General features: G+C 39.1%; 5 protein-coding genes across 9 annotated transcripts in view; 3 read left to right on the top strand and 2 right to left on the bottom strand.

Annotated features, from left to right (window-relative positions):
• admp (anti-dorsalizing morphogenic protein) overlaps positions 1 to 4,918 on the top strand; it is a 6,343-nt gene extending 1,425 nt beyond the window's left edge. The window contains exons 2-5 of the mRNA XM_077222178.1: positions 226 to 362; positions 444 to 566; positions 2,602 to 2,791; positions 4,279 to 4,918. Coding sequence (XP_077078293.1) covers positions 226 to 362; positions 444 to 566; positions 2,602 to 2,791; positions 4,279 to 4,706 — 878 coding nt within the window. The 3' untranslated portion in view covers positions 4,707 to 4,918. The remainder of the gene's footprint in view (positions 1 to 225; positions 363 to 443; positions 567 to 2,601; positions 2,792 to 4,278) is intronic.
• A 2,797-nt stretch (positions 4,919 to 7,715) lies between these two features.
• On the top strand, positions 7,716 to 23,557 carry cib3 (calcium and integrin binding family member 3). Its single transcript, XM_077222245.1, has 6 exons — positions 7,716 to 7,818; positions 8,560 to 8,594; positions 9,048 to 9,159; positions 17,419 to 17,566; positions 21,579 to 21,774; positions 22,783 to 23,557. Exons 1-6 carry the CDS (start codon positions 7,768 to 7,770, stop codon positions 22,802 to 22,804), a joined length of 564 nt encoding a protein of 187 aa, XP_077078360.1. The 5' UTR covers positions 7,716 to 7,767; the 3' UTR covers positions 22,805 to 23,557.
• rab8a (RAB8A, member RAS oncogene family) lies at positions 23,119 to 33,796 on the bottom strand. Of its 2 annotated transcripts, none has more exons than XM_077222231.1 (8): positions 33,643 to 33,796; positions 28,596 to 28,656; positions 28,172 to 28,232; positions 27,943 to 28,020; positions 27,315 to 27,404; positions 27,073 to 27,138; positions 26,916 to 26,966; positions 23,119 to 26,256 (listed from the first exon to the last, which is right to left on the bottom strand). In XM_077222231.1, exons 1-8 carry the CDS (start codon positions 33,761 to 33,763, stop codon positions 26,164 to 26,166), a joined length of 621 nt encoding a protein of 206 aa, XP_077078346.1. In that variant the 5' UTR covers positions 33,764 to 33,796; the 3' UTR covers positions 23,119 to 26,163. The 2 variants fall into 2 exon arrangements, with proteins under 2 accessions (XP_077078346.1, XP_077078345.1); XM_077222230.1 differs by lacking the exon at positions 33,643 to 33,796 and adding an exon at positions 30,424 to 30,629.
• A 1,659-nt stretch (positions 33,797 to 35,455) lies between these two features.
• tpm4b (tropomyosin 4b) lies at positions 35,456 to 59,991 on the bottom strand. 4 transcript variants are annotated; one of them, XM_077222334.1, is made up of 9 exons: positions 59,531 to 59,991; positions 54,747 to 54,872; positions 43,760 to 43,893; positions 42,572 to 42,689; positions 42,394 to 42,464; positions 41,244 to 41,319; positions 40,548 to 40,610; positions 40,177 to 40,246; positions 35,456 to 36,177 (listed from the first exon to the last, which is right to left on the bottom strand). In XM_077222334.1, the coding sequence occupies exons 1-9, from the start codon at positions 59,642 to 59,644 to the stop codon at positions 36,095 to 36,097; spliced, it is 855 nt and encodes a 284-aa protein (XP_077078449.1). In that variant the 5' UTR covers positions 59,645 to 59,991; the 3' UTR covers positions 35,456 to 36,094. The 4 variants fall into 4 exon arrangements, with proteins under 4 accessions (XP_077078449.1, XP_077078451.1, XP_077078452.1 ...); XM_077222335.1 differs by lacking the exon at positions 35,456 to 36,177 and adding an exon at positions 37,054 to 37,412 and having other exon boundaries at positions 59,531 to 59,977; XM_077222336.1 differs by lacking the exons at positions 54,747 to 54,872; positions 59,531 to 59,991 and adding an exon at positions 47,272 to 47,708.
• Positions 59,992 to 69,791: 9,800 nt separating this feature from the next.
• LOC143731316 (lipoprotein lipase) overlaps positions 69,792 to 70,279 on the top strand; it is a 19,750-nt gene continuing 19,262 nt past the window's right edge. Inside the window, exon 1 of the mRNA XM_077222157.1 lies at positions 69,792 to 70,033. Within this exon, the coding sequence (XP_077078272.1) occupies positions 69,943 to 70,033 (91 nt within the window). The 5' untranslated portion in view covers positions 69,792 to 69,942. The remainder of the gene's footprint in view (positions 70,034 to 70,279) is intronic.

The raw sequence follows: 70,279 nt of genomic DNA on the forward strand, positions 1-70,279 counted from the left end.
TAACATAAAGGATTAAGCTGTAATATTTTTCATGTAATTTGGAATTAGTAGCCAACTACAATTCGTAAGTTTTGAGAAAGGCTCATTAACCAATATTGATCAGCCATCCTAAATTTCAAGTTGTTGTTGTTGTTGTTGTTGTTTCAGGGGTGATAATAGTTACATCCCTCAGTGTAAAAATGTACGTGTCGTTTCACATCATGAACTCTGTCCATCTCTCTTTAGTGCACAGTGAGCATGTGGAGTTTCTCTTCAACATGTCCACAGTGTCCAAGAGTGAGAAGATCCTGACGGCCGAGCTTCATCTGTTCAAGCTCAGACCTCAAGCGTCTCTCTCCTTCAACAGACATCACTTCTGTCAGGTACGCTCCTCATTTACACACCCGAGGAAAACAACCAAGTGAGTTCTTCTGGTTAATCATTGGAGTGGTACTTTTTTTCAGGTCAGTGTCTATCAGGTTCTCGACAGTAGTAAAAAGAACATCTCACAAGGGAAGAAGCTGCTCTCATCCAGACTGGTTCCCATCCATTCCTCCGGCTGGGAGGTTTTCACCATCACTCAAGCCGTAAGTAGGCTCTGAACAAAAATGAGGGATTTGCATGTACAACTTTTGTTTCAATCTGACTGAATGCATTCATGTGATCGGGTTGATGTGCGTTTATATGTCTTTTATATGTCATCTTCAAATCGGAATATATTTTTTGACATGCACGAATATAGTTTCCCACTGTTTGCGCATAATAACTAGCCTGGATGCCAGGCAAACTTAGCCCCGCCCACAACATTTGGGGGGGGGGGGGGGATTTCGGTCTGGACTTGATCCATTGTGAAGCAAGTATGCCCGAACCAAAACTGTTCGGACCAATCAAATTGTCAGGGCGGGCTTTATACGATGATGGACTGATGATCAACAGTAACGTAATCATCCACGTCACCAAAGAGCGCTTGGGTCGAATTCGTTTACAACAAAGAATGGCTTCCGCTGGAGAATTTAGACGTGTAGGTTCAGCTATCGCTTCTGTTATAGATGTAGACAGCGCATTCATTTTTACGTTCTTCCTACGGGATTCGGCAAAAGTTTAGAAGAAGTGATGAAAATGAAAACCCTGTGGTCATTGTTGTTTCTCCTTTGGTCGCTCTCATGGAGGACCAAGTGAAAGAAGCAACCGAAATGGGCATCATGGTGATGCAACTCTGCAAAAGTAAATATCACGTCATTTAATAAAAACGTCATTTACTCCGTTGCTCTGATTGGTTGTAGGTCTATTCAATTGAGGGCAGAGGCCTTTTCTTTCCTGGTTTGGTTGAAGCACACCCCATAATCACATCCCAATGGAGCAGTAACAGACTCACATTCTGACTAGAATCTGAGTATGATGACGTCAGGCTACGACGCTACATTATAACCATTCTACATTGGTTCTTTATTTGTTTTAAACAGCAAACTTAATATTTATCCATTTCTGGTCGTAATTTGGAGACTATGACAAATTAACTGTTGTGCCTTGCTGTTTATATTTATCACGGAGTAAAACTGCCCAAAACCAGTCGTCTGTGGATGAGAGTCTGAAACAAGGTCTGGTGACGTTGTCCTGCTCCACTTCACAGACGCTGAGTGAAAGGAGAATTTAGGAATGACGGGACACTCATTTATACGACACTTTATTCAACAGGAATAACAGCTCTTTCCGCGAGTCATACGGCATTACGTTTTACTGGATGACACGTTAAACTGAGGTCCTGACTCTCTGTGGTCATTAAAAATTCCAAATTTCTAATTTGATAAATTTGCCCAGTGGCCTCTGTCCATCATGGCCTCCTAATCATCCCCATATACTGATTGGCTTCATCACTCTGTCTCCTCTCCACGAGTAAGCTGGTGTGTGTGTGTGTGTGTGTGGAGGGCGTTCTGGCGCACTATGGCTGCCGTTGCATCATCCAGGTGATGCTGCACATTAGTGGTGGTTGAGGAGATTCCCCCTTCAATGTAAAGCGCTTCGAGTTCCCAGAAAGGCGATATATAAATGTAACGAATTATTATTATTATATCGCTATTTCTACGTCTTTGCACATGCGCAATCCTTTCAATTTCGGTTTTCAATCCGATCAAGTGTTTACATGTCGTCTCGATCGGATTGGAAAAGGAATAAACCACCTTTTTCAATCGGATCGAAATTTAATTCTGATCGAGCTCAATCGGATCGATTAAGGCATTTACATGAAGGCTTTTCAGTCCCATTGAGCCGTCAATCCGATTACTAACGGATTATTTGGTTGCATGTAAACCTAATCTCAGGTTTTTGTTTGACCGGTAGCTGAATATGTTTTAGAACAGGCCCAAAGAGTTGCTTGCGCAAATACATTGACTAACTACATTTCTGTTTATTCAATCCAATTCACATTTATTTATATAGCGCTTTTCACAATACACATCATTTCAAAGCAGCTTTGCAGAAAATGCATGAGTCCTCATTACAATTTAGAGTGATATGTTATCAGAGGTAATTGTAAAGTTTTGCATTTCAGAAATGTACATATACAAAACCACAGTTAGCTTAAAATGTATTAATTTTGCTCAATGTAATAATTGTATCTGGAAGGTGCGCTCTTGGACGTCAGATGAGGGCAGTAATCTGGGGGTCCTGGTCTCGGTGAGGACTCTGGCAGGTCTTCAGATGGACCTGAAAAGCGTGCGTTTCGCATCAGACCGTCATCATCATCACAGCAAACAGCCCATGCTGGTCCTGTTCACCGACGACAGCAGGCGGGCGGCTCTCGAGACTCCGAAAGGTTGGACATATGCATCTCTTTATCATCTCAACTGTCCTCTTAGACTCCTGCTTCTCATATACAGTATCTCTACACAAAACAGCACTGTATAGATTCAAATAAATACATTTCAAGACATGTTGCTTTTAGCGCTTATTCAAACCAGGGATTTGGGGTCTGTGGGAAAAGTTACAGTAACAGGTAAATGATTAAAAAAAATAGTGATATAGTAAATAAGATATAGTATATTATTCAATTATAAAATATTTAGTAAATAATAAAACATAAACTTGATTAATTTATTAAAATAAAAATAGTTGAAATAACATATAAAAATATGTTAACAATAAAAAATAAACAATACTTTAATAAATAAAATAATACAGTACAGTACTATAGAGAGTATAAAAAACATGTAGTAATGCAATAGAGACACTGTTATTATACTTAACTAAAACATAATTCCATTACTTGAAATACAATAAACATTAGCTGAATTTTTTTATATAAATATACATATTTACCTATATAACATATATAGACTTTTTTTTTTAAATGTCCATGTAAACATTTCATAGACAAAATTGCTGAAACTTTAGCTACAATTAAAATGGAAAATAAAAAAATTAGTATCTCGATGCTAAAATAACACTGAATAGAAATTATTTTACACATTTATATTATTATTGTTTTTGGGATGGATTGGGAACATACTTTTAATTAGTAGTAATATGGAAAATTTAGTTTAAAAAAATAAATGCATCATAAAATGTATTACTAGTTAACAATATATATATATATATATATATATATATATATATATATATATATATATATATATATATATATATATATATATATTCAGTAACACTGAAGTGACTTAAACTGCAATTCATCAACTGGCCACTAGAGACCGGTTCCAAAAGAGAGTCAATCTCATAGACCCCCCATGTTAAAATGCCCAACTTTACAGCAGAAAAAACATGTTTACAGCCTGTTACAAGAATTGGTTTTGTTCTATATAGATGATTTAACCCTTCATGTCAAGTATTTGGGGGGGGGGTTTATAACTCATCTGTTTAAATTAATTAATTTAATTAATTAATTAAGGGCGTGGCCACTTGAGTGACAGGTGGATTGCCGCTTATGTCACTACTAGCCGTTTATCTGCTTTCTGTTAGCGTCACGTCACGTCACCTCTGCTAATCTGCCAATCTTCCCTGTCTTTACTGTTGATGCCTAAATTCTGATGATAACTTGTGTATTAGAGAAGAAATAAAACAACCACACACCTTTTAGAAGTGCATGGCTGACTCTATTTTAAAGTTGACCACTGCATATTTTTTATTTGTGCATATTTTTTTTCCTCTGCCAAGATGGCGACGGCCGGCTCCGCCCACTTTTGGCTTCAAAAATGCTCTTCAGAAACCTACGGGTGACGTCACGGACACTACGTCCATATTTTTTTACAGTCTACGGTTCTAACCTGCACTCCTCTTTCTCTTCAGGTTCAGATGATTCTCCCGTTGGAGCAAGTCTCCCGTTTCCCAGCCTCCCTCTCCCCGCGGCGGCCCGTCGAAGCGCTCGATCCGCAGACTCTGACGACAGCGCAGAGAAGATGCCGTGTCAGCGTCTGCCTCTCTACGTGGACTTCGAGGAGATCGGCTGGTCGGGGTGGATCGTGTCTCCGCGCGGATACAACGCTTATCACTGCAAAGGCTCCTGTCCGTTTCCCCTGGGTCAGAACATGAGGCCGACCAACCACGCCACGGTCCAGTCCATCATCAACGCCCTCAAACTGACCAGAGGCATCGAGACGCCCTGCTGCGTCCCGGACAAACTCTTCAGCATCAACCTGCTGTACTTCGACGACGACGAGAACGTGGTGCTAAAGCAGTACGATGATATGGTGGCGGGAAGCTGCGGCTGTCACTGAGAAACATCATTCTTCACCATTCAAAACTGTTGAGGATTGCCAGCAGTGTTTAAACTGGACTTTTGTGTCAGGGTGAAATTGTAAAAATATGTAAATAGACATGAAATTTTAATATATGGAGGAGATTGAGTCGGTCACTTGTAAAAGATGTAAATTTTGTATATTGCATGTTGTGAACTATTATAAAGTCTAAATAAATTCTTACACAAAAATGATGGACGGGGATGATTTTTATTGTTATTCTTGTCATATATTTCAAATACAAACACCTTTAAAAGGAAGATAAACAAAGCATAACATTGCGGCTGTCCCTGAGAAACAAACCTGCCAATAAATTCCCAGCAAGCACTTTTGTGTTTTAAAGACGTCTAATAACCGTCCAAACACAGCTTTGACCTCTAGGCTAGAACAAGGCAAAATTTGGCCTGTCAGTGAAAATGTACTAGACGTGCAAACCATAGCCCAAGAATAGACTAGTCATCAATTAGATAAAGAAATTAAACGAAACACCTTGTAATCACTGTTTACTCTGCTTACATGATCTCACAAGTTATTTTGGCAAGAACTACATGTAGGCCTAACCAAATTCAAGGTTATTTTGGCTATAAAGTGGGTTACTCATAGCAGGACTATATCGGGTCTATAGTTAAAGGGATAGTTCACCCAAAAATGAAAATTCTGTCAGTAATTACTCTCCCTCATGTTGTTCAACCTCGTAAGACCTTCGTTCATCTTCAGAACACAAATTAAGATATTTTTGATGAAATCTGAGAGCTGGATCACTCCTCCATAGGCTTCTAAGGGATTGAAACTTGTTCCCCGAAAAGTTATTAAAGACATCGTTAAAATAGTCCAAGTGACTACAGTGTCTCAATCTTAAGTTTATCAAACGACGAGAATACTTTTTGTGCGCAAAAACAAACAAAAATAACGACTTTATTGCAACTATTCATTTCCTTCGGGCCTCGAGTCAGTTCACTAGTGTAACAGCGCAGCGCTTCTGTGTTGTACGTCCCACGTAGGCTCACTATTGGCCGACGCTGGTCATGTGTGTGATGCGTGTGACGTACAACACAGAAGTCGTTATTTTTGTTTTTTTGCGCACAAAAAGTATTCTCGTCGCTTGATAAACTTAAGATTGAGACACTGTAGTCACTTGGACTATTTTAACGATGTCTTTAATAACTTTTCGAGGTCGGCAAGTTCAATCCCTGAAGAAGCCTATGGAGGAGTGATCCAGCTCTCAGATTTAATCAACAATATCTTAATTTGTGTTCTGAAGATGAACGAAGGTCTTACGGGGTTGGAACAACATGAGGGAGAGTAATTACTGACAGAACTTTCATTATTGGGTGAACTATCCCTTTAACCTAGATGGTGAAATGATGGATATTGCTTGCTGGGTTGCCAGCAGTGTTTATGCTGTGAATCTGGACTGGACTTTTGTGCAAGGATAAAATTGTAAAATATCTAAATAGACATGAAATTTTAATATATGGAGGAGCTTGAGTCGGTCACTTGTAAAATATGTAAATTTGTATATTGCATGTTGTGAACGATTATAAAGTCTAAATAAATTATTTTCAAAAGTAATGGACAAAGTTTTATTTCTGTGGTTCGTGCCATATATTCAAAGCATAACATTTTTCTGATGTAACATGCAGTAACTTTGCTCTGTTATATACGGCATCTGATCTGTCCATGTGTCTTCCCATGGGATCATATAGGAAAAGGGCCAACAAAAGCAACAGGTGACAGGTATGAGCCGATCACCTCCTATAGAGTGAAAGTAAAAGAGACAGAGAGAGAGAAAGAGAGAAAAACAAGGGGTAAGAAGTAAAACAGCTGCAGGGCTTCAAGAGGATCAACTGATACCGTTCAGCTTTTGTGCCAACCAATTAAACTCACAATGGTCAACTAGTGCACGAATGCTTGCATATTTAATGCCATAATTGAGATGCATATTAACACAATACACCAGGCTGCTTTTCACGAGATCTCTAGTCAAAATACTTTATCAGGAAGATTACTGAAACCAGGAAGAAAGAGGTGAATCTAATGCCTGGGTCACTGAGTCAGAAAAAAGTCAAATATAAACTTAGTATAGAATATATTGCTTAACTGTCTCACACACACACACACACACACACACACACACACACACACACACACACACACACACACACACACACACACACACACACACACACACACACACACACACACACACACACACATGTAGTGTTTCCATGTTTTATGGGGACTTTCTAAACCTACCCATCACAGAAAACGTTCTGCATTTTTACATTTTCAAAAAACATCACTTAGAATGATTTATAAGCTGTTTTCCTCATGGGGACCAAAAAATGTCCCCACACAAACAAGGATGTCAGATATTGCCATCCTTATGGGGACATTTTGTCCCCATAATGTAGGGTTTACCAGGCCACACACACACACACACACACAGACACACACACACACACACACACACACACACACACCAAACCCATCACACCAAACTTTCTGCATTTTTACATTTTCAAAAAACCTTTAATTACTTATTTTTATACCAGATTTACAAATGAGGACGTCCCTATAGGGAGGTTTTTGGAGATTTTGGTCACTTCTGGGTACAAATGTGTCCCCAAAATATAGTTAAGGAGACACAAACACACAGACACACACACAATATTACTGTTTTTACTTTATTTTTGCTCAAATAAATACCAGCAAGATTACTTTTTATGGGTTAAACAGAGTAAAAAAAAACAGGTCCTAGTAAAACAAAGTCAGGTTTTCAGTTTTTGCTCTGTGTGAATCAGTCAGTAATCTGACGCTGTTAACCCTGCTCTCTGTTTGACCGACAGCACGCATTCATGTCAGAGAGAGACCGCCATTCATGGCAGCTAAATGATGAAATACTGCCATTATAAAAGAACTAAAGGCCGACACCTGATCTGCCGTGTCTCACTGAGGCCTTTTGTGCCAGTATTTCATATCTGAAATATCTGCTGGCATACGCTGCAGAACACAGGGAGTTTGCCATGGCACTGCGAGGATGGGGAACAAACAGACCATCTTTACATCCCAGCAACTGGACGCATATCAGGTCAGGCCATTTCAGATCATTATTTTGGATATTGCACAACCGTTCAAAACTTTGGGGTTGGTAAGAATCTTCAATGCTTTAGAGTCTCTTACTGTCACTGCATTTATTTGATCAAAATGACACACTTTAAAATGATTGTTGTCTATGTGAATGTATTGTAAAATGTCTGTATTGTTCAGTGTCACATGATCCTTCAGAAATCATTCTAATATGATGATTTGCTGCTCAAGATCAACATTTATTATTATTATTATTGATATTATTATTATTATTATCAACGTTGAAAACCGCTGTGCTGCTTCATATTTTTGTGGAATCTGTGGTACATTTTTTCAGAATTCTTTGATGAACAGAAAATTCAAAAGAACAGCATTTATTTGAAATACAATATATTGCAACATAATAAATGTCTTTACTGATGTTTGCAATATAAAAGCATAATTTTTTTTTAATATCTTACTAACCCCAAACATTTGAACTGTGTATATCTCACCTGCATCTTAAAAATGCAATTACATTTAAAACTGTAAAAATTAGTGCACTATTGTGAAGTAGTCTATATAGCAAGGTTTAAAGTTAAAATGGTCAAGATAAGAGTGATATTCAAACTGTTATGGTTATCAGCTATATTTATGAATATGTATGAATGCTTTGCACCTCATTATCATTTTCCTAAAACAATAAAAAATGATCATGAATGCTGCTTTGTAAATCATTGCATGTTTTTGCTTCATTTTAAAGGACTGCACTTATTTCACCAGAAAAGAAATTCTGAGGTGAGATACGCAGTTTTCATAAAAAGATACTTCTTCGGTTAATGTGTCTGACACTGAAAAAGCCTCTAAACTGCACTACACTCGGAAATGTAAATGTTCTTTATTGGCATCGATGGTTCCATGAAGAACCTTCCAGGGAATCTTTCCATTGTTCAAAATGTTCTTTAGATTTTTTAAATGTTTTTCACACTAAGAAAGGTTCTTTTGGGAACCAAAAATGGTTCTTCTATGGCACCACTGATAATAATTTTGGGTCATATATGGACAAACCCAAACGTTGGGTTAAAAATGTAATTTAAAATTTTAACCCAACGGCTGAGTTAGTCCATATTTGACCCAAAGTTGAGTTAAAACAACCCAGCATTTTTTAGAGTGTATAAGTGACGCCCATGCATGAACAGAATGAAGATGTCATATAGGTCTAATGTCTTTATGCATGTTGTCTTTCCCCAGACTGTTTCACCGATACCGTGATTTGGCTCCCCAGCTCGTGCCGCTGGACTACACCACGGGACCGGACGTGCGTTTGCCGTACGAGCTCATTGGCAGCATGCCGGAGCTGAAGGTACAGCGCATCTCATCTGTGTTCCTCATCTATTATGAAACTCCTACTAATTGATCGCAGTCTTGGTGGGGTTAAGCGTTATCAGATCCTCGCAACTCAAGAGAACCGACAGCTCAGTTTAATCAAGTGTTTGTGAAGTATTAGTGAAGAGGAAACAATCCTGCAGCATTTGGTTGAGAGACACAGAAACAGACACTTGACCTTATGCAATATATATACAGGTGAAACTCAAAAAATTAGAATATCATGCATAGTTATAATTATGATGATTATGGCTTACAGCTTATGAAAACCCTAAATTCAAAATCTCAAAAAATTTGAATATTACATGAAATCAACCAAAAAAAAGGATTTTGAATACAGAAATGTCGGCCCTCTGAAAAGTATAATATAATGCATATGTATATAGTTATATATACTAAATATATTAGTTTCACCTTTTAATCTGAATTACTGAAATACATGAAGTTTTGCATGATATTCAACTTGTTCGAGTTTCACCTGTATGATGGACTGTTTTAACTGTGGCACGACGAGTCCCAGTGAAATACCAAGAAAGAAAAAGTAAGCACCTTCACTGGGATGCAAGCAAAATGTAAATAGGCCCTACCCAGCCAACATTTGTTTTTGATGGCCTGTCACTTGGGCCCTGCATGGCAAACCCAAATGGGGCCGAAAGATATTTGTGTATATATGTTTGCACATAGGCTGGACACAAACACATTATGGGGCTCACATTCTTGATCACACAGGATCACACTTGTGGGACCACAGTGGGTGAAAATTAGGTCCCATTTATCAGTTTCTTTAAAGATTCCAGTGGGTCAAATAATTTGCTAGCTACTTTACAAAAATCACGTTCAAACCGCCCCAAAACTGTTCAAATGTTTTTTAAATAAAATTATATATATAGGCTAGCCTAAACTTGTCCTTGACAAAACAAAGAATTCCTAAAATCAGTTGATTTTATGCTGTGTAGCCTACTATAAATTTTCAAATTGCATCATAAAATATTTAAACTGTAAAGAAAAAGACTTCAACTCGGATTTTTATATATATTGAACTTTAAGATAAAACCTCTTGAAAGCATCAGGATAAAAATTCGTTCTTGAACGAATCGTTCTTTTGAGCCGGTTGAACCTGATGCATTTGAAGTAACCGGTCAAGCTGATTCATTAATCGAACTGAATCGAACTTTAGTTTCGAGCATAGAGTAGACTGTAAAAGATAGGTTTCGAGTCGATGACGCTAAACGAAGTCCGAAAGAACTGGTTCGCGGTAATTAATCGGACTTGACATCACTAATTCAGATCATCTGCTATAGAGAGCTCCATGAAATCAAGTGAGTGTGTTCCAAAATCTTTAAAAAATTACTCTGAGAGAGTTTATATCACCTTGATAGTGCTCAAGCATACTTGAACGATAGCCTACTAGGCGATCCCTGTCTCATGCGGTCCTTTTATGCACTTTTATTTTGAAGTGTATTTTTTGTTCACTTTGTTGCAATGCTCCCCCTTTCCCGTTTGCATTTGATGCCTTGTATGTTTCCTTAGTGATTGATCAGTCTCATGTGTTCCTTGTTTTTGCCTTGTTATCTTGTGCATTTATACCCCTGTGTTTCAGTCTTGGTTTGCTGGTTGTTGTCTTTTGGTGGTTGTAAAACTGTTATGTTCCATGGTTCTGATTTACGTGCAATGCATAAATACAACAAAGGACCACAGACAGGGATTTTTTTTTTCTCAAATGAAAACGACTCGGTTACTAACGTAACCTCGGTTCCCTGAGAGGAGGGAACGAGTATTGCGTAAGTAGCTTACGCTATGGGAAAACTCCTTTTCTCGAGAATATTGAAGTCTTTATGTAAAACGCATTGCAGCTGCACAGCTGACAGCAATGAACGAAGGCAGCTCGGTCATTGGCTGTGCTGCGGCAACTTGCTCGAACCAATGACGGGGCGACTCTGAATGCGCGACCAATGAGCGCGCTTCGCGCCCGCGCGCGTCAGAGCCCGCCAAGATGGGCGTGGCCAAGAGCTATATATTGGGCGCCCCGTCATGAGAGTTCTTTAGGTTAAAACGACTGAAGCGAACTAACCAAGCACAAGCACGGCAGCTTACGCAATACTCGTTCCCTCCTCTCAGGGAACTGAGGTTACGTTAGTAACCGAGTCGTTCCCTTTCGAGAGGTCTCTCCTATTGCGTAAGTAGCTTACGCTATGGGAACACCATGCAAAACGCCGTGCGTGCTGAACTTCGCCTTATGATAGCCAGAGGCAGGTGCCTGAGCTAAAAAAGCAAAGTTATCATCCAACTAGCCGGCAGAGGCGAGCTTTATATGTGGGAAGAATACAGAGCGGCTAGAAGGCGCTCAGTGTGACACAAGCACATACATAATCTAGATACGAACTCGTAGTTCAACTAGCATCATGCTGATAGTACATTGGAATGCAGTGTCGGGACCTGTAGGTTGTAGAACCTGATAAATGTGGACGGTGAGGCCCAGCCTGCCGCCGCACAAATATCCTCGATCGGTATCCCGCTCGACCATGCCCAGGAAGAAGCCACACTCCTGGTGGAGTGTGCTTTGACTCCCCAGGGGCATTGAAGTCCCTTAGCTTCATAAGCCAGCGCTATAGCTTCAACTATCCAGTGAGAGATTCTCTGCTTTGAAACGGCGGAACCTTTCGTACGGCTGCCAAAGCATACAAACAGTTGTTCTGTCTGTCTGAATAGGGCAGAACGCTCCAAATACACTCTGAGAGCCCTAACGGGGCAGAGTAGATTAGCGTCGTGTTCGTCTGCTGGGGACGATAGCGCAGTTAGGGAGATAACCTGTGCTCTGAAGGGAGTGGTGAGCACTTTAGGAATATACCCATGTTTCGGTCTAAGGACGACCCTGCAGTCGTTAGGTCCGAATTCTAGGCAGGCAGCACTTGTCGAAAGCGCGTGCAGGTCGCCCACTCTCTTGACCGAGGCGAGTGCCAGCAAGAGCGCAGTCTTGAGCGAGAGCTGTTTAAGGTGCACGGTTCGGAGTGGTTCGAACGGAGGCCCTTTAAGAGCGTCTAGGACAGTAGCTAGGTCCCAGATCGGCACTGAGGGGGGGCGTGAAGGGTTCATCCTCCTAGCGCCCCTTAGGAAACGAATAATTAGGTCGTTTCTTCCCAATGGACGTTCCATTACAGGGTCGTGTGATGCTGTGATGGCCGCCACATATACTTTGAGCGTGGAGGGGGCGCGGCCCGCCTCCAGAAGCCCTTGTAGAAAAGCGAGTACGTTCGTAATCTCGCATGTTTCAGGGTTCAGGCCCTTGGCATTACACCAGACACTGAACACTTTCCATTTCTGGGCATATAAGCGTCTCGTGGAGGGCGCCCGCGCCTCAGCGATGGTTTTTAGTGCTCCGCTCGTGAGGTTCCTGGGAACCCGTTGAGGGGCCATGCATGAAGGGCCCACAGATCGGGGCGGGGATGAAATATCATCCCGTTGGCCTGACTGAGGAGGTCTGGCCTCAGTGGAATCGGCCGTGGTGCAGATTGCATTTGCATCAGATCTGGAAACCATGTTTGGTTCTTCCAGAGTGGGGCTATCAGCAGCACTGCGTTTTTCTCCTCTCTGACCCGACTGATGACCTGCGGTAGCATCGCGATCGGGGGAAAGGCATATAAGGGACGGCTCGGCCAGCTCTGGGCGAGCGCATCCATGCTTTTCGTGAAGAAAAGAGGGCAGTGCGCGTTCTCCTTGGAGGCGAAGAGGTCGATCTCCGCTTTGCCAAAGGTTTTCCATAACCAGTGAATCGTCAGCGGGTTGAGAGCCCATTCTCCTGGGAGAATTTTGTCTCTGGATAGCATGTCCGCCCCCTGGTTCAGGGCACCTGGCACATGCGCTGCTCTCAGCGAGCGCAAGTTGTGCTGGGACCATAAAATGAGTCTCCTGGCCATTGAATGCATGGAGCTCGACCTGAGTCCACCCTGGCGATTTATGTACGATACTACCGTCATGTTGTCCGTTCGGACCAAGACGTGTTCGTTTCTCAGCTGTGGGAGCAGGGCTCTGAGAGCCAAAGCGACCGCTTTCATTTCCAGACAGTTTATGTGTAGGCGCTTCTCCGGGTTTGACCAAAAGCCGGAGACAGGCCTGCCCTCGTAAAGGTCCCCCCAACCTATTTTGGAGGCATCTGTCGTTATCATCTTTCTCCTTGTGTTCACACCCAGACTCACGCCTGACTGGTACCAGTCGGCGGCTTTCCAGTGCGTCAGGGCTTTTATACAGCCGTGGTTCGCTCTGATTAAAAGGTGGCCCGAACGCCACGCGTGAGTAGGGACGCGGCTCTTGAGCCAGCGTTGGAGAGAGCGCATATGCAACAATCCTAGCAGGAGTACGGACGATGCTGAGGCCATGAGACCGAGCATCCTCTGAAACCGCTTGACGGGGGCGAGCGCGCCCGCTCTGAATGATGTTGCAAGGCGCCGGATGGTGAGCGCGCGCTCTGATGAGAGACGCGCTGTCATTTGCATCGAGTCTAGAACTATTCCCAGGAAAGAAATCCTCTGGCTGGGAGATAGTATGCTTTTTGCAAAATTGATTCTTTGACCCAGGCATTCTAAATGGCTGATAATCCAAGATCTGTGTGTTATTAACTGACTCTCTGATTGTGCTAGAATCAGCCAATCGTCGAGATAATTCAGTATTCGCACTCCCCTTCGCCTTAGGGGGGAAAGTGCTGCATCCATACATTTCGTGAATGTACGGGGAGCCAGGGACAGGCCGAACGGAAGTACTGTGTACTGGTACGACTGTCCCTCGAAAGCGAATCTCAGAAACGGCCTGTGATGAGGCGCTATTGGAATGTGAAAGTAAGCATCTTTCAGATCCACTGAGAGAAACCAATCTCCTGGGCGTACTTGCGCGAGGATATGCTTGGTTGTTAACATTCTGAACGAGCGAATCATTAGTGCTTTGTTCAGGTGTCTGAGATCTAGGATGGGGCGGAGACCGCCATCCTTTTTCGGGACGAGAAAGTAGCGGCTGTAAAAACCTGCCTCGCTCAGAGAGGGGGGAACAGTTTCCACAGCGCCCTTTTCTATTAGTTTGCGCACCTCGGTGCGTAGAACATGTGAGCACTCTTTTCTCACTTTCGTCTCGACCACAGTCGTAAAACGTGGTGGTCTGCGAGCGAACTGGAGCGAGTATCCGTGCTTTACTATATTCAATACCCATTTCGGCATATCTGGAATATTTTCCCATGCCGCTGCGTGTACAGATATGGGCTGAATACAGGCTAGGGGCGGGCCGCTGTGACGCAGGGACCCGGCCAGCGAATCGCCTGAGCTCATAGCTCTCAGAGGCGCGGGCGCGGGCGCGCGCTGAGCAGCTGAGTGAATGGGCGCATGTGTGATTACAGCAGCGCGCGCTGTGTCTGTAAAACTCGCAGCCTGGGCTGGGGTTGTGTTTGACACTGTAAGGACAGTGTTTATAAGTGGGGGTGCATAAACAGTGGTAGGCACACGCGTCACTTTTATAATGTTTCCCGCTTTTACTGGGGATGAATTTATAACTGTGTGAACAGTGCTTGTGTGTAGTGGTGCGTAGACCGTACATGTACATGACCGTAGGCACGTGATCTACATTCATGGGGTGCGCAGCTTGAGCTGGGAATGAATTTGGCACTGTTTTGACAGTATCTGGGAATGCACACTTTGTGGACATGTGAACCCTTAGTGACACAGGCAGAAAAAGACTCTTTTTGTGTTTTCTGTGCGTCGCCGTAAAAACGGCGTTTGTTTGCAGGTGAGCGAGCTCTGTGACTGGCCCATTGACTGCTGTATGAACATATCCAGCCGCCTGTAAGGGGACTGGGTAATGCTTGAGCTTTTGCAGAGAGAGTGGTCCGGCTTTTGCGAGACACGCACTCTCTCTTTTCATTCTTGTGGCTAGGACGGCTTTCGAGGCTCGGGGTTCAGCACAATCTTGGGCCGAGGACCCCGTCGCTCAGAAGGCGGCTTGCGGTTGTGAGAGCGCGAGCGGCGTCGAGCGTCAGCCTGAGGCGCGGGCTGAGAGGCGGTGGGGGCTGTTCTAGCCCGCTGCGGCTGCGGCGGCCTCTGTCTGCTCTGCGATGAGCTGGAGCGCTTGGGCAGGAAATGCCGCATAGCTTGTGAAGCATTCTGGGCCTCAGTGAAGCGTTCGGCGAAACCCTTAACCGCCGGTCCAAACAGCCCGCTGGTGGAGATAGGCGCGTCGAGAAATGGCGCCTTATCCGCGTCCTTCATCTCAGTCAGAGTCAACCACAGATGGCGCTTGAGAACAGTCAAATTAGCCATGGCACGGCCGATAGACTGGGCGGTGGCCTTCGTGGCTCGCAGGGCTATGTCAGTCGCGCTGCGTAGGTCCTTAAAGGCTTCGGGTTCGGGGCCAGACTCCTCCATAGAGCGGAGAAGCTTGGCTTGGAACACTTGAAGTACCGCCATAGAGTGAAGCGCTGATGCAGCTTGGCCGGCGGCGGCGTAGGCGCGACCGGCGAGAGCTGAAGTAGTGCGGCAGGGCTTCGAGGGGTGGGAAGCTTTGGCTTTCCATCCGGTGGTGTAGGGCGGGCAGAGATGATTGGCCACGGCCTCCTCGAGGGGCGGTGTTCCCTCGTAGCCTCTTTCCTTCGCGCCGTCCACAGAGGAGAGCGAGGAAGAAAAAGAAGGCTTTAGGCGCGCAGAGTGGGGGGCTTTCCACGACTTGGTGAGTTCGTCGTGAACTTCCGGGAAGAAGGGAGAAGGCCTTTGCCGAGGGGCCTGCTGGCGCCCCTGCAGAAACCACTCATCCAGTCGGCTCCGGGTTGGTTCTTCGGGAGAAGACCAATCGAGCCCGAGGTCTTCCACGGCCTTAGAGAGAACGCGGATAATCTCGCTATCCATGGTGGAGCCCCCGCTCGCGCTAGCTAGCGTCGACGGGGCGGGGTCGAGAGTGGAGCCCGGCCAGTCGTCCGATGCAGCGTCGATTGACAAGCTGTCATCCATTCCCCCGTCGTCCTCGGACGCGCCGAAAGTCACAAGGCCCACCGCTCTGCTAGAGGGGTGTGGGTCCGGCTGGGTGAACTGAACCGGCGGTGGGGAAGGCAAGAGCGGCGGTGAAGCACGCGGAGACTGGCTCGGCGTGACGTCACTGAGCTCAGGTTCAGGAAGCCTCTGTGAGCGGCGCTTTTTCTTAGTGCGCGGCTCGAACAGGGGGATGGCGGCGATGGGCTCGCTCACGGCGAAAGCGGTGAGGCGAGCCCGCAGTGCGGAGAGACCCAGGTCGTCACATTCGGGGCATCCGCCCTTGGTCAAAGCAGCTTCTGCGTGGTCCCGGCCCAGGCAGCGAGCGCAGATGATGTGACGATCCCCGTCCGGGAGAAGGTCTCTGCACGACGCGCAGGAAGGCATTTGAAACAACGCCTTGGAAAATTTGCTCTTTTACAAGTGTCGCAGAGCGAACAGATGTAAATACTTGCGTGAGCAGTACGCCGGATGGCTCAGTAGGATCGCGTTAGAAGGCGGCTGAAGGTGCCGACGTCCTCGTAGCAAATCCCGCTGGTATGCTTTTCGACGGCGAAGCTTCAATAATCCGGAGGATCCAGCGAAGAAGGTGTTCGCTGAAGGAGATTAAATCTAAAGAACTCTCATGACGGGGCGCCCAATATATAGCTCTTGGCCACGCCCATCTTGGCGGGCTCTGACGCGCGCGGGCGCGAAGCGCGCTCATTGGTCGCGCATTCAGAGTCGCCCCGTCATTGGTTCGAGCAAGTTGCCGCAGCACAGCCAATGACCGAGCTGCCTTCGTTCATTGCTGTCAGCTGTGCAGCTGCAATGCGTTTTACATAAAGACTTCAATATTCTCAAGAAAAGGAGTTTTCCCATAGCGTAAGCTACTTACGCAATAGGAGAGACCTCTCGAAAGGGAAGGCGGGATTTGCAGGAAGGCACACATATAGTGGCTTGTGGGAAAGGTGATGCAAGTGCTTACCTTTTCAGCATGCTTTTTTTTGTAGATGCATATAAATAAAAATAAATTAGTAAAGGATCATGAATTATAGTTATATATTAAATGATAATATCATATAAAACAAATGGAATACTTAAAACGTGATCAATTAAATATAATATAGCCAATAGTGGCCCATATGGGACCCTCAAATAAACAATACTGGGCAATTCAACTGGGGTCCACAATGACATGTTGGCTGGGTTAGGAAATTCCGCTGTACACATTTAAGAATAAAATGTAATCTTTTATTTAGGATAACCCATTCAGGCAGAGGATCGCTGAGGTCTTCTCAGAGGATGGAGAAGGAAACATGACTTTGGACGACTTTCTGGACATGTTTTCAGTGCTCAGTGAAATGGCCCCGCGGGACCTGAAGGCGTATTACGCGTTTAAGATCTACGGTCAGTCTGAAGGTGTAGTCACGAAATTTCATGGGCAAAAAAGGGTCTATAATCTAACTGTCAACAGCACTAAAGTCACTTTCAAATTAACTAAGCGGTTTTGTGATGGGGATTCAGCAAGGTAAATTCACGTGAACAACTTTAACATGAGCGAAATTTGTGTGTGGAAATTTTTCGCCCCGCAAAATAGAACAATGCTTAGGATAATTGAATAATAATCATTTGATGTTCTGACTGATGTTCTGTTTGAATTTTTCTTTTAAATTGTTTAGTAAGCCTTTGTTATGTGCTTTTTGTAAAAATTCCTATTTAGGTTTAATTTATTTTTATTTCACTTATATTTAGTAGGCCTATTTATTTTTATTTATTTTTTTCAGTTCTAGTTTTTATTCCAGTTAGTGATTTTCATGCTTCAACTTTAACTAAACAAAAATGAGAAATGTTGCCTTGGCAATTAAATGAAATAAGTTTAAGCAGGCCTATATGTACGTTTATAGATAGAATTCAGAAACTCTTGTTATTAGCGATTAATTGAACTGCAGCCATGCAGAAACGTATTGCTCTTGCTCAAACTCGCGAGTCTCGTGCACAGGTAATGTACAAGAGACTGAACGTGATTCAAGGCCCCGACTTACTCACCACAAAGTTATTTTTCTTTTCCTTTTTTGCTGAGAAGTAAAAAGAAGTTAGTTTGCTGTGATATATGATCATCCAGACGCGGAACACACTGCTGACATGTAAATATGTGCTGCACGCTTTTCTCTCAATAACAAAATAAACGCTAAATAACAGTGGTGAGAATAAAGCAGCAGGTCAGAAAACATCTGATCGATGTGAATATGTTTTCACCAGCTCTGCGATTCACCAGATGAGGTAATTAAAATGACACTGTTATGATAGTTGATTATAAAGTAGCCTATTAGACATCTGACTATGTGAGACTGTTTTATGAATCCCCTTTCTTTGCGTAACACATTGACATTACAGTACAGAATGGCTCTTTCTGCATTATCTTGAACATAAGCATATATGTCATGCATCATTGAATGTCAGTGAAGGTTTTCCCGGCAAAAACGTCATGAGTCCTTCACAGAAAAAATCAGTCTATAGGCTTTAGACAACCTTGGAAGTCGGGGAAGGTCTCGTTTAAAAAGAAATCATTTTAAAGCTGTTCACACATTGGTAATAAAAAGCTATTAAATACATTCACATTATTAAATAGAACCTTTAATCTAACATGTTTTATTTTATTTGTGATTTTCCAATGAACAAACCCGTTTTTAATAATAATCCTCAAAGCACATGTGGGGATAGGCCTATAAGTCAGTGTATAGCCTATGAAATCATTCGATACCTGATCTCAATCTTCTGACTATTCATGAGATGAACCCGCAGAACCTTAACTGACACATGAACATCAATAATTCAGACGTTAATTAATGTGGGAACTGCCTATGGAAAGCTCTGTTCATATCTGTGTTCATGCGCTGTCTATTTAAAAGATCTCAGAGAACCTGATCTGCTGTCATCAGAAAATACTCTGTTCTCGTGCAACATTAACACGGGGTAAATGATAACGCTCTCAAACAATAGAGATCAATGGGAACAAGAGAGTATGTTGAAATTAATCAGACTGAACACACAGCAGGATTAATTGTTGAGAATGTTCAAAGCATAATGTTTACAAACGGGTTTACTGTGGGTGTCTTGAATAAATAAATGATATATGAATATGAAATAAATAAAACAATGTATTATAAGTGTTCTAGTTATTCTAAAAATAAATCACATTAAAGGGATAGTTCACCCAAAAATGAAAATTATGTCAGTAATTACTCTCCCTCATGTTGTTCAACCTCGTAAGACCTTCGTTCATCTTCGGAACACAAATTAAAATAGTCCAATCTTAAGTTTATCAAGCGACGAGAATACTTTTTGTGTGCAAAAAAACAAAAATAACGACTTTATTTCAACTATTCATTTCCTTCTCTGTGGGCCTCGAGTCAGTTCACTAGTGTAACAGCGCAGCGCTTCTGTGTTGTACGTCACACGTAGGCTCACTGTTGGCCGACGCTGGTCATGTGTGTGATGCGCGTGACGTACAACAACAGAAGCGCTGCGCTGTTGCACTAGTGAACTGACTCGAGGCCCACAGAGAAGGAACTGAATAGGTGAAATAAAGTCGTTATTTTTTGTTTTGTTTTTGTTGTTCCCCGAAAAGTTATTAAAGACATCGTTAAAATAGTCCAAGTGACTACAGTGGCTCAATCTTGGTTCCATTCAATCGAACTCTAGTTCGTTTTATCCCCTTGGTGCGGATCTTTTGGGCAGGTGTGAATACAGCAATCGAACTCGGGTGCGGACCAAACAACCGAACCGAGACCTAGCTGAAGAGGTGGTCTCGGTACGGTTCCAAACGAACTCTGGTACGGTTCGTTTACGATGTGAACATGAACCGACCCAATTGCAAGAAAGCACTGCGCCTTTGAGTTAACAGGCTTCCGTAGTCGGAGTTGCGTTATGGGAAAGTGATCTGTTGTAGCCTACTACATTCCATTCCGGCGCTGTCTGGCCACACGATACTGTTGCGCGTCTTTCTGCACGTCGTGTGTGCATCATTGGAATGGAATGAATGAATGAATGACAGGGCTCTCAAGTGTCACGCATTGAGCGTGACAGTCACTCATTTCAGTCTTTTGTCACGCTCTCCCGCCACACATTGTATTTCTCACGCTGAAAAACTATTTGTAATATATTTAATATGCCGCAGCGCCCAAAACTCTGGCCGCGCCGCTCTCACTGTGGAACCGGCAGGAATCAAGCGCGTCTCCTCTGGTGTTGTTAGCCAATCAGAAAATAGCACTATTGTATCTGGGTAAGATTTAACGCAACAACCAATGACACCGAGTCGGCACGACACACGTGTGGTTTTGTTTACAAATTTTGGTTCACTTGCAAAAAGAGCAGTGTGAAAGCGAACGTACCAAAAAAAAAAATTTGTTTTTGTCCGGACCAAAGCAAGTGAACTATCGGACTTTCCTGGTGTGAATACACCCTTAAGTTTATCAAGTGACGAGAATACTTTTTGTGTGCAAAAAACCCCAAAAATAACTACTTTATTTCAACTATTCATTTCCTTCTCTGTGGGCCTCGAGTCAGTTCACTAGTGTAACAGCGCAGCGCTTCTGTGTTGTACGTCACACGTAGGCTCACTATTGGCCGACGCTGGTCGCGTGTGATGCGTGTGACGTACAACACAGAAGCGCTGCGCTGTTACACTAGTGAACTGACTCGAGGCCCACAGAGAAGGAAATGAATAGTTGCAATAAAGTCGTTATTTTTGTTGTTGTTTTTGCGCACAAAAAGTATTCTCGTCGCTTGATAAACTTAAGATTGAGTCACTGTAGTCACTTGGACTATTTTAACAATGTCTTTAATAACTTTTCGGGACTGGCAAGTTTCAATCCCTTAGAAGCCTATGGAGGAGTGATCCAGCTCTCAGATTTAATCAAAAATATCTTAATTTGTGTTCTGAAGATGAACGAAGGTCTTACGGGTTTGAACAACATGAGAGAGAGTAATTACTGACAGAACTTTCATTTTTGGGTGAACTATCCCTTTAAGACATATATATAAACATTTAAAATGGGCTAATGTATGTATAAAAAGTTAACGGTAACAATCTGGACATTGATTTCTTTTGATTTTTGCATTGTTAAATGTATTGTGTCTGTGAAAGGTGCTAACTATTATTATTATTATTATTATTAAAAACAACTTCTAAAACTATTTATGTCAGAATCTTCTTTTTCTGCATAAAAATTAAGCAATTGACTAACGCTTTTTAAAATCAATTTAAATGTTTTATTAATTTATTTTATTTGTAACTTTAACTACATGTTAAACACAAATTAAGTGATTTTCATGATAAATAATTTTCATTTTTATTTGCCCATTTTAATAGTGATATATTTACTTGCAGAACTCGCCCTCGTCTCGTTTTTCCCTCTAGATTTCAACAACGATGACTTCATCTGTAAATCCGACCTGGAGAAAACCTTAAACAGACTGACCCGCAACGAGCTGACCGAGGTTGAGGTGAGGATGGTGTGTGAGAAGGTGATCGATGAAGCTGATCTGGACAATGATGGTCGATTATCTCTGGAGGATTTCCAGCACATGATCGTGCGAGCGCCTGATTTCCTCAGGTAACAGTTACACACACTTTTCTGTTCAGTTTATTTAGATATTTCATTTAATGGTTTTCACATTAAATCTTGTCTATTTTAAAGGAATATATTGGTTTATAGCATCTGTGGTTTGAATATGTTGACTTTTCCTCAGTGGCACATGGGTCAGTAACTCAGTGTTTCGAAGCATAATATTCATATGCATGAAGCTGCTGTGATACTATTACTTAAAGCCCCCCTGTATTCAATCATATTATCCCTTAAAACTCATCTTTGATCACCAAAATTACATATTTAAACATTTTGTCCTTGAAAAAAAATGTTGTCATGTCTTAAAATAGTTTGAATATAACTCACACACTTGCCTCATTTAGACCTAGTATGCGTGGTTCTATGAATATGCAAATGAGCCCCGCCTCCACTCACTAACTCAGCTCAGAGATCCACTCAAGGTTCTGACGTTACAAGGTAGTTTGTGACGTCAGAAACACCAGCGATTTCAAACCGTGTTTTTGAGACTGTCTTTGGTTCACTGCAGTTTTAAGGAGAAAATACTCAGCAATGCTGTCGACTTATGAATTTACACATGGTTTGTCTAAAAGCATATTAAACACCATATAAACAATAAAATCTGGATTTTCTTTAACCAGCTATGTCTTTAGTTTAATCTCATGTAATGACCAGATAAACTCTGGTAACTTTCACATGACCTGCACTTAATATGTGCAATATTTGTCCCCTCGATTTTATTTTTAAGGGCATTTTTTTTAAAAACTTTTATTATGACATGTACAGTTGTGACCAAAAGTGATGTCCAGCAACTTCACCCTTTATTCAAATATTATAAAAAAAGTTGTGGGTCAAAAGTTGCTTAGTTGTGCTTGGATAGTTTTATTTCTGATGATGCAATGAAACACAAATTATGCCAACATAATTTTTGGCCAGGCTGTACACATGCAGTTTCGTTCCATGCAAGCTTTTGATAAGATCTCACTGTTAATCAAATCTTAATCTTCTGGTTTCCAGCACCTTTCACATCAGGATATGAAGATCATCCGGACACCGACCAACAGGACATTTACTTTCATAAGACAATGTAAGAACTTTCTCTGCAGATTCAGAAGTCAGGAACAGATGGTGTCACACACGGTAATGTTTAAAATAAAGTAGACACCTGTACTAATATAAGAAGAATATAAATGTTCAAAATATACACTTTAATCAAATATAATAATTATCTTGAACATAAAAACAAGCCAATAATGTGCCTGAAAAGCTTATGCAGCTACTGATACTACAGCAAATCAACACCTGAAAATGAATTATTCATCCGTCAATATAAAACACACACAGACACATCTCTTAAAAGAATCTTGTTTTAATAAATCAAAAGTACAGATATCTACAAAAACTGTAGATCAATTTTTCAATGTTTTAGAAAGTACAGTACAATTTAAGTAGATCTCTTTTTAAGAGTTATTTACAACGGTTTCTTTTCTTTTTTTTCTTACCAAAATGTAATTTACCAATCTCCCCAGTTACCTCACAATCGACAAATGAAAACATGGTCATATAAAAGAATCCGTAAATGATATGGATGACAGTCGTTTCAAAATCAAGAAGTACGAGAAAGACAAACTAGACGGCAAAAACGGAGATTGACAGACATACGCATCGCATCACTGCTCAATAAACACTACATGACTGCAAAGCGTTTAAGACAGAAAGCGGTACCTGTTTGCTAATGTTCTTTCCCACATGGTTTGTCTGCATATCAAATAAAACTGTTTCGCCAGCTGTCTGTTATAGTCATTTTTGCATTTTATTTGATCACTTTAAAACACCCTAAGGCCAAATTAAATTATGTCTAAGGTCCATTATTATGTTTTTACCAGAACAGACAGCTAAACATGTGGCGGTCAAACGCTTCAATGTGCAGAACATCTATGAAAAAAAAAAAAACATACATACACAGACAAAACATACAGGAGGTCAACAGTATCAACTTCATGATGCATAGATCCAAAATGAAAGATCAAGTATTAGTTATTAAGACAAACGGCAGGTATTATTGTACAGGGAGAGAAGAGAGATGCTATGGTACGGACCATCTGTTACACCTCTCCTAACATGAAAGAATATGACAAATATGAGCCAAAAATATCATCGCCTCGAGGTGGAAAGAGAACAAGGTGCAAACAAAGTCATTTCAAGTTGGTCAACATTGAAGCTTGGAAAAGGAAAAGTGAATGTGCCTTATTGCAGCAAGAAGAGAATTTCATACACCTCTGCCTCGCAGGAAAAACAGTCAAACAATGTGCTTTCCTAATCTCTTTAAATCATATTCATGTCATATTACAGCCCAAATCCAATGGAAAAATAGATATATTGCATAAAGAACAATTTCAATTAACTTCTCATTACTGTAATGCATCCATATTTTACTCTATAACAAAGAAGGTAATATTTATATATTATAAGAATTTAATAAAATTAAAAAAATGCAGTACAGTAACCAGAATAAGATTTATTTGCATTGCATTAATGAGAAAATAAACTGGTTTTGGGATGAAATTTGACTTGAACATGTTCTTGTCAGGTTTTGGGAGATCGACTCTTGGATTCTCATCGATAAAGAGTTTGTTCTTTCACTCAAAGCTAACGGGTTAAAGATTCCTGACCTATTGCTGGTGTACATTAACCCACTGACATGGTTCATTTGACTACAAAATGTACATTTGAGTATACTGCAGTACAAGGAAGACAACTGCACAATTTGTCAAAATGAAACGGGTCTCTTGTGACGCAACGCTGAGAAAACAGTGAAAACTCACATCAAACCAATAAAAAACAAGTGTAACTACTGCAGTTTTTCTTTGAAGGGCTGTACAACTCGCATTGCATTTTTTTGCATTAATTATAAGCATGTCAACACAATATTCAGAAATCAGGAATGGTGGATTAATGTATTCTAGGTAGTTAAGCCTATTCATGTGAACCAAATCTTGTATTTGCACTGTGCCACCCAAACTAATATGCTGTAAGACTAATTCATGTGCGGTCCATCCATAATACATCAGACATATTAACACATTAACAGAACAACCGATTTATTCAGCATCAATAGAAGCCAATGCATTAAACTAGCTTCGGCTCGCTATCAGGAAAAGACTGGTGTAGAAATAGTCCTTACATTGAAAACGTTTGGGGGAAATGAAAACGCCTAACATGAATTCGGCAGGTTATACTCCATGTAAAAACACCCGCTTTATGATGCAAAATAATCACTATGTGGCACAAACTACACACAACACAAAAGATACTGATAAAGTGCATGGACGTCTGTACGGGAGGTGCTTTCTCAAGTATAACTCTGCTTTTCAGGTCACATACTCACCCTTTCTCATTACTTTTGGTTACACATAATTAATACTACAAACTTAGGAATTTCTCATCCTTACAAGGGCTACGAGTCAGTTTCATTCGATTACACTCTAGTAGATTCAATTCAAGTGTTTTTAGTCAAGGAACGCTTTCAAGATGGGACGTTTTCAGGTCGTAATAAAGCAAGACCTGAGGTTTTGGATTTATGCAAAGGAATATTAAAAAGAAGGCTAGCGCTACTGCATAAAAGGCGGAACTATTTGGAAATAGCTTTTCATGTGCATGTTAAAAAAGGGAGGTTGGATTTAACGAGGCAGTAAACACGTCTTGATGAATAAAAAGCAGGATCTTCATTTGTTTAATATGAAAATATTCGCCATGTCTGTGAAACCTTGACTGCACCAATTGTATGAACGCATGTGTTGCGTAACAGGTCAAAGGTTAGTTATCAGCCTGAAAAATAAAACTTGGGTCAAGAAAAAAAAAAAAAAAAACATCTAAGAGGCAGGATATAATATTCCTCTACTAACAATAAGGTCATGTGATTGTCGAAGAATGCGCCGAAAATAAAATGGAATGATTCAGATCGCCCCACGAAACTCTCAAATTGGCTCAATGTTAGATCACGCTCTACGGCAAGACCCAGAACCACAACTACTTACAGGTCGCCATGAAGGAAAGGATCAATTTTGGCAGTTGTGCGCTCAAAATGAGCGATTGAAACAAAGATGGAGATACAGGATCTTATTTAGGTGCACGTTTACGGCGATGCATCAGCAACCAGCACTTCACCTTGACTTGTAAAAACCAATGCTTTCCCACCAGGGTTTCTCCAGGGAAAGGGTCATAAGCGGCATCGCTAATCTGTCAATGGAAGAAGATAAGAGGAGCCAGGAACTCAACTGGAAGAAGAGCGTGACAGAGAATGAGAGATTGGATAAAGAGGAAGGAGGAGGAGTGCTAAGAGGGAGAATAGTCCAGTTATGTCCAGCCCGATGCTGGGGGACAGTAAGGCCTTGGTCTTCACAGTAGCACACAGCGAAAGAAGCTGCTCTTTTTCTGCTGTTCAGGGGTGATTTTCACACCGTGGTTACTGCCCTGAGGATTGTTACCCTCCTGTGTGAGCAAAGAAAAAACAAACCTCCATCAGATTTTTATTTTATTACTAAATAACTAACTCAAGCTAGTCAGAGATACTGATTTATTCATCCAAAAAGGAAAATCGTCATTATTTAGTCTTTATTACGTAGCTATTATTTACCATTTATGATGTACCTACACTGGTGGTCAAAAGTTCAGAATAATTCAAATTTTTTAAAATAGGTTTTGGCATCAAGTTAGCATAAGAAACTTCTTTCAAAAACAAAACAAAAATTGATGTATTCCAAACTTTTGACCGCAAGCTTTGCTTCAGCTATGATAGAGAGACATCCACACTAGCATTTTGTGGGCGGAGCAATGAAAGAAGTGTGTTTGTGTGTGTTGATTTTTAATATGGGGACTGCAGATGAAAATTAGCCTGAATGGCTAAATCTGGCACATTTAGATGTTGGACTTTGTACTCATGTTGATTAATGTGCATTGTCCCTTTTAAATAAAGAAATCAAATCAAATCAAATATCAACAGTGTTTCTCAGAAATCACTTACTGCACCTTTAATAAATGCTGTAGAACAAATGTAGTTAACTAATGAAACCTTGTAAAGTGTTACCCAATTTTAAATCTAAATTGACTTTTACACAATAAATCTTAAGCACAGACAGGTAAAATCTTACCAATTTCGTGTCCATCTTTGATTTTATGTCTCTGGCGAGCGTTAAGAATGCCTGTGAGTAGAGCAGGCAATATCATTAGACCTTTAAACACTCAGATATGATCAGATATGATAAGGAAATGAAATGAGGATTCATCATAAAAGCCATTTACACTTACGTTCTCAACGTTGATATTAGCCTTTGCACTCGTCTCCATGAACTTGATGCCGTACTCTAACGCCAGCTAAACGGGTACAGGCAGATTTGATTTGAGTATGATTTAACTGGATGATGCAGGATTATTAACCAAATGATTGTGGAAGATGCTTCCATCATTGCTGTACAATTAAATAAAATACTATAATATAAGAAAAGAGTTTTTTTAATGGCATAAGAGAACAAGACGCATGGTGTGCTCACCTTCTCGCCTCTGTCTTTGGACACCTGCCTCTTCTCATTAATGTCACATTTGTTCCCCAAAATCATTTTTTCTACATCCGCTGATGCATGCTGGGTTGAGCACATATAAGAACATGAACTGTAATCATTTGCTGTTAAATATTCAAACAGTACTTTTATGGATGTGCAATGCTACATATTTTCAAAACTGAATGACTAGTAATTAGGCATCATGTAGTTTAGGGTAACGTCCACCAGACAAAAAATAATAAGCATAACACATACTTTGGTATTCAAAAACTGTCATATTAAAAGCACAATGCTCACGGCGCAAGATGCTAGAGAGACAAAAAACCCAGTGAGTGGCAATGACTAAAGATGCCCAATTCTATATTAACAAATAAATAGGTGAAATTTACATTTTCATTCATGCAACTGGGAGACACTTAAGATCCAAAGCAAATTCCAATGCATTTAAACTGCATTTTATCAGTTCAGGCTTACTCATGGGAATTGAACCCATGGCTTTACTGTTTTTGAGCTATTTATGCTAATATAAAAACCTGCTGATTATGCATACTATGGAAACATTGCACACAATCTGAAGTATATTATTGAAGGCAGATAAATCAGGCATTGAGACACTCACCTCCTCTATGTTTCGGATCCAGTTTTTGATGTTGTCAAATGATTTCTCATTGGTTATATCATAAACCAGCATGATACCCTGAAGATCAGAGCACAAGACAAATTACAACTGTGCAAAACACTGCAATTATAAAGATAACAGAAAATGAGCATTAGTATTATTATAGCATTACCAGGCAAGACCGACAGCTGAAATTACTGAAGCTCATCATACATAAGAAACATCTTACCATTGCTCCTCTGTAATATGCCGTTGTGATCGTTCGGAATCGTTCCTGTCCTGCCGTGTCCCTGTAAATATCAAACAATATTAGTGTTGTAACTGTGGGCCTGCAAAAATGTGGTTTGCAGGGCTGGTAAAGTGGAAGATGACATCCTCCTTACCAGGGCAATGACAAAAGACAAGCACTAACATGTGCCTCAATGTAAAGGAGAAATGAATCCTGGTTTCACAAGTCAAACAACAGCTCCTTCATAAAACTCTCTTATGTACTTTTAAATACGAAGTCACTCATGGCAGCAAAAGTGAAGTGGATCAAAACCTTTTTGAACAATACCTGTTCTTGTCTAAGGACAACTTTGATAAACTTATGATCCATTTCAAATGTTGGCTACTGTAGTGTTGACTAGAAGGAAAGACGACTAGAAACTCACCATATCTGTAACTTTATCTTCTTGCCATCTAGTTCTATTGTCCTGATCTTGAAATCGATACCTGGAAGAGAAAATACACAGCACAACTGTCATCATAGGCTGAAAAACAAACCCAATACAGCGTCTCTTTCAAAAATGTCCAACAACAGACTACTTTTAGGTGTTAAAAGCAATGCACATAACATATGTCCATAGGATGCATAGAACATATGATATATAATGAACATATGATGAATGACAAAGCCAAGCATCAAACCAGCTAGACATTTCATACCACCAGTTCATATTGCAAAGTAATAAAAACGTAAGTATGACCAGTAAACATGCATATAAAAATCTATCAGAACTATACTAAAAATCTAACGTAATAGGAACTAAATACTGTGCAAATAATATTTTATACGTTTATAATATTTTTATAGTATAAATTGGGTCTTAGTGTCCCTCGCATGAGGATAATCATATTTGTGAGTCTGTGGAATCTAAAACATTGAAACCCCTTGATCTGGACCATCGTAAAGTTGATTTAAATGGTTAGTTCGATCAAAAATGAACATTGTGTCATAATTTAGTGATGTCGTTCCAAACGTAAGACTTTCGTTCATCTTCAGAACACAAATGAAGATATTTTTGATGAAATCTGAGAGATTTCTGTCCCTTCATCGACAGCTACGCAACTACCACTTTGACGCTTCGAAAAGTTCATAAAGAGATTGTGAAACTAATCCATATTAATTGTGCGGTTCCGTCCAAATTTTCTGAAGAGACTTGGTCACTTTATATGATGAACAGATTTTATCTAGGCTATATAAGCTGATAAAAGCTTAAATTAAATTTGTTCATCATATACAGCAATTGTGTCTCTAAAGATAATTTGGACTAAACCACTCCATTCATATGGATTAGTTTCACAATCTCTTTATAAAGCGTCAGAGTTTAGTAGCTGTCAATGGAGGGGCAGCTCAGATTTAATCAAAAATATCTTCATTTGTGTTCCAAAGATCTTACAGGTTTGGGCCGACATGAGGGTGAGTAATTAGTAATTTTGGGTACACTATCCATTGATCTTAACACACACACACACACACACACACAAAAGGTCCCATTTAACAGTTACATCATTGCACTCAAACAAGACATGATAATAGAAGCGGTGTTTTTTCTCACATTTACAAATTACAACTTCACAATGTTGAACAAGTAACGTTAGATGCCAACACCACTGTTTTGGTAATATCATTCAATAAAGTAACTTGTATTACCATTGTAAAAGTATATGGTATTCATTCAGCATCATGCATCTATAGCAAAGTAGTATCACAGTCTGATATTAGCATAACTGTACCATGGTACTACCGCAGTAACAGTACCGTCTTCTGAAACACTATTTAACGGAAAGTAGACAAGAATATTATATTATTATATAAATAAAATATTGAGTCTTATAGTGTGTGTAAAACAGGTGACAAATTCGAACCACGTATATTTTTTATATATTTAATTGGATATTAAACAATTTATATAATGCTTCTATTCATTTGATAATAAAAAGTTTCCAAAATAAGAATGAAAACAAAAGCAAACCTATAATTTAATGTCTGAGTCATTCTGTCAAAGCAGCAAGATGCTAACCAACAAAGCAACAGAAAGGTTCATTAAAAACACACTATATCACCACACAAAAATAATTAATTACAAATAACCTGTCAAAGTTTAGAAACAAAACTCAGGAAGAGCTAACACAGTTACAGTCCATTAGCTTAACGTTAGCCGCTAGCACAGCCTGACGTTTCATAAACAATCCGATATAAATATGAGATATAAATACCTATTGTCGAAATAAACGTCGAGTTAAAGGCATCCTCCGAGAATCTGAACAGCACACAGGTCTTCCCGACACCGGAATCCCCGATTAACAGCAGTTTAAACAAATAATCGTAAGTCTTCGCCATACTGAATGTATTGCGGAAATCCCGCCCGGTACTTTAGCAGACAGCGCAGAATCCGCACAGCGCCGAGGAACTGACCAATCATACTACGGCGAAGGCTTCGAATTTAAATATTAATGAGGTCAAACTGACGTACTTCGAGCCTCCCTTGAGCGTGCGGGCACGTATCCTCATTAATATTCATAAGATATGCCTTCGTCATAGTAGTATTCGTTCATTCGCCCTTTCCTAGCGGCCACGTCAAACGCCAAAGTACACAGTTAAAGGGATAGTTCACCCAAAAATTAAATTTATACCATATTTTACTCACCCTCAAGCCATCCTAAATGTATATTAGACTACTTTCTTCTTTAAGCCAAACACAATCAGAGTTATATTAAAGAATATTCTGGTTCTTCAAAGCTTTATAATGGGAGTGAAATTGAATGGTAAAAAAGTGCATCCATCATCCATTATAAAAGTAATCATGGCTCCAGGGGGTTAATAAAGGCCTTCTGAAGCGAAGCAATGCATATTTGTAAGAAAAACATCCACAATTATAAATTTATAATATAAACTATAATCACTGGCTTCTGGTAATGGCCGAACGCGAGTTGAGTTCTGGCGGAAGATTGACCTCTGACTCGACTTTACGAACGCGGAAGCGCAGAGGATAGAGCAAAACAAAACACCGGTCATTAATTAGAAATCTAAAAAGAGAAATTTTAAAGAGAAATGTGGGAGGAGCTTCGGTTTGTTGTCCAGCTCTATTTGTTTGGACCACAAGAGCCGTCGATGATCACCTAAGCTTATGCTACTCCTACATCATCCGTCATGCGTCGGGTCAGAGGTCACTCTTCCTCCTGAACTAGACTCATGTTACCAGAAGTCAGTGATTATAGTTAATAAAGTTATAAATATGGATAATTTTCTTACAAAATACGCATGGCTTTGCTTCAGAAGGCCTTTATTAACCCACTGGGAGTCGTATGGTACGGATTACTTTTATGATGGATGGATGCGCTTTTTTGGGCTTAAAAAAACAAGGTACCATTCATTCAAATTATAAAGGCTTGGAAGAGCCAGGATATTCTTTGCTATGACTCTGATTGTGTTTGGCTGAAAGTCATATACTATTGCTTGAGGGTGAGTAAATTATGGTGTAATTTTCTTTTTTAGGTGAACTATCCCTAATATTTATATGTCTTTGCCATGGTATGATTCATAAAATGTGCTTCTACAAGACCTCATACATTCACAGCAATTACTTAGGCTACATGAGTCAGTGCCTCAATGTCATTAGTGTGTGTGGCCGGTCAAATTCCTTTATAAGACTTGGCTTCAGGCTTGGGATACATTTTCCTTTCAATTTCCCCCCATTATATTAATGTAGGCTAACAATCAATATACACATAATATAGGCTACATATTACATATACAGTATAATATACATATTAAATATATATATTAAATATATTTTGCATCGCAATAAAGAGAATTTGAGGGTAAATGTCATGAAAAAAATGCAATAAATCTTATTGATCCTAAACGGCTTTAACTTTTCTTTGCAAAATTATGACTGAAAAAATTCAATGCAATTCTCATAGACTGGAAAGTGATGTGCAAATAAGTAATAAAAAACATTTATTTAGTTTAACATAGGTATAATAAAAAACTTTAAACCACAGTGAAAATAAATCTTGCAGGGGTCAAGGGTACAAAATGGTCCCACAACAAACTATTAAAGACTTATTATTGCCAAAACACAGTCCAATTGTTCTAAAACATAATGCCTTTACAAATTCGTTCATGTCTTTTAGTACATTCGCATACATTTCCCTAACATGTGATTTAATAATTGGTTTATTATCTGACAATTTCTTTATACGTTTTTACTGTTTTAAGTAGGGTATACTGAGTACAGTTGAGACACTTCTTGCGTTTTGATTTTTCACACAAAAATAGATGCTGAAAAGAATCTTTAAACCCGTAAGTAGTTTATTTTTTCCACAATTAGCTAACAAAAATAAGGTGTTTGTCTCAACTTTGTCTCAACTGTACCCATATGTGGTACAGTTGAGACACCCATTTTTAATGATGTAAAGATAACTAAATGTTCACCGCAAATATAATAAATAAAGACAAATAACGAAAAAAAACAATTGGGCAACATTTTTATTTATTCATCCATTTAAATTAATTCATTTTATTTAAATTAGCAAACAAGAACAATATATTTAATATATTTACTAATAATACACAGTTTAAATATCACAAATATCAAATTTTATTTTCATTTGCGTCCTATGCTGGCTAATTACGTTAAACCTGTTATCATAACACTGAACAACTAAACAGTGTGTGTTTCCAACTCTACAGATACACGTGTGTCTCAACTTACCCCGCTGGCCACCTCCCACATTTCTCTAGATTTTGCAATGATCTTGCATGACACAATACCATGAAATATGCCAGTTTTTAGGGCACATAATAACGTTTGTGATGATACCAGTTACGTTTAACAGTCACATAAGAATAATAAGCTATATTCATTGTGGAGTGTGCATGGTGAAGTGAAAGTCTTATCTTAGAAAAAAAAAAACTTTTGCTGATATCTTCGGATCGCATATGTGTACGTTGTTAAAATTTCCCATGATCAAAGAGGACACTAATACACATGTGCACAGCAAAAATCACAACTTGTGCAAGTTATTTAAGGTGTCTCAACTGTACTCATTTCTCAACTGTAAGTTACACAGTCTTCCCTATAACTTCCCTCTTTATGTTCATCAAAAGAAAGAAATAAAACAGCACCGACCTTCCAGGTTAGAAAAAATATGGAAAAATAGTTCAAAAAAGGGAAACCTTCATAGGCTACATGCAATTATTGGTCATTATCTTTAAATCCAAAAACATATAGGCTACCGTTAACCGTTAAAGGAGTATTTTGGGTTTATGTATTTGTATTTAATTTGCGCCAATGGGACAAATGGCAGCAACAAGACCGTTTTTTTATTATTATTCAATGGACCACGGAAGGTGCATTATGAAATAATCAGAAAATTACAAAGCAAAATACAGAAAATAATAGATGGAAGTAACATAACAACATAAAATACCTATGTTCGGAATATACGGCAAAAAGTCATCCACCGTGTATCTGACCAGCACACAGGTTTTCCCGACGTCGCAATCCCCGATTAACAGCACTTTAAACAAATAACCGTAAGTCTTCGCCATACTGAATGTATTGCGGAAATCCCACCCGGTACTTTAGCAGACAGCGCAGAATCCGCACAGCGCCGAGGAACTGACCAATCATACTACGGCGACGGCTTCGAATTTAAATATTAATGAGGTCAAACTGACGTACTCCCTTCAGCGTGCGTGAACGTATCCTCATTAAACCCTTAAACAGGCAAGAGTGGAAAATGCTAAGCAAAAAATAATTTCATTTCATTTTTTATATCATCTGGACTTAAATAAAACATATCCAAAAGATTTTTTTTTAAATTTGATGTATTTTGGATTTTATGAATTGTGTCTCCTGAGATACGTTGCCTGATTAGGGTATAAAAAAGGACCAAGTCATTAATCTGTTACTGCCACTGTATGTTTAAAACAAGTATATCCCATACTTCACCTGGTCTAATGTTGACAAATTATATATCATTCGGAAGCTTACGAACTCAAGATTCAGCCCGTGAAACCCGTTTTAAAATTGGAGGTTGTGTTACCATATAAACGGTACTCTAAATTCTTTTAATGGGCTCCTCCCCTTTTGGGCATCGTCATGTTTCATAATTTATGATCAAAACCTTTTCTAATCTTGACAAAACACATATTGTCAGAAAGGTCTGAGTCTCAAGGTTCCATATTTTGTGACAGAAGTGATATTTGGACAGAAATTTAATAATTTGTTATGGCAGAATGCATACAATTAAATTCAATGGAATGTAAGTCACCCGGTGGCTATTTTTGGTATTATGCCTAAACAAAATCTCATGGGAACTTCAATTTTTGTGATATCAACTTCAAATTTGGAACACAACTTGGTTAGATATATGGCTTTGATTATATAGTAATTTTATAATAAAAAATATTTTGTAAAATACATATTTTATGAAAAAGAATAAATATTAAGTGCAGTATATTTGATTTAATGTAAGTTTTAAACTTCCTTAACTTTTTCATACTTTCATTTTTTGAAGTGCTTTCACTTCAGCAATAATCTGCTGACTGTTTTCTTTAAAACAAGACCAAACTTAGGTCTATATTCCAAAGCATTCTTGAATTACAATAATTTAAGTTCGAATAGTGCATTTTAAATAGAGCTAGTTTAATCCCTTTTTATACCCTAAACAGGCAACGTGTCTCAGGAGACATACATTTTAAACGTGCTAAATAACAACATGAACAACATATTACTTACTTTTCTCCTTCAGCACCTTAAGACAATGTTCACAATTAATGTTAGCAGTAATCTTTTTTTTTTTTTCAGAAGAACAGCAAGTTTTATATATATTTACTTATCTCAAAATCTGAATGTTCTGCACCACTGGCAGCCATATTGGATTTAGGTCAGGCTGACTAATTGATCACAAAAAATTTGAAGCAAATCATGTGACCAGCATACTCAAGACAGACCAGGCTGTCATACGTGATAAAAGAATTTGATGAAAAAATCGTTCTTATGCCCCAAAAAAGACAATAAAAACTATGTATCTCGTGAGACACGTTGCTTGTTTTAATATTCATAAAATATGCCGTCGTCATTAAATATATCTTGCATCGCAATAAAGAGAATTTGAGGGTAAATGTCATGAAAACAATGTAAAAATGCAATAAATCTTATTGATCCTAAACGGCCTTAATTTTTCTTTGCAAAATTATGATTGAAATAATTCAATGCAATTCTCAAAGACTGGAAAGTGATGTGCAAATAAGTAATAATAAACATTTATTTAGTTTAACGTATAATAAAAAACATTAAACCACAGTGAAAATAAATCTTGCAGGGGTCAAGGGTACAAAATGGTCCCACAACAAACTATTAAAAACTTAGTATTTCCAAAACACAGTCCAATTGTTCTAAAACATAATGCCTTTACAAATTCGTTCATGTCTTTTAGTACATTCGCATACATTTCCCTAACATGTGATTTAATAATTGGTTTATTAACTGACAATTGTTGCGTTTTTACTGTTTTAAGTATAACTTCCCTCTTTATGTTCATCAAAAGAAAGAAATAAAACAGCACTGACCTTCCAGGTTAGGAAAAATAGTTCTTACATGCAATTATCTTTAAATCCAAAAACATAAAGTACCGTTAACCGTTAAAGCAGTATTTGGGGTTTATGTATTTGCACCAATGGGACAAATGGCAGCAACAAGACAATTATTTATTATTATTCAATGGACCACAGTAGGTGCATTATGAAATAATCAGAAAATTACAAAGTGAAATACAGAACATAATAGATGGAAGTAACATAACTTACAACATAAAACCAGAAACACATAATAACATTGCTGGAATGTGGATTCTTCACGTATTTCTTCTGGTTTGCTCACAAACTGTAGAGCTCTTGAATCGTTTGATCCAGGACTTGATGCATCTCCAGGTTCTGCTGTTTTGACTCAGCCAGACTTTCTGAAATACACCAGCATTACAAGATGTGAATTTACTGATTCCATATAAACATCACTGATTGCCAATATCTGTGCAATTTTTGTAAACAGATTTCATAACAAACCTGCTCCCTCCAGGCCTGAAACCAGTAAACCATAAACCGCAGCTGGGTTATGGAAGTACAATCCCATTCGATTTTTTTAACGATAATTCATAAACCTTTTTAAATACAGTAATACAATGTGCTCTGAGATTTTTTAAGTGATAATATATGCTTATAGGAGCCACAAGAGTCAAACTATTTTAAATAAAATTTGTTATCATGGAAATGGAAACCAAGTATGTGACCAAGTGTTCTTGTCAACCTTAATATGTTGCATATATTTGAATATTTTGCAGTAAAACATTTGTATAAATATTTTGAAAGTCTCCTGAGTTCTTACTAAATATTAGATAGGAGTACTACAGTATGCAATATTATATCATATCAAATTCATAGCTAAGTCAGCATTTCTCCTCTTCTCAAGCATGCTTCCTAATCCAGCGGTCTCATAAACCTTGTATATATTACAAATATATTACATTACGAATATACATCATGAATGTTGTTGGCTCTAGGAATTGCTTTTGTTCCAGTATTGTAAGTCATTTTGCATAAACGTGTCTACTAAATGCATAAATGTAAATGTAAAAGCATTATGCTGTACAAAAGAGGATCATTCACATTTTTAATATAAAGTAATTATCAATTGTGTTGTATAAAAAAGTTGATAAGTGCTTCTTTATTACGAAAAGAGCTACAAAGATGACTTAAAGGAGAAAGATTAAGACTAGACTTAGAGAGGCAGGAAATATGTTATATTCGTAAAAGCAAGAAATTGAAAACAAGTGGGACTGTTTAAAGAGCAGAAAATATTTATTACATTTTAGAGGAATAACAAAACTTTAAAAGACTGCAAATATGTAAGGCACCAGGGTGAGCAGAGAAAGACTAACAGAGGCACAGCCAATCAGATCGCCACAGGGTAATTTATGCAGAGCAGCAATGCTTGATTGAACGAGAAGGCTGTCAATCACAGTTCTGATTTAGTAATAATGATGCATCTTTGATGCACTCCATGATATTGAGGCACTCATAATATTAAGCTCAAGCACTGCTGACACATAAACCTTTTATAATGAGGTCATATCATTGAGTGCAAGATCCAGCTCTTCACTAATGGCCTTGTAATTCTGCTTCTGAGCATAGACTTCATCTGGAGGTCAAAGGTCAAGAGCAGAAAGGAGAGGCGTTTCAGCAGAGGATGGAGGAAGCAGGAAACAGGAACAGGAAAAATAAAGAAAGGGAGGAAAAGAAAGGAAACAGTCAGTTCAACAGGTCAGAGAGGACAAGACAGAGCACATCAAGTCTTTGGGCAAAATCTTGGGCTGCGCCCGAAATCGCATACTCTCTTGAGTAGGTACTACAGTTGTCCATGCGTGGTGATGGCGGTGGATAAGAGACGCATGCCTTTGGTGTGAGAGACCCGGGTTCGAATCCACTGTGAGACACCAATGTGTGCCTGAGCAAGATACTTAACCCTAGTTGCTCCAGAGGCGTGCGACCTCTGAAATATAGCAATTGTAGGTCGCTTTGAATAAAAGCGTCAGCTAAATGTAAATGTCATTATCATGTGACAGCTGCCATTCATAAATCCTCTCCCATGGCCTCATGGGATAGTAAAGTGTCCATCATATGCACACTTCAGAGTCTCACTGGATGAATCCGGTCATTCGGGTATTGTTCCTCTTTTATGAGAACTGTGAAATTGGACATACTCCTTTTGTCACATACTCTCTTTCGCCTACTATATTTTAGGGAAGTATGCGATTTGGGATGCAGCCTTGATTTTGTTTTTGGGCTCGTCTAGAACAGGTTTTCATCTTTGAATGTTTAAAATACATAATTTTCCCCATATTCTCCATTGTTGCAGCTCCTCTCTTCCCAGTCTGTCATTAACGCTCAGTTTAGTTCCTGTCTCTGTGAAGCCCCTCCTTCTGAAAAGCGCACTGTGCTCTGATTGGTCAGCTGGAGCAGTGTGTTGTGATTGGTCAAGTGATACGAGTGTGTTTGGGAAATGTCCCGCCTCTTACCATAACTGCCAGTTTCAACACACTACTAACTAACTCAACCAGGCCCCGCCGCTTTATTCTGCGTATGCCTTGGGCGTTTGCTTAATTTATTACTATGTCACTTTATACGGTGTAGATTGTTTCAAAGCAACTTCATCAAATTTGAGAACAATTCAATTATAGCTCTTAACAGCTCTACAGAAGACAATAGTGTCATTATTCAGCTCAATTCAGTTACATTTTTGATTCAATTCAGTTCAATAACAATGTCAATGTTGCAAAGTTCATTAATTCTAAAATAAATTCAATTTAGCTATATAGCAGCTCTACAGAAGATATTGTATATTGTACAATAGTGTCATTATCCAGCTGTTTGATAACGTAGTCAAGCCAAAGGCTAACCATATCAGCTACCGTTATTCGTTAGCCGTAGTAAGCGATATATAAAACACATTATGATTCTGATATATCGACTTTTAGATAACTCGCTCTTCCACTTCTTCCGAACCAGTGTCTGGTTCAAACATATATGGCTTAATTAAACCATTATTTCCACTTGCCATCGTGCAGCATTCACTACAGTAAAGTTGAGCGACTGGATCTCTGAGCTGGTGTGAGTGAGTGGAGGCGGGGCTAATTTGCATATTCATGTTTCTGCATATACTAAATGAAGCACGAGTGTGGAGTTACATTCAAGCTATTTTAAAGTCGTCATGAAATCAAATTTTACCATTCGTATTTTTATATGTAATATTGTAGTGTTTATTATAAATATCTGTGCACTATTAAAATTCATGTACCCTTATAATCTTTAATCAAATACGTTACCCTTCCCTCCCCCCTCGAAACGACTTCTCTTCTCTTCCGGTCAAAATCTATTACTAGAGGGCGTTGCTATCGTGTATTTATAACTAGGCAATCAGCCGCCTCATCTTGGTTCGTGGGAGGCTCATAATTATGGGGTGATTCCTTCTGGAAAATTTGGCTGCTCGTCCTCGTTCTCATCGTCGGGTTCCTAAATTAAAAATGCTTCAAGGGAGGTTAACGGTGTGAGTCCGGTAGAGAGAAATCCTCCACAACTGACTGTAAACTGGCATTCAAATCTGCCTCCATTTTGTTAGCAACGCCCAACCTCCAACGATCCAATCAATTCCCAAAGGACGAAATCAAGCCCCACCTTACATTTTTTTCTAATTTCAGAAGCCGTTTCACTCGGATATACGTCACAATAAGGAAAAAAGGACAATCTCAACTTGCGTTTCATGACAACTTTAAGGTATGAAGAAATTAAATTTAAATGCGTTTAAATTAGGGCTGTGAAAAGATTAATCGCGATTAATTGCATCCAAAATATAAGTTTGTGTTTACATAATATATGTGTGTGCACTCTGTATAATTATTTTGTATATATAAATACACACACATGCATGTATACATTTAAGACATAATATTTATACTTATATATAATATAAATTATAAATAAATATATACAGTATATACATGCAAATATTTCTTAAATGGATATATACATGTGTGTGTATTTATATATATATATACACAAAATAATTATACACAGTGCACACAAATATATTATGTAAATACAAACTTTTATTTTGGATGCGATTAATCGCGATTAATCTTTTCCCAGCCCTAGAAATGTATCATTTTGGTAACATCAAAACAGATGAGTTTTAAGGGATAAAAGGATTGACTACAGGGGGACTTATAACAGGAATAACAGGTCAAACATGCTAGCACTATTACCGCTCTTCTTTCTTTCACTACAATGAACAGACCAATAAAGCTTGACTGCACACAGTCAAAGGGGACAAAGGTTAAATTCCAGCTGACGGTATTAGTGACGTCATTAGTGAGGGAGGAACAGTTAATCACCGCTGGAGAACTTACCCTCAAGGTCATCGATGGCCTTTTCTAGTTTAGCCACCGACCTTTCAGCAAACTCTGCACGAGTCTCGACCTGAGGGGAAAAACACAGAGAAAGATTGAGTGAAACGTCAGAGAATGGCCATGAAATATACTCTACACAAAATGCAAATGCATGTGTGTGTCCATTATACATTTCATTTATCTAATAATGACACATCTGGTTTAATGCAAGGAATTTCAATCGCCCCCTAGTTCAGTAAAATAAGATTGCACGTGGCCATGGATTGGCATCTGCATCGTGTACTTGTGTAAAGCATGCTTCTGGAATAAGATGAAAGATTTGGATGCAAAACTATAAGAATAAACAGTTGTTTTAGGTTCAACTTTCTCACCTCTTTCAGTTTATCAGTGAGAACTTTGATCTCGTCTTCATACTTGTCCTCTTTCTCTGTATACTACAGAGAAAACAAACAAAAGGTTATTTAGACTATTGGTTCTCAACTTCGCTTTAAAACTCAGTAGCAACATAATACCAGAATTGTTTATTGTGCAAAAGTAAATTGAATTGTCAAGAAATAAATATTACAAATATTGTTGGCTCCCTGATGAGTTGCTTAGTTCTGCTCTAGTAAGTCGCTTTGGATAAATGCGTCTGCTAAATACATAAATGTAAATAATGTAAATAAAATGTATTGATATGACAATATATTACAAAAATACTACTATGACATAAACTGAATATGAAAATTCACAATTTTGTAAGTAAATAAACAATTGCACAAGTGTGATTTACCAGCTTATCTTTGAACAAACTCTGAGCTAAATATTGTTTTATTATTAGCCATAATTCATAGTGGCGGATGAATTTGTGCAGAGTTTGACTGGACGTCAACATACATTTCTTTTAATACATTTTATTCTCACTTTGAAAAGTTCATAAGCTTATTTACTTAACTGTCCTAATTATGCATGTTTAAATGTTTCGTTGTATTTAACTACAGTGAAATTAAGCTTTTGATTAACTTTACACTTTACACCGAAATCCGTTTTGCCCCGTGGAATTATGGGTCATAAGTCAGCTGACTTACCTTATCAGATTGAGCTTCTAAGGACTTGAGATTATTGGTTACATTTTTCAGTTCTTCCTCCAGATCTCCACCTTTACTGTAAAAAAAATAAATAAATGTAAAATGTTTGCATTCTTCACCTTTTTACAGCTTGAATGGGAGTTCCTGACCAAGTATTTTAATAACATCAAGAGTCGTTTTCTGCTTATCTATATTGATCATTACGTCATAATCCATTAACTTTCAAATATTTAGTCCGTTTTTCAACCAGCTTAGATCAGCAAGACACTATAAAAGCGTGTTTCTGCCACATAATAAAACAAATTATATGTAATTATTCTGTCTTTATTTCTCGCAATTCCAAGTGTATATCTCAAAATTCAGATTTTATATCTAAACCGGTAATTTCAAGAACAAACCTCAGAATTGTGAGAAACCACCTTAAAGTGAATATAAAATCAAATTAGACTACTTCATGTTCCCGGTCTAATACTGCACAATTCATCAGTGCATGTTATTCCAAAGAAATTTTTTTTTAATAAAAATGTCAGCTTGCAACTACAATGGGTTTTGATCTCTGTTGCATGTTGACTTTAAGCTGGTTTTTCTAGTAGAGCACAGACCTGTACTGAATCTGTTTAGGTAAGCAACTTCTGATTGGTTAAAGAAGACCTATTATGCCCTTTTACAAAGTCTTGATTTTGTTTTCTGGCTCTAAAACAGGTTTTCATGCTTGAATGTTCATTATTTGTATAACATTATTTTTCACATATTCTCCATTGTTGCGGCTCCTCTCTTCCCAGTCTGTCAGTAACGCTCTGTTTAGTTCCTGTCTCTATGAAGCCCCTCCTTCTGAAAAGCACACTGTGCTCTGATTGGTCAGCTGGAGCAGTGTGTTGTGATTGGCCAATCGGAAATATCCCACCCCTTACCATAACCACCACTTCAACTTTCAAACTCACAACTAACTCAACCAGGCCCCGCCCCTTTATTCTGCATGTGAATTATTTAAATGAGGAATATTGTGACGTGTTCCTTCCCGGAAGAAACTCCGTTAAATGTTAAATGTTAAAACAGCAACATTACACACTAAAGAAAGATGAACATGTAAAAAAGCACATTAGGTCCTCTTTTAAATCTGTTTACTGTGTTGAACTTAGTGAGTACTAACAGTTCTGCAATCTCCGCTCTCTCTTCTGCCCTTTCCAATTCACCCTCCAAAATCACCAGCTTACGAGCAACCTGCAAACACACACACAAATTAACTCAGAGAGGATATTTACAGAACCACTCGTGATTCAAATGATAAAGTGTCTGTAAACTGTATTATAAGTGTGTGTGCGCCTGACCTCCTCGTATTTGCGGTCGGCATCCTCAGCGATGTTTTTGGCTTCTTTGAGCTGTATTTCCTGAACTTCCATTTTCTCCTCATCTTTCATCGCACGGTTTTCAATCACCTTTATGCCCCTGGATGCAAAACACACTGTAAAGAGGGAGACCTAATCTGGCGGTAGTTTGGCTCTGGCTCTGACACACACACACACACACACACACACACTAATTTGACGCTCCTCTGTTACCGCTATGGTCCGGATGCACACATGACCCATAGCACTTGTTCATTCAAACTTAACATCGCCCTGCTACAATTAACTCACATTGCATACATATACATTCAGATAGGTTTACCAGTTCGTTGAAGTGACAGAGATTAAACGTCAAAATAGCGACAAATGCGCTAAATCGGCAACATTGTAAACGTGATTGTTGGTAACGAGGGCTATTTATAGCGCTCTGTCACGTCTCCGCAATAATGGCGCAACCCGGAACGGAGGATACTTGTGTTGTGTAATGTGGGAAATGTTGTTGTGTTTATACTTAATTTAAGTCTTAAAAGAAGATTACGTGATGCTGGTATGCATTTTATGGGTTTATTTATGTTTGGTGTTAAATATTGGCCGCATTTATACTTGAGCACTGTGAAATGTTATATTCCGCCTGGTTTTTGTTAAAGGGATAGTTCCCCCAAAAATGTAAATTCTGTCAGTAATTCCTCTCCCCCATGTTGTTCAACCCCGTAAGACCTTCGTTCATCTTCGGAACACAAATTAAGATATTTTTGATGAAATCTGAGAGCTGGATCACTCCTCCATAGGCTTCTAAGGGATTGAAATTTGCCAGCCCCGAAAAGTTATTAAAGACATCATTAAAATAGTCCAAGTGACTACAGTGGCTCAATCTTAAGTTTATCAAGCGACGAGAATACTTTTTGTGTGCAAAAACCAACAAAAATAACGAATTTATTTCAACTATTCATTTCCTTCTCTGTGGGCCTCGAGTCAGTTCACTAGTGTAACAGCGCAGCGCTTCTGAATGCAGTGCGTCACTGAATGATTATTTTATTGTTTAACCTTGTAATGCTGTTCTGCAACAGTCTGTATTGTATAAAGCGATACAGAAATGATGTTGACCTGAACTGACCCTGTGTGCACAGATTCATGTGTGAGTATGTGTGTGTGTGTGTGTATAATACCGACCTCTCGCTCTCATCCGCCGCCTTCTCTGCCTCCTCCAGTTTCTGAAGAGCAGTGGCCAGCCTCTCCTGAGCCCGGTCCAGTTCCTCTTCCACCAGCTGGATCCTGCGGTTCAGAGCGGCTACGTCACCCTCCGCCTGTGCACATACAGAGAAGCAGTGGTTAAAGATCCTAGTTATAATCGAAAGGAATACGGGGGGTCAAATATCATTAAGGAACAAGTGGCGCTCACTGCAGAGCCAAATGATCTACCCATTACGCCCAGAGAGGGGTAGCTGGGCATCAAGCTCCGTCCATTATGACCAGAGAGGTGGAGCTGGGTGTCAAGCTCCGCCCATTATGACCAGAGAGGGGGCACTGGATGTCAAGCTCCGCCCATTATGACCAGAGAGGGGGAGTGGGATGTTGAGCTCCGCCCATTATGACCAGAGAGGGGGAGCTGGATGTCAAGCTCCACCCATTATGACCAGAGAGGAGGGGCTGGACATCAAGCTCTGCTCATTATGACCAGAGAGGAGGGGCTGGTCATCAAGCTCCACCCATTATGACCAGAGAGGAGGGGCTGGTCATCAAGCTCCACTCATTATGACCAGAGAAGAGGGGCTGGGCATCAAGCTCCACCCATTATGACCAGAGAGGAGGGGCTGGACATCAAGCTCTGCTCATTATGACCAGAGAGGAGGGGCTGGACATCAAGCTCTGCTCATTATGACCAGAGAGGAGGGGCTGGACATCAAGCTCTGCTCATTATGACCAGAGAGGAGGGGCTGGACATCAAGCTCTGCTCATTATGACCAGAGAGGAGGGGCTGGACATCAAGCTCTGCTCATTATGACCAGAGAGGAGGGGCTGGACATCAAGCTCTGCTCATTATGACCAGAGAGGAGGGGCTGGTCATCAAGCTCCACCCATTATGACCAGAGAGGAGGGGCTGGACATCAAGCTCTGCTCATTATGACCAGAGAGGAGGGGCTGGACATCAAGCTCTGCTCATTATGACCAGAGAGGAGGGGCTGGACATCAAGTTCCGCCCATTATGACCAGAGAGGAGGGGCTGGTCATCAAGCTCCACCCATTATGACCAGAGAGGAGGGGCTGGACATCAAGCTCTGCTCATTATGACCAGAGAGGAGGGGCTGGACATCAAGCTCCACCCATTATGACCAGAGAGGAGGGGCTGGACATCAAGCTCTGCTCATTATGACCAGAGAGGAGGGGCTGGACATCAAGCTCTGCTCATTATGACCAGAGAGGAGGGGCTGGACATCAAGCTCTGCTCATTATGACCAGAGAGGAGGGGCTGGACATCAAGCTCCACCCATTATGACCAGAGAGGCGGAGCTAGGCATGTGAAAGCTTTCTTCCCACAAAGAGTGAAAGCTCATTCTTTCAGTTTGACTCATCTGAATGAGAGATTGTCCTCTCTGGCTCCTGCACAGATCACACTGGGCCTCACGCCTCAAACACGCATGACATTATCATACCATTTTGATTCCTTAAAAGTCACAAAGCAAAACGGCTGCAAGGAAAATATCAAACGCTTTTGGTCTTCAATGCACAAATATCTTAAGTACAGTTACATTACGTTTAATTTAGTATTTAATCCTATACTGTATAATATTTTATAAATGAATTTAGAATTATCAACATGACGAAAACTTTGCTGATAAACCCAATCAACTACATGCCGTCTGTTTTACATCGCTTTATATGTTGTAAACTACAGAACTTTTATCATAAAGCTAAGCACTTAAATAGCATATATAGCAGATATAGAGCAATGACTGATATGTATATGCATTTTATGTAAGTATTCTGCTATATAAGATCTCATTTACATTAGAAGCTATCAGAATTTCATCTTACTTTTTGTCCAATACCAGCATCTGAACCAAACTGCATATCAGGGAAAGCAAGAACTGATAAGAATGTAAATGTGTACCTTGAAATGCAATGTAAGTCGCTTTGGATAAAAGCGTCTGCCAGATGCATAAATGTAAATGTAAATATCTTTGCTCATTTTGAGTCTCTGAATGAAACTGAGGTGTTTTTTTCTTCCATGATTATGAGCTATTCTCACTATATGAGCCATAAAAGCATGATGCATCAAATATGATACAAAACATGCAAACTTTAAATTATATTTTCTTTTATATTTGATCAAAGGGTTCAATAAAGTGTTCAATTAAAAGAAAAACATTTTTTTCTGATTATTATTCAGGCTTTACGTGCTTAATGTCTCTCCTAGACACAAATGACTAAATGTTTTGTCATACAGCAAGGGTTTAGAGCTATAAAATGAATGCGAATAACAGCTCAAATCATTTGAGACTAAGGTCAGTAAGACATTTATCCACGAAACCATTCAAAAGTAAATTGACTAGTGCTGATTCTCCTGGCGAGCATAAATCTGTTCTCTATCTGCTGGAGGTGAGGAGCCAGATCATAAATCCTTCCAGATCATTGCATCTGCTGCATGTATTAAGTAAGTGACAACTCGTGCCTTTCCAAAGCTGTATGGCTGAAAACACATCTGGGTCAAGAGATTCAGACCAAACTGCAACAAATTAATAAGACAGGAAGTGAGGATGTAAAGAATGTAGGTTTGCTGCTGTATTCTATTGTTAGAAGAAAAGGTTCTAAATGGAACTTTAAAGGGTTCCGTCAGGCTCTTCATATATAGAACCTTTTAGGGGTTTCCATCATGGCATCATGTTATGGGTTTAGTTTAATGTTTAAAACAGGTGTAAGTGAGCAGAAATGATGATGAGGTGACAGGTTTGATGTTTGATGTGGTCCAGATTCATTCATGTACGCCCACTTCAAAGATAACATTTTTCTCACCTCCAGGTTAAAGTGGTTTTTCAAACCCACCCTGAGAGACAGTATTTAGTGTGAACATTCAACACCCATCAAGTTAAAAGTATTTTAAATCACGCCAGAAGTCCATTTCTGCAAACCTTAAAGTCTTGACTACAAAAAAGCCTAAACTTTTGAACATTTTTCCACCATTATTGCTCAAGTTCATTTAACACTAGTTGACTACAGAAGGGCATGTGGTCACATTATGGGGTAAGTTGTCACAATGGGAACCTGCTGTTTATTGGCACTGATTTGTAGCCATATTCAACAATATAACAACATATGTTCAGCAAAAGTAAAACAATTATAAAACACAAAACAACTGTTGTGACCAAAATAAACTAAAGAAGAAGAGGATAAAATTACAAAATTTAAAACACGTGACATTTAGCCCTGATGAGGTGTGACAACTATAGTCCCGGTCTCACCTATTGGAATTTCTGAAGATAAAATTCACAAAAATAACATTCTCAGATATAAACAACTGTAAAATAAATCAAGCAAGTGTTCAACTTCACTAACACGTTCACTAAAGTGTGACAACTAGCCCCGGTCTTCATTATTTGTGTGTTCAGCGAGCACTGAAACGAGTGAAAATCGTCAGACAACAGCAGGAGAGAAAAAAAGAGGAGGAAAGATCATGGATTCCTCACTTTCTCTCGCAGGACTCGTTCATTGTCCAGTTGCGTCTGCAGAAACTGCGCTCTGTCCTGCGCCTCGTCCGCCTCATGCTGCAAACACTGGATCTTCCTCTTCACGGCGTCCAAAGACTTCACAGACATCTCCAAACCTTACAAAACACCTGAGCGAAATGTCCAAATAAATAACTTCATAAGTAAAGGGCGCAGATGTGGATCCGCTGCTTAAAAAAGTCGCGAACTTTCCATTGGCGCGCGGCGCTGCAAAATGAGGAATCCTGGAAAAAAGGGCAGGAATGCGCAAAAAAAAGGGAAAAAGAGAGAGAGAGAGAAAGAAAGAGTCCAATCCCAGGAAGAAGATGCGGGTTTCAGATGACACTGGGGGTGGGTTTCCTGTTTGACTTCTGCTATTATGTGCTGACTTCTGGACATATTTGGTGTTTCTTATGAATGACCACTTGTGATTGCATCAGGTCAAATCTTCAATGCACAGAAAATAAGCACTTTTCACACTAGTTTAAATTATTTATTCATTAACAATGTTAACAGAGGACATACATGCATCATTCACAGGGAAATTTAGTCATTTTTCTGAAACTCATGCACATTTACAACACACTCTCAGATATTATTTTGTGGAAATCCCCATATAATACATTGGTTAATAACCAATGATGCCCAATTTTTTCACTCATTTTTCTATAGTATAAATTACAAACAATTACACCCTAAATGTGATTTTTAAAGCTTTGCATTTTAAAAACAATCAAAAAATAAGTTACATAAATATTATACAACTAAGTTAACATGCCTGGAGAGTCTTTTGTTTTAATCCTTATATCCTAACAACAGAAAATGAAGTGATGCCCATGAGATGGCAAGCTATTCTACATCGTATTTAAATCATGCATCTATTATTATTTACAAGAATACACACAAATGCATAAGATATTTAAGTGGATCTGCACGTGAGACACAGTTAGGCTACATCTGCTCGGTCGCTCGTATACACACATACACACTCGTAGGAGGAGGTGTGTGTTGTTGTGTGATTATTGGCCCTGATGAATTTCACACGCTGAGCTAGGAAACACGTTCTCAAAGTCCAGACAGAAATAGTTATATTGTCTGACTCATTAAAATATATGATAATCGCATGAGCCACGTTGAAACACATTTGTAAAATGTGATAAACACACACCTGTGACTGTGAGTGCACCTTTTATATCAATGCTCCATTGCTTCACATAGTCAGACTGATGAATTGCATTACCCCATTAGAATACTTTACCCCAATTATTATTAATATGCCATTATTTATTAAACCATGATGGGTAATCCAATGCTTTACCCACTGTTTTATAAAAGCAAGCCAAGATGATTTTATCACAGTTAAGGTTGTTTACCTATAGGGTTAAATCAGTTTATAATGGCTGATGGCCTTAATCAAACCTCAGTGTAAAGACAACAAGAGTGAGTTATAAATCAATTCATTATAAATGAGGATTCATTGCATGACGCTATTGCAATCGCATTTGTGTCCCATTCAGTGAATTCCAGCACGTGTGGGAGAGTATTTTTGCAAATGGTTTAGTGAGCTGCAGACGACTGGAGGGTGTGTGTGTGTGTGTGTGTGTGTGTGTGTGTATGTGTATGTGTGTGTGTGTGTGTGTGTGTGTGTGTTTCTCCCCCATGAGTTGGATTCATTAGATTCAAGGGCTGAAGGTTCATTGTTTGCTTTAGTTGAATTCCTCACATTCCTGTGTGTGTGTGCGTGTGTGTGTGTGTGTGTGTGTGTGTGTGTGTGTGTGTGTGTGTGTTTGTGTGTGTGTGTGTGTGTGTGTGTGTGTGTGTGTGTGTGTGTGTGTGTGTGTGTGTGTGTGTGTGTGTGTGTGTAATTGTGAGTGAAAGGAAAGAAATGAAGTGAACTTCATGCTCTGCACAGACACTGTTGCATTGTATAGAAATATTACACAAGCTAAGAGATTTTGCCATGCACCGTGATCTGATTTAGGAACATCTGGATTTTTAAATCTAATTTGTCAAAATAATGAAACAGAAACAACCTATCAGTATTTTTAGAGCTTGGGTTAAGTCAATTATCTATAATTTAAAAGAAATTGTTCAACAAAAATAAAATAAAAATAAAGAACATCTCTGTTCTAAAACCTAGTGAGCTGTCTACTGCATCCTAACATTCAATTTCAATTAACTTTGTTTTAAAACACAACAAAGAATTTAAAACAATTGTTTTATGATTGTTAATGAGATAATACAACACATTATAAGTTTATTTATAAAGCATTATGCATGCATTATAATGCATTAATAAAACCCTTATGATGCATTATAAATACATGCTTTATCTGGTACTCTTAAAAGTTATACCAAACGCACTATTTTGTAAGTATTTGTAAGTGCTACAATGTATGTTGTTATGATTATTTACCAGATGATACAACATATTATAATGTTGTTTTAAGGCATTATGCATGTATTATAATTCATTAAGAATACCCTTATAATGCATTATAAATACAGGCTTCATAGAAAGTGTTACAATGTTTCTTTTTTTGTTGTTGCTTTTTCTTTGTGAAATTTACTAGCAATTTCTGAGTGAAACTTGTTTCAGCGTGAATCCTACAACAAATGTGTGTCAGTGTCGTGTATTTAAAGCAATGCATTCTGTGATTGTCTAAAGAATATCTTAGAAAATGGTGTCTAAGTTTTGGAACAGAGCTTATTTATTCATTTTCCACACATTGAAAACATGATGCATTCAAGCTATGGCTTTAGGAGACTTATAAAATATATAATATCAGTTCATGCATCAAGCTGTCAAATTTATTTATATGGTGCTTTTCACAATATAAAAATCAGCTTTGCAGAAAATCATGACGTTAATGTTTATAATATCTTAAAATCTTCATGCTTTATAGCCATATTTAACAGATTAGAGCTGAATGATAATATTGTGTACATTTAGCAACGATTCAAGCAATTTAGATTTGCTATATATATCACTTTATGTGAGTGTACGTATGCGGAAAAAGTTGAACATGCAAATTTTATATAAAGAGCTAGGGGATAATAATTTATTCACTTTAACATGAAAATTAGCCCATGATTTACTCACCCTCAAGCCATCCTGAGCTAGAATTTTACTTTGTAACGTGTTAAGTATGAATATTTTTCATTTCAGAAGGCTTTTATTAACCCCCCTGGAGCCGTTTGGAGTTTGTTTATCATGGATGGATGCACTTTTTTGAGCTTCAATCTGTTGGTTGCAATCCACCGCCATTATAAAGCTTGGAAGAGCCAGGACATTTTTTAATATAACTCCGATTGTATTCGTCTGAAAGAAGAATGTCATATACACCTATTGTCACGGGTGGTGTATGGCAGGAAGCACGAGGAGACGAGGAATTCAAATAAACAATAAACTTTACTATAAATCAAAACAACAAACAGGTACAGGCAGACAGAGCGGATGCAAACACCAGTTAACAGACGAGAACCGACAAAGACAGACTGAACAGAAGAAACTAAATACAGAGACAAATGAACCATAATGATGTGAAGACAGGTGACACAGATGATGATAACGAGGAACAGGCTGGTAAGTGAGGGAGTGAGTTCAGGTGTGGAGACAAGGAGGATTCTGGGAAGTGTAGTGAAGATGACTAAGACAGACCGGTGCAGACGAAGACTGTGACAGAATGCCCCCCTTCAACAAGGCACGACCTCGTGCCGTAGAACATCAATGGGGTGGGGGGGGGGGGGCGGGCGCCCTGAAGGCTGGCCAGGGCGTGGCCAAACTGGGACGGGAAGCCTCCAGGGCGGATCAGGAAGTGCAGGCGGCCATGGCGGAGCAGGACGTGGGCGTGGCCAGGGCGGAGCAGGACGTGGGCGTGGCCAGGGCGGAGCAGGACGTGGGCGTGGCCAGGGCGGAGCAGGACGTGGGCGTGGCCAGGGCTGAGCAGACGAACCCTCGGGCGTCCAGGGTGGAACGGTCGGACCCTCGGGCATCCCGGGCGGTGAGGACCCTTCGGGCGGCCATGGCGGTGCGGACCCTTCGGGCGGCCATGGCGGTGCGGACCCATCGGGCGGCCATGGCGGTGCGGACCCTTCGGGCGGCCATGGCGGTGAGGACCCTTCGGGCGGCCATGGCGGTGAGGACCCTTCGGGCGGCCATGGCGGTGAGGACCCTTCGGGCGGCCATGGCGGTGAGGACCCTTCGGGCGGCCATGGCGGTGAGGACCCTTCGGGCGGCCATGGCGGTGAGGACCCTTCGGGCGGCCATGGCGGTGAGGACCCTTCGGGTGACCGTGGGTCCTTGGGCGCCCACGGCGAGGGCCTATGGCCCCCCCCAAAAAAATTAATGGGGAGAGTGACAGAGTCATTACAAGTCTCTGGGCTGGACGGAACCGGCGGTGAAGGCCCGGCTATGCTGGATAGAACCATGGCGGTGAGGACCCGTCGGGCGGCCATGGCGGTGAGGACCCTTCGGGTGACCGTGGGTCCTTGGGCGCCCACGGCGAGGGCCTATGGCCCCCCCCAAAAAAATTAATGGGGAGAGTGACAGAGTCATTACAAGTCTCTGGGCTGGACGGAACCGGCGGTGAAGGCCCGGCTATGCTGGATAGAACCAGTGGTGAAGGCTCAGAAGGGCTGGACGGGACCAGCGGTGAAGGCTCTGTGCTGGACGGGACCAGCGGTGAAGGCTCTGTGCTGGACGGGACCAGCGGTGAAGGCTCTGTGCTGGACGGGACCAGCGGTGAAGGCTCTGTGCTGGACGGGACCAGCGGTGAAGGCTCTGTGCTGGACGGGACCAGCGGTGAAGGCTCTGTGCTGGACGGGACCAGCGGTGAAGGCTCTGTGCTGGACGGGACCAGCGGTGAAGGCTCTGTGCTGGACGGGACCAGCGGTGAAGGCTCTGTGCTGGACGGGACCAGCGGTGAAGGCTCTGTGCTGGACGGGACCAGCGGTGAAGGCTCTGTGCTGGACGGGACCAGCGGTGAAGGCTCTGTGCTGGACGGGACCAGCGGTGAAGGCTCTGTGCTGGACGGGACCAGCGGTGAAGGCTCTGTGCTGGACGGGACCAGCGGTGAAGGCTCTGTGCTGGACGGGACCAGCGGTGAAGGCTCTGTGCTGGACGGGACCAGCGGTGAAGGCTCTGTGCTGGACGGGACCAGCGGTGAAGAGGGCTTCGAGCTAGGTTCATGGGCTGTGACGAATGTGTGTGCTGCCCACACACACAAAACAGCCATGGATCTCACAAGGAGCACTGCCTCCTCCAGAGCTGGCTGGACGGTCTCTGGCTGGACGGTCTCTGGCTGGACGGTCTCTGGCTGGACGGTCTCTGGCTGGACGGTCTCTGGCTGGACGGTCTCTGGCTGGACGGTCTCTGGCTGGACGGTCTCTGGCTGGACGGTCTCTGGCTGGACGGTCTCTGGCTGGACGGTCTCTGGCTGGACGGTCTCTGGCTGGACGGTCTCTGGCTGGACGGTCTCTGGCTGGACGGTCTCTGGCTGGACGGTCTCTGGCTGGACGGTCTCTGGCTGGACGGTCTCTGGCTGGACGGTCTCTGGCTGGACGGTCTCTGGCTGGACGGTCTCTGGCTGGACGGTCTCTGGCTGGACGGTCTCTGGCTGGACGGTCTCTGGCTGGACGGTCTCTGGCTGGACGGTCTCTGGCTGGACGGTCTCTGGCTGGACGGTCTCTGGCTGGACGGTCTCTGGCTGGACGGTCTCTGGCTGGACGGTCTCTGGCTGGACGGTCTCTGGCTGGACGGTCTCTGGCTGGACGGTCTCTGGCTGGACGGTCTCTGGCTGGACGGTCTCTGGCTGGACGGTCTCTGGCTGGACGGTCTCTGGCTGGACGGTCTCTGGCGGAAGAAGCTCAGGAAGGTCGTCAAAAAGCTCAGACTCAGGCTCGGCAGAACATGACTCAGGGCCCACAGTGAGGGAGGATCCACAAACCCACAGAGCTCTGTCCATAAATTCAGCAAAAGAAAGATTTAAGTCTTCTAGCAGCAGTATCTGGGTTAGTGGATCATCCAGTCCTCTCCAGAACCGCTGCTTTAAGAACTCCTCCTCCCAGTAAACGTCCTGATGCAGATGCAGGTAAACTGCAACAAATTCCTCCAGAGAACTCCCATTCTGATTAAATAGCAAAGCCTCCATAGCGTCCTCCATATTTTGGTCGGTTCTTCTGTCACGGGCGGTGTATGGCAGGAAGCACGAGGAGACGAGGAATTCAAATAAACAATAAACTTTACTATAAATCAAAACAACAAACAGGTACAGGCAGACAGAGCGGATGCAAACACCAGTTAACATAGACGAGAACCGACCAAGACAGACTGAACAGAAGAAACTAAATACAGAGACAAATGAACCATAATGATGTGAAGACAGGTGACACAGATGATGATAACGAGGAACAGGCTGGTAAGTGAGGGAGTGAGTTCAGGTGTGGAGACAAGGAGGATTCTGGGAAGTGTAGTGAAGATGACTAAGACAGACCGGTGCAGACGAAGACTGTGACACCTATGGCTTGAGAGTGAGTAAATCATGGGCTAATTTTCATTTTAAAGTGAACTACTTTAAGTAAGTTACATTTTGCGATTAAAGTTGCAACATCAGTTTATGGATTGGTTTTCTGACTAAAAAAATGCATGCAATGCAGTAAGTCGGTTTGGATGAAAGTGTCTATAAAATGCATAATGTAAATGTAAAAACATATACAGCACAGGAGTCAAAATGAAATGCTCTTTTCGAAGCTTGATGTGGTGTCATTGTATGGATTGAATAAGCATTTCATAATAAGCTTATTATTTATACAGTCCCTTTAAGAATTGTGCAGCACATTATCTCCCAGTTGAAAGAATGCAGCTCTGGGACGGTGGACGTCACGTCCAGACAGTCTTTTTAATAATGTTTCTCGGTTGTGCAGTTCTGGCTCTCATGCTTTGCGGTCTGGATTTTCTCCCTGTGGGTTTAAGAAGTGGCTCTCGCCCTAAATATCCATTTCCTCAGCATGTGAGCCCGGATTCCACAGTTAAACAAACAAAAAAAAGGCAGATGAGTTCCAGTAAGTCTTGCTAGAAAATTGCACACTGAAGATGTTTGACGTCTGTGGGGCGTCCGGTAACAGAATGACTGGGAAAGACATTTATTCGAGGCTGTCAACGGTAGCCGAAAAGGAATGTGGGGAAACTTTTTCTTCCCATTTTTTCCACATGGAGCTGCTGACATGCTCCCACTATGATTAAAGCACCTTTGTCACAGGAATGAGAACAATCTGTCTGAACCTTCGCATCCCGACCAGGTGCAAAGATTTGCCACATGGATATAAAAGCTATGAGGGAGTTATTATTGTGATCACATGTGTTTTTGATTTTGATGATGCTGTTTAACCGAAAACTGTCGTCTCTTTGAAGAAAAAGTATGTTATTAGTAAACAGCGTCTAACGCTTGAATACTCACGTCTGACGCCTTTTTCTCAGACAGCTCCAGCTTCTCCTGAGCCTCTTTGAGAGCTTCTGAATATTTATCCAGTTCATCTTCAGTTCCTTTCAGTTTCTTCTGTAGACCAAGCAACTCATCCTCGAGCTGATGAAACAAAACCAACAACAGAACATATTAACATGGACGGATAGATTTAAAGAAATTTATTTATTAGGATTTCAACCCCTTTTAGATGGATGAATGGATGGATGGATGGATGGATGGATAGATGGAGGAAGGAAAGAAGGATGGATGGATGGATGGATGGAGGAAGAATGGATAGATGGAGAAAGGATAGATGGAGGAAGGAAAGAAGGATGGATGAATGGAGGAAGGATGGATAAATGGAGGAAGGAAAGAAGGATGGATGAATGGATGGAGGAAGGAAAGATGGATGAATGGATGGAGGAAGGATGGGTAGATAGATGGAGGAAGGATGGATGGAGGAAGGATGGATGGAGGAAGGATGGGTAGATAGATGGAGGAAGGATGGATGGAGGAAGGATGGATGGAGGAAGGATGGGTAGATAGATGGTGGAAGGATGGATGGATGGATAGATGGAGGAAGGATGGATGGAGGAAGGATGGATGGATGGATAGATGGAGGAAGGATGGGTAGATAGATGGTGGAAGGATGGATGGATGGATAGATGGAGGAAGGAAAGAAGGATGGATGAATGGATGGAGGAAGGAAAGAAGGATGGATGGATGGAGGAAGGCTGGGTAGTTAGATGGAGGAAGGATGGATGGATGGGTGGATGGAGGAAAGATGGGTGGGTAGATAGATAAATAGATGGAGGAAGGATGGATGGACGGATGGATGAATGGAGGAAGGATGGATGGGTAGATAGATAAATAGATAAATGGAGGAAGGATGGATGGATGGATGGATGAATGGAGGAAGGATGGATGGGTAGATAGATAAATAGATAGATGGAGGATGGATGGATGGAGGAAGGATGGATGGATAGATAGATGGAGGAAGGAAGGAAGGATGGATGGATGGGGGAAGGATGGATAGATAGATAGATGGAGGAAGGATGGATGGATGGAGGTAGGCTGGATAGATGGAGGAAGGAAAGAAGGATGAATGGATGGAGGAAGGAAGGAAATATGGATGAATGGATGGAGGAAGGATGGGTAGATAGATGGAGGAAGGATGGATGGAGGAAGGATGGATGGAGGAAGGATGATGGATAGATAGATGGAGGAAGGAAGGAAGGAAGGAATGATGGATGGAGGAAGGATGGATAGATGGAGAAAGAAAAGAAGGCTGGATGGATGGATGGAGGAAGGATGGATAGATAGATAGATGGAGGAAGGAAGGAAGGAAGGAATGATGGATGGAGGAAGGATGGATAGATGGAGAAAGAAAAGAAGGCTGGATGGATGGATGGAGGAAGGATGGATAGATAGATAGATGGAGGAAGGATGGATGGGTGGAGGAAGGATGGATAGATGGAGGAAGGAAAGAAGGATGGAGGAAGGATGGATGTATAGATAGATAGATAGATAGATAGATAGATAGATAGATAGATAGATAGATAGATAGATAGATAGATAGATAGAGGAAGGGTGGATGAATAGATAGATAGATGAAGGAAGGATGGACTGGTGGATGGATAGATAGATGGAGGAAGGATGATGATAGATAGATATATATAGATAGATAGAGGAAGGGTGGATGGATGGATGGATGGATGGATGGAGGATAGATAGATAGATAGAGGGAGGATGGATGGATGGATAGATGGAGGAAGGGTGGATGGGTGGATGGATAGATAGATAAAGGGAGGATGGATAGATAGATAGATAGATAGATAGATAGATAGATAGATAGATAGATAGATAGATAGATAGATAGATAGATAGATAGATAGATAGATAGATAGATAGATAGATAGATAGATAGATGCACTCAAAAAAATCCGTGTGTGTTGGATTACATGAATGATTTGTGTTGCATTAACTGACACTGGGATGTTTGTTAGTTCCCAGCATGCTTTGCATATAGCTGAATTAAGACAGAATAAATCTTGAAATTAAGTGTAATTTTATGTGTTTTTTAGAAAATGAGGAAAGGGGAAGACTTTATTGTGTGCAATTGTGTTTAATGTTGAATTACATTGCAATTATTAGAACCATTTAAATTACACTGGGTTACCATTGTGGAGAAGAGTAGAGCATTTGGGTAGGATCTGGACTGATTCAAATAGTTGCAATTCTGATGCAGAAAGAGCATATTAAACTTGGCATTTATTATGTCAATAAATGCTGTTATTAGCTAATAGCTAGCTGTGGTCCAGTAATTCATTTGAGAAATTATGTAAATACAGCATACATTTATTTTTTAGTGCAATTTTAAATAAACTAAAACATGTACACCAAACTTCACCGGTTTAAGTTACAGGGAAGCAATTCCATTGATTTATTTGGACTCATTCAGTTGAGTTGTCACAACACAAGGAGCTTACATATATTCAAAAAATATCATTAACCTTAATACAAAATAATTTGCTTGTGTGGAACCACTATCCATAATTGAATTAACTTAGTTTAAAGAATATTTTTTTTGAGTGTAGATAGATAGAAAGCAAATGAAAGTGATATCATCATTGTTTAATCTTCATTGCCCTTTCAAGAAAGTTCAGCGAGAGAGTTCATGTTCATGTGTTGACAGTTCAGTTTATTTTCAGATCCTGCAAACAGTGCATCTACATGAACTACACGAGTCTCTGAGGCCACACATGTGAAACACAGGCTCAGCATTATTAAACTGATCAGTGTGTGTCCTCAGAGACGCTGATATTACCGTCTGCAGCTGCGCCTCAAACATCAGTGAAATCTGCCACTGTCAGACTGAGAGGGCTTTATTCTATCTGACACATGTGTGTAGAGCAGATCTGTGCTGGAATTCTGTTCGTGTGATTCTAATTCTAGAATCTGGAATCTTCTAAACATCATCACTTACATTCCATTATCACTTACATTCCATTAACTCATTTATTAGCGACACCGGTGGCCGTTAAGTGAACTGCAGCAGCTCTTACTGCTCGTGCACAAGAGACTGAAGGTGTTTCAATGCCCTAATATACAACGAAGTTATTTTTCGTTCTTCACTTAGAGGTAAAAATAAGCTAGAAAACCTTAGTTTGCCGGGATATACGAACATCCAGACGCCGAACACACTGCTGAGAGCGACGTTTAGATGAAGGTATAAAAATGTGCTGCGCGCTTTAATACACAATAATAAACACAACAGCGGTGAGAATAAAGCAGCAGTTCAGAAAGCATGATCATATCGATGTGGATATGTTTACACCAGCTCTGCGATTCACTGACATCATGTCGACAGATGAGGTAATTCAAATTACACTGTTATGAGTGAGACTATAGACTAAAGGGCCTATATAGTTCTGACTATGTGAGACTATATCTTGAATTAATCCCTTTTCTTTGCATGACACATTGACATTACAGTACAGGTCGGCTCTTTCAAATTCTGCATTATCGTAAACATTAATTTAATATGTCATTGAAATTCAGAGAGGCTCTCGGGAGCGTCACATGATCACAATAGGAGTTTTCCCGGAAAAAACGTCCCGAGTCCTTTACATAAAAATCAGTCTATACAGCCTTTCATAGACAACCTAAAAAAGTCAGGGAAGGTCTCGTTTTTTTACGATTCATTACCAGCTGTTTACACATTGGCAATAATAATAATAATAATAATAATAATAAACGATGAATACATGAAAATTCTTTAAAATGGCCTTGAGTGAACTGAAATTGTTTATAATACAGGCATGTAGCTCTGGAATGTGTGGGAATGTGAGAGGTTTGTGGGATGCTACATGTAAACATCTCCACACACACACACACACACACACACACACACACACACACACACACACACACACACACACACACACACACACACACACACACAGAGAGAGGGAGAGAGAGAGAGAGAGAGACAGCTGGCACGCTTCGGGATTATTCCTGCTCCTATAGCCCTGGATATCATCATCCCTCAACGGTGTCTGGGAAATGAAGCCCGAGTTCCCAAACTATGTCTCCTTAAACTATTCAGATTGTGAAAAATTATTCAGAAATAGAGATTTCTTTGGCTGGATGGAATCTTACTAGGCTATACAATTGAAATGCATAATCTTTAAAAGGCTTTATTTTTGTGTGTGTAAATGGCTAAATAATTTTTTTTTTTTTATCATATACTGATTAAATCATGAAAATCATAGGTGTTAAATACCAGAACGTTGATTGAAAAATAAAAGGGACTAATGATGTCGGATGAAAAAGAAAGTCATTTCAGAAGCAGAGCGAGTGACTATATTTTGATAAGACTGAGAAACTAATTTCATCTCATTTAAGCATGTCACAGAACTGAATGTAGTGCATTTTAGCGACCATAAAGTCACTATAAAGTATTTTGTTAACGTTTTTAAGCATGCAAACTTTTAAATAACTTGTATATCAAAGTAAAACCATATCACTCTAAAAAATGCTGGGTTGTTTAATCCCAACTTTGGGTCAAATATGGACAAACCTAACTGTTGGGTTACATTTTTAAATTACATTTTTAACCCAATGTTTGGGTTTGTCCATATTTGACCCAAATTTGGGTTAAAACGACCCAGCATTTTTTAGAGTGTAGTATTATACCATAGTGTCTGAATAAAACCCTACCACAAGTACTTTAATCTCAGTTAACAAACATCAACTCCTCGTCCTCCTCCTCTCACCTGTTTGCACTTGTCTTCCGCTGATTTCTTATCAGACTCGGCCTGTTCTGCCCGGTCGATGGCGTTCTCCTTATCCAGCTTCAGCATCTGCATCTTCTTCTTAATCGCCTCCATTTTACTCTTTTTGCTCTTGGAGTGTGTAACCAGAGAGAGACTGAAGAGGAATCTGAGAGCTACTGGACAGAGAGAGAGAAATCCCAGCGCTGGTCCTCGTGAGATGAGAGTGAGAGTCACACTGAACTGAAACACTGCAGCCGATGGTTTAAACCTGAGTCTGAGGAGGCGAGACTCATTCCCTGGTGTCTTTTACTCAACACACACACACACACACACACACACACACACACACACACACACACACACACACACACACACACACACACACACACACACACACACACACACACACACACACACACACACACACACACACACACACACACACACACACTCCTCAAACCTTTTACCCACAGAAAAGTCAGTAGATTCCCATATTAGGAGTGAGTAAACAATCTTCTACTAAGGAAGATGTGTTTACTGGCTCCTCATGCTTCATTAAACTAGGCAAACTCACTCTACTTTTTTAAAACAAACAAAGAGTTTCTCAGTCTTATTAAAATATAGTCACTCGCTCTGCTTCTGAAGTGACTTTCTTTTTCATCCGACATCATTAGTCCCTTTTATTTTTCAGTCAACGTTCTGGTATTTAACACCTATGATTTTCATGATTTAATCAGTATATGATAAAAGAAATAAAATGTCATTATTTAGCCATTTACACACACAAAAATAAAGCCTTTTAAAGATTATGCATTTCAATTGTATAGTAAGATTCCATCAAATTGAATTGAATAATCTTTACATATTATTCATATTTTGAATTAAGAATTTTTAATTAGTAAAAAGAAACATTTTGTTTTAATAAAGAGTTATAAATAAAGAGTTTAATAAAACATTTTGTTTCAATTTCAAAGGAACAAGTGAGTGGACTGTTTCAGTTTATGTTATTCGTATTTATAAAAAAAAAATATATATGTTTAAATTTATTAATTTATATATTTATGACTAATTGTTCCATTAAGATTTATACAAAATGTTTTATTAATCTCTGTTTTTTTACTAATTTAAAATTCACAATATGAATAATATGCAAGGATTTTTCAATTAAATTTGATGGAATTTTACTATTAATTGAAATTCGTACATTTAATAAAACGACTACTTTCTTTCGAGGGTATAGTCAGTAAATCTTAAATATCCTGATGCATTCATGTTGCACAGAAATCTCATAAAAAATCGTCTCAATTACATAAATAAATATATAAATGATGAACTATTTATTATTTATTTAATAGTAAATGATATGTTATTAATAGCCTATATATTAATTTATAACATTTATGTAATAATAAACAAAACAAATATATAAACAAAAACAATTTGCACAAAAATCTCATCTAAAATTTATGTGGCGATTTTAATATATGTACAATATGTGTGTATGTATATATATATATATATATATATATATATATATATATATATATACACTCTAAAAAATGCAGGGTTGTTTAACCCAAATTTGGGTCAAATATGGACGGACCCAACCGTTGGGTTAGAAATTTGAATTTAAAATTTTAACCCAACGGCCGGGTTTGTCCATATTTGACCCAAATTTGGGTTAAAACAACCCAGCATTTTTTAGAGTGAGCCTATATATAATTTAAACATCTAGATACATAGCATAAAGACTTATATTTTCTATATTCTGAATGATAGAATTATTATAAATGTATTATTTGTCCCATGCAATTGTTGTTCAAAACTCCCTTTAATTCTCACATAATCAAATAATTTCAACTCAAATCAATATTCCATGTCTATTTATTTATTTACATGGTAAGTTGCCATTTAATACAAGACACATATATCCCGATCACCCTGTCTCAGGGTTTCTTTTGAAATAATAACTGGCTGTGCATTATCTCTTAAGATTCACATGTATTTCTCTTGTATCACTGTTCAGTTTTAGAAAGACATCTCTGATTGTAAGCACACACACAAGGGAATGCTGAGATTCACCAGCTCATGTGGAAGATGATGGTCTCGAGATCCTCAGCGAGGAAATATAACAGCTGCCGAGTCTTAAAATACAGTCCGTAATGAAATGATAACATTTTTAAAAGCCTGTGCAACATAAAATACAACTGTGGTAATCCTGCAGGAATGAGTGAGTCTCCCGGATAATGAATCATCGGATTGCTTAGAGGATCAGCTCTACATAAACTATTTAATAAATATAAAAATAACTATAAAGTTTGGGGTTAGTACGATGTTTTGAATGCGCATGTGCATGCATTACATTGATCAAAAGTGACATTAAAGACATTTATAATGTTACAAAGGTTTATAAATAAATGCTGTTCTTTTGAACTTTCTATTCATCAAAGAATCCTAAAAAAATGCATCATGGTTTCCACAAAAATCTGAAGCAGCACAACTTTTTAACATTAATAATAATCATAAATGTTTCTTGAGCATCAAGTTAGAGAGAGAGAGTGAGAGAGAGAGAGAGAGAGAGTTAGAGAGAGAGAGACAGAGACAGAGAGAGACAGAGAGAGAGAGACAGAGAGAGAGAGAGACAGAGAGAGACAGAGAGAGAGACAGAGAGAGAGACAGAGAGAGAGACAGAGAGAGAGACAGAGAGAGAGACAGAGAGAGACAGAGAGAGAGAGAGAGACAGAGAGAGACAGAGAGAGAGACAGAGAGAGAGAGAGACAGAGAGAGACAGAGAGAGAGAGAGTGTGAGAGAGAGAGAGAGTTAGAGAGAGAGAGAGAGAGTTAGAGAGAGAGAGAGAGAGAGAGTGAGAGTTAGAGAGACAGAGAGAGAGAGAGTGAGAGTTAGAGAGACAGAGAGAGAGAGAGAGAGAGAGAGAGAGAGTTAGAGAGAGTGAGAGTTAGAGAGAGAGAGAGTTAGAGAGAGAGAGAGTGAGAGTTAGAGAGAGAGAGAGAGAGAGAGAGAGTGAGAGTTAGAGAGAGAGAGAGTTAGAGAGAGAGAGAGTGAGAGTTAGAGAGAGAGAGAGAGAGAGTTAGAGAGAGAGAGAGTTAGAGAGAGAGAGAGAGAGAGAGAGAGAGAGAGAGAGAGAGAGGGAGAGAGAGTTGTTGGGAAAAAGATCCTCCCACAGGAAGTGTATCCACTCTCCTCATCCCCTTTTATGGTAAAAACACCCAAAAAAGCATGTGGGCACCTTGGGAATAGACCGATTTGATACTGTGAGTCAAGAGCATAGCTGAGGTCCTGAGAATGAAGCAAACACTTCTACACTAGAAATACACAAACTAAAACCATAAAAAACTGACACTGAGATAAAAAATAAAATAAAACTCAGAGACATATTTATAAAAAAAAAAGGGTAATTGTAGTTAAAAAGCTAAAACTAAAACCATTAAAAACATTTTTGTTACTCGAAATAAAGTAAACTGAAATAAAATATATAAAAATTAACTTTATTTGTCAAGGAAGCATTTCTCATTTTTTTATTTAGTGTAACTTGATGCACTAAAATAACTCAAATTAAAACAAATAAAAATGAAAAAAACAACAACAACAACAGATTTACTAAATTTTCAAGTAAAATGAAAATAGAAATTATATATATTTTTAAAAACTAGTGATAAAAACTCAATAAACAACAGGCAAAATCATCCAAAAAAAAATTCTATGTTATAATAGATTCAACTATAAAATAACTTCTGTTGAAATGACTGGTACATCCAAGTTGATTGAACTCAAAAATGTAAGGCATCAGGTTTTGTTTTAGATGCAGTGCATATACAGTATGTTCAGCTGTTGCTTCTGTTCAAATGATAATGTTCCTTTCTGACACTTATAATATAAAACACACTACAGAATCATCAGCTCCATAAGTTATGACAGGATCATCTGACACTCGAATCCAAATGAACTGTCCGTTTAAGCTTTAAACTTGACCAGCACTGTTAGATGAGCTGCAACAACTCAAATATAAGTGTGTGTTACTGTACATGCAACAGCTCCTTATTATATCTCTGAGCTCACGAGCTTCCATCGGTCCCGGAGGATCCTCGCATCCGTCCACATCCTTCATTCACAGTCACGTTTAAAGTTCAAGGGTGTTTGTGCTTCTCCGTCGCTGCTTCAAGGCTGTGGAACGACTTATGAATGTCTGTGCATTTATGCAGTATTAATAACATATTCAGAATGCAAGACTCATTTATTCTGGACTCGATGTTCATTAGAAAGCTCATTAAGTCTGAAAAATACCTAAAATACAGGCAGAATGTATATGTGTAATATGTGTAACTCAAAGTTTGGGGTCAGTGAGAATCTTTTAAAGAAATAAAGAGGTTTATTGAGCAAGAATGCATTCAATTCATCAAAAGTTTCAATAGATGCATATATATAATGCTACAAAAAATTGCATTTCTGACAAATGCTGTTCTTTTGAACTTTCTGTTCATCAAAGAATCCTGAAAAAGATATCAAGCTTTCCACAAAAAAATGAAGCAGCATATGAACTGTTCAACATTGATAACAATCATAAATGTTTCTTGAGCTGCAAGATTTCTGAAGGATCATGTGACACTGAAGACTGGAGTAATGATGCTGAAAATTCAGCTTTCATCACAGGAATAAATTACATTTGAACATATATTCATTTTCTAATTTGTAATAATATCTCATAATAATAGTGAATTTATTATTTTTGATCAAATAAATGCAGCCTCGATGAGCAGAAGACTTCTTTTCAAACCCCAAACTTATGACTGAAAAGCTTTTTTCATCATTTCCTCCCTGATTTTATTTAAAATATAAAATGCATGATCATCATAGTTTCCACCAATATAGTGTTTTTAATTTGGTAATAAAAAAGACAGAGAGATTTAGAACTCTAGATTTAGAACTTTAGAACTATGAATTTATGATGATGTTGCAAGTGCAGTAACTCAGTGTTTTGACAGACTCTTCGGTTACCATGGTAATTTTTTTAGAGTTCCTAATAGCAGAAGAGTAAAGCATTGTTTTATGAGGATCATAATGAGTCGTGAAGTCTCTCTCGTTCATCCTCCAGGAACACCTGAATCTGAATCCTGCATTCTTCTGCTTTAGAGATCATGACCCGAGTGTTTTATAAGGGTCTGGAGTTATTAGGGTTTATAAGGGTTCTTCAGCGTGATCCTGCCGGAGACCGTGAGTCACTCCTTCAGAACGCCACACGAGTTCATGTTACATGAGCTGGACGTGTAAGATATGATAGTAATGTCTGAATGCTGATGTCTTCAGCCAAACACACCTGACATCTGACCTCAGAGGACTTTGACACACTGCAAAAAGAGCTGAATGTATTTCACAATACCAATATGAGACTGAGATGTTACTATAATAGAAAACATCTTAAATGAAGCTACTGTGCAAGTTTAACCCCTAGAGACACATTTTTGGGACACCTGACTGTCATGTATTTCTTTTGTTGATCATTTTAAAGAGGAGAACTTTATTAGATGTCATATTATGCGTGATGATGTTTTTGTGCTCTACTAAAACCAAAACTTTGGAAAACACTACCTTTACCGATTAGAGCTTCTCCTACATTAAATGTTTTTAAAGCATCAATTAAAACCTAACTTTTTTCTCAAGCGTATTAAAAAAAAACTTGTTTAAATTCTGTATGCATTTTTGAAATGCTATGGGGTTGCAGTTTTTGATTTCTTTTACATACTATAAATGTTCTGTTTTATTTTTTAGGTCTATTTGCTTTGAATTTTTTGATATGCTCAGCTTTACTGTATGTGTATTTCTGATTTATCTGTGAAGCCCTTTGGTCAACATTCGTGTAGTTAAAAGGTTCTATAGAACTAAACTTTGACCTTGACCTTGACTAGAACAGGTTTTCCTGCTTGAATGTTGATTATTTTCCTCATATTCTCCATTGTTGCGGCTCCTCTCTTCCCAGTCTGTCAGTAACGCTCTGTTTACTTCCTGTCTCTATGAAGCCCCTCCTCCTGAAAAGCACACTGTGCTCTGATTGGTCGGCTGGAGCAGTGTGTTGTGATTGGTCAAGCAATTAAGTGTGTTTGGGAAATGTCCTTAATATAACTGGGAGTTTCAACACATAAAGGCACTTCCAAGTCCAATAGTTTCTTTAGAAAGTTGGATGTTTTAAACTTACAAATTAAATTATCTAACATTCCATATAACAAGGTTTAGCCATTTAAAATGCTGATAGATTAAAAATACAGAAAAAAAGACCAGTCCATGTCAACATGAAATCAAAATTCGCAATATTTGCTTTCTTAATACATTACTTTCCAGGTTTTATTGCGGTAAGTGTTTCAAAACGGAAACCCAGATCGTTTTGATTTTCTTCTTTTCAAATAATGTACACTGAAAAAAACAATAAGTAAAATTTCCTTAATTTTTCTTTGGCAAGTTTTTGCACACATATTTTTAAATTAAATTTCACATATGGTATTACGTAAACTCTACTTAATTAACTTAAAGTAACAAAGAAAATAAGTGATTTTAACTCGGCTAGTAAAAGGTTGACCAACATCTATTTAATTGAAGTTTACTTTCCAATACATCTCACTCAGATAATATTGAATTACACCACACTTTTAAAGTACATGCATTCCTTAAAAACATCTTAGTAAATAATAAAATAGATCTACATTTTAAAAGCCAAATATCATGTGAACACAGAGAGCTCAATACTTGGTCGATAATACACAATGACGGTAACATTGGATGGATCGTTTTTGTGTTTGAATGTGTCATTTTGAGTAGAAAATTGTTAATTTTGTCACAAATGTCACAAAATGGCAAGTTACTAATCCTAACAACAAAAGCAATGATAAAACAGTGTAAATACAGCTGGAAAACAGTAAAAAAACAAACCTCATTAATCATTCAAGACCCAGTGCATGATGGGAACACCAGTATCAGAAAACTTGAGTCATTTTACTTGATTTTATAACGTTGATTTACGCTTTGCTTTCATTTATACATGATTGAATTGAGTACTAATATAGAATTTACTTTTTTTTCAATTCTTGCCTTTTCATGTAAATTACTTTGTTTTTTCTGTAATATTTACTTCACCACAAAATATTTTTTATCAGTGTACCAGAGAAATGGAGATAAAATAGAGTTTCAGTCTAGATTTATTTATTCATGTGAAGCAGTGAGATGAAATGTCAAAGTCATAAAACAATCTCATAACTGAAACAAGAAAAAAGAAATGACATTCCAGAATTCCAGCATCTCAGAGTCACATTTCATCATATTCCACATATTATTATGGCATAAACATTCTGATATCAAGAACATATTGGCCAATAGTTTAAAACCACTGATCATATAGTGCATTTGTTCACACTGTTAAATGAACAGTTCATGCATCGTCAACTTTTACTTTACTTTATTTTTAATGGAAAAGCCTCTGCAAACTTTTCTTTAGTGCTCCAGAAAAGGAGTATTATTGTTCTGAAACAACTTAAGGGTCATAAAATGATGACAGGACCTCCATCTTTCCCTTTAAAAGTCAGATTTAATTATAGTTTTAAATTTTGTGATATGACAGAATTTAGTAATGCAATATACAAATATTTTAAAAATATCTTAAATAAATAAAAGACACATAATGGGTGGTGTTATTAAAGTAACATTGAGATACTAAAACTATCGTTTTTGTTAATATTTTGTATTAGTCTTCCGCTGTCATTTTTATTTTTTGAACCTAATGTTTATATTAATAGAGTTTGATTATCAACGAACCAACACAAACATATATTAAATTCAAACAGTTGACACATTAAAAAAACAGATTTCATGTATTATGTTAAAATTGACAGCCCATAGTCATGCGTAAATGACCTTTTCCTAAATCAGAGGTCAAAAGAAGTCATATTGGTAACCCTGGTGAGGAATGAGTTGTCATTGGTGATTGACAGCTGCACTCTAGCGGTGAGATCTGGAATAACACTCTTCACTCTCATTTCAACGACACGTGACTCTCAAAAACATCATAGAAGAGAAGTGCTTTATCTTGCCAGCAGGGGGCGTTATAGTCATAGACAGTAAAAGATATAATACATGAAGAAATTCTGAAATAGTATTTGCCTTTTTTTTCTTTTTAAATAGTATTTGACTTACTGGGTCTTATTTGCTTATAATGTTTGAATCTGAATGATTATCATCATCATCAATCATCATCATCAAAACTTTATAACACACTCAAGGTCCAAATCTTACCCACAACAATACATAAATACATCCCACATATACATATCACATTCATATCCCACGATGATGCACATCAATGGGCTGATTTTTATGAAAAATAACAGATTTCGACTTTTTATAAAAGTTTTGTTATGTAAGATCACATTAAAACAACATTCATCTGTCCTAGTTTTTCATAGATTACAACTGTCTCTCAGTTGTGGTATTATTTTCAGCATACAGTTTAGCCAACAATTTTCCCAGTCATAAAGTTTTGCAAAAGTTAATGTACCGAAATGTCAACACTGGGTTCCCTCTGTGTTATTAAAGCTGTTATGATTATGTTTTATCAATGTAAGATGACACCGAGTCTCTGCGGGTTACAGAGACGTTTGATTGAAAAGATTATCACTGCTGGAGAGACCGGATGGAAAACCAGTGAACCTGTTTTACTAGAAGGACCTCTTGTTAAAATAAACATATCGTTACTGTAAGAAAATATAAAAGATTTTTCAAAGTTGTACGTTAAAGGTAATTGGAGGATGTTTTACAAGAAGATAGTCTTTCTACTTTAAAATTTCATGTTTATTTTAGCGTGTTACTTAGTTTTCCTCGTGAGTTATTAATTGTGATATTTACTAACAATTTCTGAGGGATTTTTCTCCCCAGATTTCACATATTGCATTTTGAATGTCAGTTGGATTTCACTGCATTAGATAGAAAGATATAAATGCAAATATGATACAAAATATAAGAAATTTCATTTATTGTAAATACAAATAGCCCAAACACATTTTACAGGAAAGATTGAAGTGATAAAACAATAGTTCACTCTTAAAAATGTTTTATATAGAACCCTAGTGTTCTTGAATCACTTTTATAGAACTATTCTGTAACTCTTCTTCTATATCCTGGTTATATATGATGAGAAAAGTCTTAATATTTTCATGTTTAATGGGTTATTTCAGTTTTTCTAGTGATAAAGTGTTTGCGGTCCGTTTAATTCATCAAATTTAATTAAAATTAACAATGAATTAAAACAAAATTAATTAATTGAACACTAAATCCCACAATGGGAATCACAAAAAAGCTTCTATTTATTACCACAAATGTGGTAATATTCAGCTTTTATTATACATTTGACAGCTGCATAAACCAAAGGAGGACTGAAGATCACAGAGAGGAAAAGAAATCACAAATGAGATCTTTAATTTCTCAATCGTTCGTCACAAAGAGATTATAAAGATCTCCTTCCTCTCAGAGATAAAGACCCTAGTAAAAAAGACCATCATGCTAAATGAAATTATTATAATCAGCAAAACAAACAATAAATTAAAGCACAATTATATTTACACTTCAATATTGCTTCAGTTTTGACCCCATTATATACCGTAGGCCAATAATTTTATATAATATACACTAAAGATTCCTTGCCAACAAATCCCAAATGAATGCTAACTGGGTCAACTGAAATACCATTACTTTATGCTTTAACAAAAGTGAAATAAAGAAAATAAACTTCTGAAATCAGATTAAATTATGTCTGAAGTTTTTTTCTGCTTAGCAATAAAGAATTCAACCGATGCAGAAAATTCAGATATAGACAATACAATCAGATATAATATAACCAGTTCTATAATTAATTATTCTATTACTTCATATAAAGTCATAAATATAAAAGACATGTAGGCTAATGGAAATATAAGCCTATAAAGCAATCCTTTTTTAAATGTTTCGGCACTATCACACAAAAAAGTGAGACGAGAGAAAGTGTATCGAGAAGCTTTTGCGTAATTATTTTAGCGTTTAGCATCACAACATTTGAATCCTCAAGCTAAACACAAAGACTAAAGCAGTTGTTTACGTTACGCGTGTGATTGACAGCTGGTTGAATGTAAATCACACGCATTTGATTTGCTAATAGAGCCCCACTTTGAGAATGTTGGCCACGCCCCCTTCTCACTTTCACCCAATTGCTGAAGAGTACGAAAAAAAAACGCATTGTGTGTTATAAATGCCGAGAGCAGCAGCAGGTTCACAGTTAAATAACACGAGGACGATCCGTTGGCTCTTTATATTGGGATTATCAACTTAACTTTATTTATATATACTGTACTGTAAAATTGAAATTATTTATTTGTTCTGTACTATGGGAAAAGAAAGTTTATGGCTGCTGGTAATCGGATTTTCTCTTATTGCAAGCGAACCAATTTTCAACTCTACTGAAGAAGTGTTTACTAGTAAGTTTTTCACTTTCAAAATAACGACGTAGATACTAATCAGTTTACATGTGTATTGTACATTTGTGCAAAATAATCTATGAATGTTGTTGTACAAGATATGCAGGAAATCAGCAATATCTATCTATCTATCTATCTATCTATCTATCTATCTATCTATCTATCTATCTACACACTTACACGCAAACACACACACATGCATACATACGCACAAACACACACACACACATGCATACACACGCAAAC

This window comes from Siphateles boraxobius, unplaced genomic scaffold (assembly GCF_051911475.1).
Source record: "Siphateles boraxobius isolate OS27281-9 unplaced genomic scaffold, OSU_SipBor_1 86, whole genome shotgun sequence".
In the NCBI taxonomy this organism is placed as follows: domain Eukaryota; kingdom Metazoa; phylum Chordata; class Actinopteri; order Cypriniformes; family Leuciscidae; genus Siphateles; species Siphateles boraxobius.

Bases quoted from the DNA above. Each gene is read 5' to 3' on its own strand.
- cib3 (XM_077222245.1), top strand. From the start codon at position 7,768: ATGGGGAACAAACAGACCATCTTTACATCCCAGCAACTGGACGCATAT. The intron at 7,819-8,559 runs GTCAGGCCATTT...TTCATTTTAAAG, and splicing joins AGCAACTGGACGCATATCAG to GACTGCACTTATTTCACCAG. The intron at 9,160-17,418 runs GTACAGCGCATC...TCTTTTATTTAG, and splicing joins GCAGCATGCCGGAGCTGAAG to GATAACCCATTCAGGCAGAG.
- rab8a (XM_077222230.1), bottom strand. From the start codon at position 30,547: ATGGCGAAGACTTACGATTATTTGTTTAAACTGCTGTTAATCGGGGAT. The intron at 28,657-30,423 runs GTATTTATATCT...TTTCTCTTCCAG, and splicing joins GACGTTTATTTCGACAATAG to GTATCGATTTCAAGATCAGG. The intron at 26,967-27,072 runs GTAAGTGTAAAT...CTCTACTCACAG, and splicing joins CTAATATCAACGTTGAGAAC to GCATTCTTAACGCTCGCCAG.
- tpm4b (XM_077222334.1), bottom strand. From the start codon at position 59,644: ATGGAGGCGATTAAGAAGAAGATGCAGATGCTGAAGCTGGATAAGGAG. The intron at 42,465-42,571 runs GTCAGGCGCACA...GTGTGTTTGCAG, and splicing joins CCGACCGCAAATACGAGGAG to GTTGCTCGTAAGCTGGTGAT. The intron at 36,178-40,176 runs GTAAGTTCTCCA...GGTGTATTTCAG, and splicing joins GGCCATCGATGACCTTGAGG to AAAGTCTGGCTGAGTCAAAA.